We start from the raw sequence: 53,715 nt of genomic DNA, 5'->3' as shown, positions 1-53,715 counted from the left end.
ACTTCATTTGAGGCAAGGTCGGCTCTATGTGATATTCAAAGTTTCATATCAACATGAAAGAAAGAAAATAGAATGTTAAAGTTGCTTTTCTGCATATTTTTTTTTTCATTTCCTTTTGTTTGAGGAAAATGAGTATCAGCATACAATTAAGTAACTCTGAAAGGGATATTCAATCCTGATATTCTTTGCTCGTTACGAAAACAGTAGGACTATAGAATAAGAGAAGTAAATCAGTGAAAAGCTGGGGAAGGGGAAATTGGACACACACACACACACACACACACTCACACACAACACACTCAAACACACACACACACACACACACTCAAACACACACATACATACACTCAAACACACACTCAAACACACACACACACGCACACACACATACACTCAAACACACACACACACACACACACACACACACACACACACACGTTATTTTGAATATTTAAATCTGATGATGGCAAACTGGCAACTCTGTGTGATGTAGGTGTTGCCCATCTCTGTTTCAGTTCGCAGGCCCGTACACAAAAAGTCGTCAATTTTCTTTTTTTTTTTCCCTCCCGACAAAGATTTTCTTCAGACTTGTTCTTGGCGTGTAAGATTGATGCGTTTCTACACATGTCTTTCTAGGCGGATGGATTCTGCACGTGCTCAAATATTTGACTACATGTATATGAAAATGTTGTGTGCTAAACATTGGAGAGCTTCTCAATACTTTTGTCAAACATGGTTGCCAATGTTTTTTACTTCCCAAATTTTAAGTTCATAACTTTGTGTCTGTCTCATTTTCCTCTGAAATGTCCATAAAACTTGATAATTTTGCGCACAAATTTTTACTATTTTCAGTATCACATGAAAGCGAAAAAAAAAAAACACAACAAAACAACCAGCCCTCGAATGATTCGCATCAGACTGTTCTGTATTATGCCTTCAGCTGAATCTCTTTAAAAGGAAGGGCTATAGAGTCTGAATAAAATTCAATCTGTAATGATTTTAGTACATACAAGGGAAATGAAGGTGATGGTACTGTTCACCTGATAAGCATTATAATGTTTGTGACTGTAACTATAATTGTATTACTATTTCATGTATAAACACGTGCAAATGGAAAAGTAATTTTCTATCATACTTGTATGTCTGGGTGCATGCTGTTCGTTATTCTGAAGGTTCGTTAATCCAAAACACATAAATTCTCCATACCTTATAGAGGTTCGTTAATCCGAAAATGAAAAAAGGTTTGTTAATCCGATCATTTGTGGCGTAATTCCGAAGGTTCGTTATTCCGAAGATTTGTTAATCCGAAAATGAAATAGGGTTCGTTATTCCAAAGGTTCGTTGATCCGAAAATGAAATAGGGTCCCTAACGAACTTTCGAATATCAAGCTTTGTTTCATTTTTGGATTAACGAACCTTCGGAATAACGAACCTTATTTCATTTTCGGATTAATGAACCTTTGGAATAACAAATCTTATCACATTTTTGGATTAACGAACCTTCGTAATAATGAATCTTCGGAATAACGAACCTTCGGACTAACGAACCTTCGGACTAAAGAACCTTCAGAATAACGAACCTTCGGAATAACGAACTGTCTGCTGTTCATTTCTGAAGGTTCATTAATCCAAATCAAACAAATACCCTATACCTAGAGGTTCGTCAGTGAAAGTTTGAAGAAAATCGGACAATCGACGCAAAAGTTAAGAATTTTTAAAGTTTTGGTGTTGAAACCGCTGGATGAGGAGACCACTAGAGGTTATGACGTCTACGTGTGGAGAGCAATATAAAGAAAATATAAAGGGAATTCCACAAAAATTCTTTTTTTTTTTGCATAATGAAAGAGCAGTAGACTAACCGCTTTCATGAAGCAGGGGGAAAATTTGCTATTATACCTTTAACATAATTTTTATGTCAGTATCAAGTTGATGGAACGTGTGATTTACATGAAAAATGAATTTGTGTAGAATTCCCTTTATATTGAACTCTGTGGGATCGAATGGGGAGAATTATTTTGCTATTGTATATCATAATAAGAAATTCCTTTCTCTTCTTATTTCGTGTAGTGTCTTTCACGGCGACGTGTAGATTATATCGCCGAGTCAATTCTCAAAAAGAATGATAAAATATGTCGACATGTCGACATGGCATAATTTCTGGATTATCTTGCCAAATCGACTTCAAATCATATGTCACCATACTGACATATACTTTTTGTGAAGTCGACTTGGTAAGATAATTCATGTTGTCCGACTCGACATATACACTTTTTGGGAAGTCGACTTATTGGCGTGATTATTGTGTCGCCATCTCGACTTAATAAAGTTGATAAGTCGACATGGTAAGTTCACTATCTTGATCTGTCGACATAAGTTGACTTGACAACATGAAGTATATCGTCATGTAAAAGGGCACTTAAAATCTCCAGTAATTACATATTGAAAGAATCAAACAATTTCAAGCTACTTCTGTTCAGATTCCTTGATGCAGACAAGTATGCCAATTTCAACCAAAGCAGGTGATGGGGTATGGCAGCGGACGCCCCCTTTTTGTTTTTCTCAAGAGGAAATCTAGTCCAAATGTAAGTTAGTTTGATAAAAAAGGTAAAATCAACGATAAAGATTTGACTGAAATTGGATGAAAAATAAGGAAGTTACGTGACATTTTGAAGTTTTGCTAATTTCTGGAAAACAGTTCTTGTACAGTGGATATGAATATGCAAATGAGTGAGCTAACCATGTCATGCCCTCACAATTTTCCATTGATCGTGTACCAAAAAAAAAAAAATGATAAAAATTCAATGTTTTTGTCCTTGAAGTCTGAAACATGATGTTATTCCTAGTTGAACAACTTCAGAAAAGTGATCAGTTTGATATACAAGGATTGGAGCCTCGGGCATAATTGCGTTTGAATGATAAACTGGAAATTTGAATATCTTATGTACATTCTTATGGCAAGTTGTGAGGGAATGACATGCATGCTCACTTTTCCATTTGCATATTCATATTGACCGTTCAAGAACTGTTTCCTGAAAAATTAGTGAAACATCGAAATGTCATAACTTCCTTATTTATTTTTCACCCAGATTCGATCCAAATTCTTTCGTTAAACTCGCAATATTTTACTCTTTCTTATCAGGCTAACTTATATATTTGGACTGAATTTCCCCTTTTAGTCTCATACTTTGTTGATAGAGTGAGCAATACTTTTATCTATTTCCTCTCACGATCGTCGAAATTCATACTTCAGTAATATGTAGGCCCTATACACGAGCTAACATAGTTGAATTAGGTTTTGTTGGACAATGTTTTTCTGTACACGGGGCCTACAGTAACACTGCATTTGAACTGAACAATGAACAAGTTTGAGTGAATCGGATGAACAGTATTAACCTACGTTTTTGCTTATAAAGTATTCGGCGCCGCCTATATTCATTCATGTTCTTACTTCTTCATCATGCGTAGTACAAGTATATGAAACTCCAAATTTGCTAAGGTAAAAAGAAAATGAGATAATTCTACCATGAATGTCTTTGAAACACGGAAGAGACGCAGAATAAGGGGCAATGAGAAAATTCCTCTTAGCCATAGCAGTGCACTGGGGCCTGTCTTATAAAGACTTGTGATAGAAATCAATCACAAGTTTTATGTGAGCTTCAATGCAAGTTGCGATTGGTTTGGGGACTTGTGATTGATTTGAAGACTTTATAAGACGGGGCCCTGACCTCTTCCCAAGAACTGTTCTTCCCAAGAACTGTAAGGAACTGGAATTCCCTGTCGTCAGAAATTGTTTCAGCGCCATCTGTGGGATCATTTCGAAACCGTCTAACGGTTGATCACAGTGGCTAGTATTTTCGTCAAATTTTCTATGTGCTTGTAAATATCTGTAAATAAATTGTATTATAATGTAAATAGCACCAGTCTGCAAGAATCTTCAGTCTATTGAAGGAGGCAGACTTAATCAGAAGAAGAAGAAGAAGACCTCTTAGCAGCCATGTTATCGATTCAAACCTTTCGTGCTGGATCCAACATGATCGATACCGCTTTTTTTTTTTTTAATCGTTCATTTAAAAGGGCGAGTTGTACGAAAGACGAGTTAGTTACTGTACGCTACGCCCACTTCCTGTGTGCATGTCCTGACGTCGTCATGCAGTTGGCATAGTGTAAAATCCGTACTCTTTGGTGGTGGGCTAGCATGGGGTACTAGTATCTATCACAGGACTATAATAGTTCTGTGGTATCTATATAACTCTTTGGTATCTACTAGTATCATAGAGTACTGAGTATACAAGCGAAGACCCTGATCTTACGAAGAAGCTACAAACTATTTGGTGTGAACTGCATGCAGAGTACAGTATTGTAAGCACACATCCGTGTAGGATATTTGGTTTTTAAGCATGAGATGCGAAGACGATCGCTGCTAGCTGTGCTGCGCTCTATTATCTTTGGTATAATCATGGACCCAAAGAGCTTTTAACGAGTGTGATTAGATGATGGAGAGGAGAAAAATCTCTTTTCATGGACCTAGGTCGCTCTCACATTCACGTCATCATTTTATCCCTGCATAGATGCCAAGATTAAAAAAAAATATATGAGTGAGATTTTCACATAGAGATGTATACTATAATATGTTCTTAGTATAATATCTCTATGGATTTTCATGACTCGGCATCTCGGCGCGCGCGCATGTGCGTGAGCGAGGGAGCGAAGCGACTGCGAGCGAGGGAATCAGGGTGTGGGAGGAGGGTGTCCGCCCTCCCACGGTAGGGAGTTTTTTTTTTTCAATTTTTAGCTCCCCAATGGTGCAAGCTGGTGCATACTTAAGTGACTATTTTTGCTTATTTTGAAAGACAAATGAGAAACATGCCTTCAATTACAACTCTCACTTTATGCTCCCAATGTGTGACACAAATGGTTGTCGTGCGTGAGATCGTGAGACAGACCCTAAATGCTTGAGTCTCACAATGCGTGAGACTTGGTAGCTCTGTTACTGTCTCGTGCATATATCGAGATCCATTCATATGGTACACTCTCCGATATAAAGTTCAATTCGGAATTTCGCGCTCCTAATCTGGCAAGCGGTGGATTGCAGAGCTAGAGAGCGCCTAGTAAGGAAGACTACTGCGCTGCCAATTTGAAGATGTTTAAGCAGGTTTAATGATTTTAGTAAACCGTGGAAATCATCGGCACGGTACGTAAGCAAGTAGGGCCTGTTCCTTCCGCGCACCGTCCTGATTCAGAGACTCCAACCCCAAGCACCTTCTGATCTGGAGATTCTCCCGCCCGAAACCCCTAGCAAACGGGAGACTCCGAGTTGATGTGTGCGAAGCGCGAAGTTCCTAGGGTTCTAGATGTTCTTTGGTGCTATCTAACGGCTAAGGCTTATTTTTTTCAACATACGATAGCAATAATTAGTAAGAAATCCTCTCCACCGGGAGACACAGAGCCAGGGCGGGAGAAATCAAATCTCCAGCGGGAGAACGGGAGATTTTGCAAAACTGGGTTTTCGGCGGGAGATCTCCCGTCGAAAACGGGAGAGTTGGAGTCTCCGCGTCCATGTGCATAGAGATCTATTTATTATCTCTATGGTCCAGCTAGTGGTACCGTCCCACTTTGGCTGATCATAGCGCATCGTCATAATTACTTGCAGTAATCTTTTCTTTGACCCATAATCATAATTATACCAATCGTCTATTGTACCCAGCTAGGGCGGATCCAGGAATTCTGTAAAGGGGGGGGGGGAGGGTGGGCGTGACTAATATTTCTGGTGGCACTTTCGGGTTTCATTTAATTTGTTTTTCTTTTTCTTTTTTGTTTTCTACGAAAAATAAAGAGGAGAATAAAGAGCGCAACCGGCGCACGCTCCCCTCTGGATCTGCCACAGGTACCGAGTGTTTAATAAAATTTGTTTTCAAGACGGGAGGGGGGGGGGGGGGGCAAAACTTGGGAGGATACATGTGCACGTGAGATGTGCCAGGGTCAGGGAGCTGATGAGCGAATGGCGGGGGGGGGGGGGGGGGGGCGGTGGGGTTGTTCGGGAGGATGTGGGAGAGGGGTATCCCCCTCAACGTGATCGAGGCCCATCGAAGATTTAGATTTTGGTCGAATGTAATGATGGATTTTATATCCCTGCATACCCGAAGTCCCAAAGGGGGTATGGGTATAGGAATCAGCGTGTAGTCGGTTGGACTGTCGGGCGGTCCGTTGCAAATCTTGCGTCGCGAAAAAGCAATTTTGATGAAACTTCGGGTACATGATGGCGCATTTGAGGTGTAGATGGGCAAGACTGTGTTGGTCGAAAAAAAGCATTGCGATGGTAACCAAAATTTTCCCAAAACCTTGTGAAATACCACAGTATTTAAGCAATTTATTTCAAATTTGGTATGAATATATGATCTATAAGTGTAATGCAAGACACGTACACTGTGTATATACCCAACAAGGATTGCAGGTAACGGCATATTTTCATGAAAAACTTGTGACCACTTCCACAATTTTGAAGCAATTGAACTCAAATTTGGTGTGCATAATGACATTTAGGTGTAGATGTGCAAAACATGCTTTTTATGTTTGTTGGAGAAAGTGTTGCCATGGTAACCACAATTTTCCCCAAACCTTGAGGAGTGAACTTCTTCCACAGTATTTAAGTAATTTATTTCAAATTTGGTATGGTACCGGTAATGATCTTTAGGTGTAGTTATGCAAGACACTCTTCGTGTTTGTACCCGACGAGGCGTTGCCATGGTAACGGCATATTTTCTTGAAAATCTTGTGGAGTGAACTACTTCCACAATTTTGAAGCAATTGAACTCAAATTTGGTGTACATAATGGCACTGAGGTGTGGATGTGCAGGACATGTATTTGTGTGTTTGTCGGAGAAAGTGTTGACTATAATGATCTACAGGGGTAGTTATGTAAGACACTGTCTTTGTACCCGACAAGGTGTTGCCATGGTAATGGCATATTTTCTTGAAAATCTTGGGGAGTGAACTACTTCCTCAATTCTGAAGCAGTCAAACTCACAAGGTACTCACAAGGTACTACATATACACACGCACGCACACACACACACACACACACACACACACACACACACACACATAACCTTAAAACCCTGGTTCAATTCTTTTTCAGAGGAATCTGGGCGGCGGGAGCGGGGTAATAATCACCTTAAAGGACAGGTTCACCTTCATATACATGTGGACTGAGTGAATGCAACAATATCAGTAGAACACATCAGTGAAAGTGTGGGGAAAATCGGACAATCCGTTCAAAAGTTATGAATTTTTAAAGTATCTGCGCAGTTACTGGATGAGAAGACTACTACAGTGTATGATGTCATATGCGTACAACGACATAAAGAAAATAAAAAGAGAATTTCACAAAATTTTACTTTTTGAAAAAAGTGTACATTTCCTCAATTTGTCACGGACGTATGTTAAGGGTAATATTATTCCCCCTGCCTTCTGAAAGAGAGAAGTCAAGTGTTCTTTTGTCATGCGAGAAAAGTGAGAATATGTTGAATTTTCTTTATTCTTTCTTTATAATTATCGTTGTACTCATGTGACATCACAAGCTATAGTAGTCTTCTCATCCAGCCTTCAGTGAGCAGAAACTTCAAAAGTGCATAACTCAAGAACGGATTGTCTGATTTTCCTCAAACTTTCACTGATGTGTTTTACTAATATTGCTGCATTCACTCAACCCACATGTCTGTGAAGGTGAACTTGTCCTTTAAGTGATACTTAATATTTTCTAGCACGAGTCTAAGACAAACAGATATTCAGGAAAATGTGGATGACGAAATCGAGGTGTCTCTCTTCTTGTTCTGTGCGTGCGTCGTCAGAGTGTACCACACCTATGGAGGTAGACAAGGGGTGGGGGGGGGGAGGGGGGAGGGCTGGATTGCCCCCCCCCCCCCCCCCACACACACACACACAACAAAGGTTTTTTTTTTTCTTTTTTTTTGGGGGGGAGGGGGTTAGAATTGAAATATAACGATCTGATGTACATAAATTTGATATGATAAAACTTCTTGCTGGAATGGCAATTGTCAGGGAACATGTAGCGATAAGAATCCAGCAAGTTCCTGACTGGATGTTGCTTTGGTAAGTTGCCATTCCAGGAAAAGTTGCTTCCCAACATCTTTTATGAAATGGGGACCTGATGCACCCTTTTCCTGGAATATTCGGAAAATTGTCAATCCCCAAATTGTACTATAGTCTATGGGGGGGGGGGGGGTGACTGAGCTAGAGGAGTGTGTGTGTGTGTGTGTGTGTGTGTGTGTGTGTGTGTGTTTGGGGGGATTTAGGCACAGAACTATAGGCCCTATTCCATGGGGGAGGGGTAGAAACTGTGCACCTCATCTGTCATTTACAACACATCAGGAAGCTTTTGCATTTCTAAAAGTGCAATTCAAAGATTTGGTGCATGCTTTTGGTGGAACATTTGAACAATCCCCAAGTGTAACCATAGGTCTAGTCTATGCATGAAGGGGAACTGTGTGATGAGCAGGCAGAGGGCGGGAGTGTGTGTGTGTGTGTGTGTGTGTGTGTTGGGGGGGGGGATAGATTGGCATCCCATACCCCTCCCACACGAAGGAGCTTTTGCATTTTTAGAATTGCAATTAAAATACAAGTGTATCTCGTATGTACTGACCAAATATTTGGGAAATCGTCGATCAAAAAAAGTATACTAAATCTATGAAGGGAAACCGCGTGAGGGAGGGTGAATCGGAAGGGGATATCTCCCATCCATATGAAAAATTGTTTCATTTTTGGAATTTAAATGTTGTACTGTACTACTCTATGGAAAGGGACCAGGCCTCATTGTGTAGTTGTAATGCATATATATACATGTACATGTACAGACAATGGTACCTAGTGTAAGTGTATGCATCAAGTATTCTCCAAGGCATTGCTAACAGATGGACGGACCGATGAACAGAAGGGCATTCCGGTGACACTTCGTGGCAGAGGCATCATGCAGGCAGGGACACACAGACAGACAACTTTGGTGATCATACAATGGCAGACATATCATCACAAAAGAAAAAAAAAACACAACAACAACACACAAATCACAAATATCTTGCTGATTATCCAGCAATATGATTGCTAGTGTTTATTGACTTCTTTAAAGGTAATGAAAACATAGAGATACACAGAAGAAATCTCTTGCTGCTCAACACGCTTCAATCTTCATACTTTCATGTACCTCCAACTTGCTCAATGCAAAAAGCATCAGAACTGGTCAACACCATCTCTACAGTTTAGGTTTTGATCCGTATTGCCGACTTCCCCCCGCTTCTGAATTTCCCTTCTTTTTCGTAACTGTTTATAACAATTATAAACATGCAGGGTTAGACTATAGCGTAAATACACAGCAGTTAAATGCCACATCACATGCTCACTGGCTTCGATATATTGATAAAATCTAGCACACAGCTGGATAGAGGTCTTGCAGCAAGAAGGGTCCGAAAGTTGCTGCATTATACAAGCTTTTACGTATTTTGCAACAATTGTATTCTTACGTCAAACTGGATGAAACTTCCCACAAATCTGTTTCTCACTTTACTCTGTTAGGCCATCTTTAATATGGTCAACAATGGCAACTTATAGACATACAGCATTGCATAAACCTACAGGGCATCTTCACTTAATGCCATTAATCAGCTTTGAGTACAAGTTCGGACCAGCAATGGCAAAAACAGTTAAAGAGAGAAATTTTATGGATACTACATTCAGTATATGTATTTAAATCTGTGCGTTCATCACTGAACCTTTAATCTCAATGCTTTGTCTAATACATGTATCATTCAGAAAATTGTTAAAGGAGCGCCGAGATGAAACTAAAAAGTCTCTTCTTACGCTCCTCAGATATCATTCTCATTCATGCTTTTGTGACACAGGCCGGGAACATGTCTATTGGCGACATAAGTGATAGGGCCTTCATAATTGGCTGACACAATAACGTGTCTCATGAATACTATTGATTACTGAAACAGCATGACAGAAGAGAAAGGCCAATACACATTGATGATGCAAGTACACCTGTACTTGTACAGAAAAACCTTGTTAGAACAAGAACCTAGATACTGTGACAGTTACCCTGTCATATCAGGTTTCTCACTATATCAGGGTATGAAAACAAAAAAGCAAAAATTGTGAAGAGCTGGGGCATACGAAATCACCTTGTTATAAGGGGGTTTTGTTACATCCAACCTCATCACAACAAGGTTCAACTGCATGTGACGTCAATAGTCATTTCTTGCCTCACAAGTACCCGCATACGAGTACGAGTGGAAATGTGGGGCATTCTCTTTGTCTGAAAAGGGGGATGTAAGCATGTATTCAATGAACGATAATCTACATACCTCCTGAATGCACGAGTAACTATTGCCGGGTTAAGTCTTCATAATTATGCATAATATGTGAAGACATGGAGAAAAGCAATAATGTCGATGTTCTAATGCACGGCATGCCAGTGTCTGCATGCTAGCTAATGAGTTACGTGGGATTCAGTAGATATATGCTATTTATTCACACACACACACACACACACAGCAATCACACTAACATGGAACAATCAATGCATGGTTCCCTAATGCACAAAACCCATTCAGCATTCCTATTTTTTTTTTTTTTTTGGGGGGGGGGGTGAGCATTTTTGCTTTATGAGAATAAAGAGTCAAGTTTTCTGTGCTTTTGTATAGATATAGCAAGATCTTCAGGCATTGTGATATCAAGCCATGTAATGTTTTCTCGATGAGGAGTATGATAACACATATTCCATACCTTTTTATGTTTTTCCAATCATTTCCAATTCACTTGTGAAATTCTCAGAGCCAAAGTGGGGTCAGTGATCGATGCAGCATAACATAGCAATATGAGAAGTCTGGCGCATTCATCAAACGTATTTCGGTCGCTTCATTGCGTAACTTTCTATTTGTCATCTCACTCAACGGCGCAGGTTCAGATGCGTATCCACATATATTTTGTCTATATGGCTTGGTCCATGGCACCCGAGACACTGGTCAACAGCCAGTGTTCGCTAACCCCCGATAAGTCTTGTTGACATACAAAAAAGTGGTAGAGTTTGTCTTAGACTACACTACAGGTTTAGACTACACTAAATGTTTAAACTACACTCAAGGCCCAAAAGAGCATGAAAAGAGAGAAAACGAGACCAAACATTGCCGGCTTTATGTAAAAATAAACAAAACAAACCCCACCATTGGCAGCGGATAACTCTGCAATCTCGACAATCGCAGAATTGGCAACGCAGTACATTGTATCACCACAGTGTTTAAAATGCCATTTCCTGTGCACCAGACATCACATCAATGGGCTCTCATTCTCCCTAGTTGTATAAAAGCTATTCTCTCCCCCATCAATCAAAACGTGTGTGCATTTTTAAACCATAGAGATTCATGCTAAAGTGTTCAAAGTATGACTGTACACCAGAAATTTCCGCGTGCTTCAAACTTTTGTGAATTTCGCATGCCAAGATTTGCACAAATTTCATGCCGCAAAAAAGTTTGTCGGATCCAATATGCGAAAGTTTCAGGCTGCGAATGTTTCTGATTTTACAGTATATCTCTTATGGTGTGATCACACAACCTCACACACAGACATGTATAAACATACACTAAAGAATTGGGCAGCGTCAGTAGATGTCACTATACATGTGATCTTAGCTTTGTAATATGCCTTGTTTTTTATTGCGCAATCTAATAATGTTTTGCTTTGTTGTTTTCATCATCGCATGGTGCTGGATATATGAAAAAGGTGAGCATCAGCTACACAATAAACTTAATCATGATTATTTAATTGCTTTGATACTTCTGTCACAGCATTCATATTGACAGTATAGGCTAATTTTTCTTTGCAGCAGTTTACTTGGGAGTATAACAGTTATAAAATGTCCACTTTACATATCCAATGGACAAGTTCATATGAGGACATGCGTAAGCCTTTCGCTTTCCCCTAGATTATGGCACGTTTTCACATAATGCACTTCAAATACATTGTAATAATTCCTGCTAAGGATATTGGTTATAATGTGATGGATTCAGAACTCAAGGCATGCATGATAGGCTGGGGTGATAAATTTGCATGGCCAAAAATCATATAAGCATGCATTATCACAAAGGCCACTATTTCTATGACATATCAAATGTCATGGTACAACTTGAAATAAATTCTCGGAAGTCAAACATGGGACACAGTGGTGTGGAAACAGGGCAGCTTTTGTTTGTTTAGGCTGGTTTAGTTTTTAAACTTTACTTTTAAGCATATAATCTTCACTTCCATCATCCAGTCATTCCAATGTTGTCCCACTAATGCATGTCCACGTGTCCATAATGTCCATGGCTCTCACTTTTTAGAAAAACTGTAATGCTTAACAAAAAGATCAGGAGAGTGAGCTTTAACTTCATTAGAGCTTTCAATGGATGACTGTGTAGTCTGTGCAAGTTACATGAAAGATGGTACACGATATAACTGAATCAATGGAACTAGGTGAAGTTTTGGGGGTACAGATAAGAGTTCCTGAACGCAGCATTACCTACTCTGACCCAAATTAGCTCGATGCTATCAATGTATTGAGTTGTGAATCCATCCTAATACATGATAAAAACAAGATAAATTATCACACAGGAGCGGAAGCATGTTCATCAGTCATTTTCCATGACCATCTCATCGTTAAAAAAAACAGAAAAAAAAAGAAAGAGAAAAGAAAAAGGAAGTGGCTACATGAATTGTGTGTGCATGTGTGAGATCCCATGCAACAGATCATCCTCAAAACAGACACATCAATTCGAAACAAAGTCCCCTTCAACAACTAAGTTGCATCAGTTGCTTTCTGCGATGCTCCTGTGTCTTCTCGAGTCTCCTCCTCCTCCTCCTCCCAAACCTTCTCCTCCCCATGCCCAGTGCTGCCCAGACATCTTTAAAAAAAAAAGCACTCCGCCCATCTCCGGGCCAAATTTACATGTTCATGCTGGACAGATACTCGGCTACGACTCCTACACCTTTGTTGGCATTCCCCTGCTGGCCTCCCTCGGGACAATGGGCTGCGATGATGGCTGGCGAGAAAACAAACATGAGAGACACGAGAAATGAGAAGACGCACTTTCATTGAATGAATGAGGAGAATAATAGGGAGCAAAGGTGTTGATACAGTGCACTCCTGTTATACTGAAGTCCTCGGGACCAGCGGTTTTCTTTCATTATCTCGAGATTGTGTACAGCCGACATTATAGTAATTAACAACATATAGATGATAATTTGTGACCCGCTACAACAAAATGATCCTAAAGTCGGGCGAGGTCGATTATTTGAAAATTGCATGATATAATCCCCTAATCTTTCTGCTTTAAATTGAGATATAACACATTTTATAAAAATAATCGGCTGCGGAGATATCGATGTTTAAAAGAGAGCATGTCGAGACGTCTGGAAAATCACTGTTTCGAGAAAAGCGCCCTAAAAGTCTTCCTTTCGACGCAATGGCGATGGGACACGCAAGTCAGTTTTCACCTCTGGACAATAGAAGGTAAGCCCTAGCAACCCCCGAAGAGTTCATTCAAGCACATCAGCGTCGGCGGTCTCCTCACCAACCAATCAGTGACCAGGATGTGAGAAGCGGCTGAGCATAGCGCACCCTGCCCGCACGCACCAGTCGACTGGGCAGTGTGCGAGCTTCACGCTTCAGTTAGCAGCAAGCAGCTTACTGACCAATGAGATCACTCTGGTCGTTGTTAGGGGCGGAACCTATCTGTGGCGCTCAATCCAAATTTTCGAACCAGTTTCTGCTTCGTGGAAACGCCAAAAAACATGGCTCAGAAAAACGCTATTTTTTGGTCTTTCCTTTGATCATTTTGCTTCAAAATTTCGACAGATGATAGAAGACATGTTAGACTCCAATGATATATCAAAATCAGAAAATCGTAAGTTTTGACCAATTTTAATGCTCTGACTTCAAACTCGATTTTCACGGCTTCGACCGTGCGCGACTTTAGGACCTTTTTGTTGTAGCGGGTCACATTTTGGGACCTCAATTTTGATTTTGTTGTGAGGAGAATTTGAGTACAACCGTATTGTTTTAACAGGGTTGCACTGTTTGAGCAAGAATCAAAATTGAGAAGGATTCAAACGGGACACTAAGGACATGTTGAATAACCACTCCCCCCAAAAAAAAAGAAAAAGAAAAAGAAGAAATGAATACAGTGCACTCCCGTTATAATGAACATGTTTATAGCAAAATTCCGTTTAATACAACGAAGTAGAAATTAGGGCCGCAACATTATCCACTCTATGTATTTTTATTGTTTATTTGTTCGGTTATAACGAAATTTCGTTATAACGAAAGAAAACTGCCGGTCCCCAGGCCTTCGTTGTAACGGGAGTCCACTGTACAAATTTTAAACCTGGTTTCTCTGCCATTGTTACTACTCGTGCATAGGTACACTATCCATTGCATACCTCAAAAATAAGGAAATAAGGATGTACAGAAGTTATGCAAGATTTGAGGTTGGGGAATAACTACCTGAACATCACGAGGATGACATCAGAGTGTACTTACCTGTTTTGCTAGCTTGTAGTGATATTGCTCCGTTTCCCTTTTTCTTGGCTAATACTATGTCCCCCTCCGCCCTGAGGAACTGGTATTTCTCGCCCTCAAGCCAAACACCGCCAGCCTGCAGTGATGTGTAGTCTGAGGATTTGAAACATCTGGCAAGGTTGGCCAGTTCCTGACCCTGGGGCTGAACAAACGACATCGGAAACAAGTGAAAGAAAGATACGCTGTGGCATTCAAACATCTCAGTGTCAGAAATTTGTGTTTAAAAAACTTCTGATTCCAATATATTTGTGCAGTATTCACCTCCCGCATCATCAGTGTACTGTCCGTGACAAGCTCATAATCTACATGTTAACACAGTCTACATTGATGGGCAGACATCAAAGCATAGAGTACTACATAATGTATAAGAATGATCATCAGGTGATCCGTGTCCTCTTGGCTTGCCTTTTGATCCTGTCAAAATCTTTCTTTCTTTTTTTTTTTCTTTAGGTCTTTGATACTTTCTTTCTTTCCCTTCTTTTCTACACAGTTTTGTGCAGTGTATATCTCAAGTTGTACATTTACCTCAACTGTTAAAACTTGTTTATCTATTTATCACCTCCACCAAGGAGATTTTTTCATTGGTGTTTGTTTGTTTGTTTGTCTCTGAGCAAAATAACTCGAAAAGTTGTGAACAAATTTGAATGAAAATTACAGGAAAAGTTGATAATGATACAAGGAATAGATGATTAAATTTTGGTAGCGATCCAGGAATTTTTATGAATTTTTGAAGGATTTCTTATCTTTTGGCAGAAAGGGTCAATGAACTTGGGAGTTCAAGCTGCATGTATTGAGCTTTGCATGTGCGCATTAAAGTGCATGCTCTGCTCGGGCAAGGCACCGCGCAGCTGGAAGATGCTGACATAAAACAACAGGATCCAAATTACCTCCTAGAAATTATTTGCATGTAGGTTTTAGATCAATTTGAGCATTTTACTGAGTGTGAGCAAAGAATGTTACATATTTTTTCATGAATCAATTAACACTATAATGCAGAATATGTTCACAACATTTCAATTTCATAACCTGTCCAATCTGACATGGCATCTGTCATTAATGTACACATTGTACATACTGGTATGTACAATGTATTGTATGGTTGCTAATAAATGTGCGTATGTCCGCAGATTGACAAGATTAGTGGAGCCTTTTCTAACTGTACAGCTGCTATACATGCATACAAAGAGGAAAGAGCTCACCTAATCCAGAATGTTCTAGGAAGTGCCTGCATATCTGGCTAAGTGATGCAATACATACACTGTACAGTACGTTTACTTGTAACCCAGTGTTTTTGGTAGCCATTTTTTGGTATAATGTCATGCACATATGATAATTAGACAGCGAGTCAGGGTGTCTGGAAGGATCTTGAACCGACAAGGTTGGAGACAGTCGACCGCGCCCAAGTAGACATAATCGGGACCAAGCAAAACATGTCAACTTACCCAAAAGTCAACTTACACGTAAGTCAACATTTTGTCGACTTATAATGACAATTAATTTTCCCTCTGCGGAGTAAGATTTGGATCATGATGCGGATTGCTATCCAAATCTCACTCCTTTTGCCATTGAAACATGCCTACTGTATCTTAGCATCGATCTTATTTTAGTTCTGAACTTCACGCATAAATCACATGCAGATTAGTGACAGCAATGCACCAATTGCAGGAGCGGGATTGGAAACCTGTTCCTGTTTAAACTTTACATCTTAAATTCGACTTGAAAAATCAAATGCAAATTCCAAACATTGCATGCAACTTTGTGATTTAAATTCAAGTACATTGTAAGTTGCTCAAAAGACTACTGTTTGATTTCTTACGAATTTGTTGACACAATTTTTCAGGGCCAACTGAGTTAAGATATATAGATTTCCTCTCCAAGTCGCCATAATTTTTTGCTCAAATTCCTGTTGCCATACTCTGAAACAGAATTGATCTCGCGCTCTGATTCGCAGCATTAATCCTCTGTATGGCATGGTCCCATCGGAAATTAATAATAATAAAAAAAAAGGATTGTTAATACGAAAATGACATCTTATTTGGGGATTTACTAACCTTGGGAAAAACAAAACCTCATTCCATTTTTGGACTAATGAAACTTTGGACTGACTTTTAAATCTTCATCATAACAAACTGTAATAATTTGTTACTACATTTTCATTGGTATTTCATGAAGCTGCATTGCGATTCGGTAGTTTGAATGTTCATGTAAATGTTGCAATATCTTTCCCCAGCTACAAAGTTCGGGCATGTTGAAAGTTGACTTTGATCAAAATGTAGCGATCACAGCGGTTATTTCTATGGTGTCTTTGAAAAGCTGCAATTTGTTTTTCCCTGCAATTCATTTTTCCCTTTTCCTCAGCACAGTCTTGCGGTAGTGGCTGAAGCGGGTGAGTGCTTGCGCGCCTTTGCTGCCCGTTATATCTTATTCTTTCTTTTCTTTCTTTTCTTCTTTTATTTTGGGGTATTCCTAACTATCCATTTCCTTTCTATTTACCATTTCTTTGTGAGTTTCCTCTTGTCTTACTTTCTCATTTTCCTATTCAATCCTACTTTTTGCCCGATTGTTCTTTGTTTCCTTCATGGGTTACAAGCTGTATCTTTCCTTACCTACCTTTTTCTTTCCTCTTCAATACCTTTTCTTATGATTTGTTCTGATGTATCCTTTTTCATATTTTGTTTTAACCTGTATAATTCTTGCTTTCCTTTCTATTCATTTTTGCTTTCATCCAGTTTTGATTCATCTCTCATTCTATTATTCTACTTCGCACTTTGTTTTCAATCTTTTTTTTTTTGCTTATTTCTCACTTGCTTTCCTACATACTGCAAATTTCTCTTTTTTCTTCCATTATCTTCATTTTTATATCAAGTGTACTTTCTTCTCTAAACCTTCAAGCAACAATAGTGTACTTTCTATTTTGTAAACCTTTTGTTTAAATTGTTCCAAGTTTAACTTCTTTAATCCAGTTTTGATTCATCTCTTATTCTATTATTCCCAGTGCTTGTGTTCAATCTTTATTTTTTCTTTGCTTATTTCTCACTTGCTTTCCTAACAATGCAAATTCCTCTTCTTTCTTTTCTCCCATTATCTTTCATTTTTATATCAAATGTACTTTCTTCTTTAAAACTTCAAGCAACATATAGTGCACTTTCTATTTTGTAAACCTTTTGTTTCAATTTTTCCAAGTGTAACTGTTTAGTATCTTTTCATTCATATCCTTTTCCTTTTCCTATCCTTTCTCTTTATATTCTTTCACTCTTTTGTCTCATAACATTTTTCACATTCTTCTTTCATTCATACACACACACACACACACAACACGAACAACAAACCCAAACCTCACAGGCTCAATCAATCGCTACCACAACTCCGTACAAGATTATGGACAGGCGGAAAAAAAAAACTTTTTTAAGATACCATAGACATCTAGAAGAACTTGCTCTGAATTTGATCGCTATGAGATCGCTACATTCATTCAGATCAATCGCTGCGCTTGCTGCCGTGCTGTGAACATGTTTTGTATAGGGCCTTAGGTCTAACGTTAAGTAGACCGTGTTCTACTGCGTAGTTTGCTCCTGATCCTGCGCAATACTGTTATTGCAGAACAAACTAACTGTAGTACAGAGTAGACTTCTACGCTACTTACAGTTGCAGCTGCAATCATCATATTCCAACAAGTATAAAAGTGTCAAAATGGTAAAATGAACTAAAAATTCCATTTCTACTGGACTTGGATCTCACTCAGATGCAAATATTCATGGTTGTTGGAGTTTGTGCATGTTTGGAGATCAGAGTCTTGACAAGGAGGGAAGGTGAGAAAGTACACAAGATGCTAGGGCCAGATCCCTCCTATTGATTGTCTCGAGATATAGATTCTAGGCCTAGTAGGTAGAGAGATCAGGGGGATGTTTCATCAACGTCTGTCAGTGCTGACAACTTGAATCACCATTAAATTTATAGTCCATAGTAAACAGTCAGTGACCAGAGCATCTCAGCCAATCAAAACCATGGATTTGTCAGCACTGACAAACGTTGATGAAACACCCCCAGATCTAACTCAACTGTTGTCAGATCAAACGGCAACGCTAGACTGTAATAGTTAGAGTGTGAAGTTGAAGAACGCGAGATCCGCGAGAGCGGTTATTTGATACCTGATGCATGCAATACTCCCTGGCCCTGGCTTGGCCTTGGCTTGGTGCAGTCATGCGAAGCTACACAGGCACAGGGATGATTAACTTGGGCTGCGTGTCTTGAGGAGGTGCCATAGGTTTGTGATTAGACGTCCGACAGTCTCTAATTTTTACGAAGTGCCGGAAATCATATCGCATCTCACGTGGCCTGTGGCTGAGCCTTGTAATGTAGGCAGGCAAAATAAAGCGCATGCGATCTACTACATCTCACTTCACTATCCTATAGATCTACTGAACTACTGCGTGTACTGTAAACCCGCCCATCACCTCACCTTCAATGAATTGGAGTGGTCCGGTGTTGTCCACATTGCTCCCCCATCTAAACCGAAGATACAAGCCCTATCGATGTGCCCCGTCCCCGAAGCATCCCTGCTCTGACTAATAAGGTTATCAATGTACGAATCCCAAGACATTTTGATGATTTTCGGCGAAGAAAAGCACGATATTCGTCGTGAGTGGAGGTTCAAGTTCCAGGGTGCGGGACTGTACGGAGAAAGGGCAAGAGGCAGAGGTCAGTCGAGGATGCGCAGCGCGGATACGATACATACGGAGCATTCCAGACGTGACTCGACAGCATGCAGCATGCAGCGGAGACAGGATGCGTGCAGGCGCGACCATGAAGGCATGCGCCCGCATGCACGTACCAAGAATGTGAGATGTATGAGGAGAACATGTGTACTAGCAATGAGGACAAAGCAGCACGCGCGAGTGGAGAAAAGTTGCGCAAACTTGCACTCCGATCTTTGCGCACCGAATATAAGAATCACTTGTGATGCGGTGTTACACACCTAAAAGAAAGAAAGAAGGAAGGAAAGAAAGAAAGAAAGAAAGAAAGAAAGAAAGAAAGAAAGAAAGAAAGAAAGAAAGAAAGAAAGAAAGAAAGAAAGAAAGAAAGAAAGAAAGAAAGAAAGAAAGAAAGAAAGAAAGAAAGAAAGAAAGAAAGAAAGAAAGAAAGAAAGGAAAGAAAGAAAGAAGAAAGAAAGGAAGAAAGAAAGAAAGAAAAAACCCCAACAATAAAAAACAGATGCAAGATACAAGTATCACTCAGTATCATGTAAAAATGCTCACGTGGCCCAAAGTTGCAGTAATTATGATGACAACTCTTTGTTGGAAGGGTAAGTGTCGTCAATGTTAAACAACAAGAATCTTCCTTCTGAGGAGTCCGATAGACTGTCGCTACGGGAAGTTGCCATTTAGCAAGAGACGTCCTTTGCTATCATTACATCTTCAAATAAAATGAGACCCTTTATTATATAGTTGTGGTAAATTTGTCTTTCCTCTCTCCCGCCATCCGTCCGTCTTTAAAGTCAGAAAATATGCAATTCACTTTTCTTTCACTCACGAAAAGGTATCTGCACGAATAGCAGACAATGGATATGCTTACAGTAAAAGTGGACCCAGTGGACCCACAAACAACGCCATCCAGACTATTAAATGATTAGTGAGAGGACACTAATCACTCAAAATTCAGTAATGGCAACATCCAGTGGAAGTTGATGTCAGAAAGTAGTCATTCATACCACAGGGTCATCCAAGCCAAAGATCGGAATAATTTCTCTCAATCACGAGTATTTCAGAAGTTCTTTAAAATGATTAACAGACAATGAACGTTGATTTTCTCAAGTAAAGGCACATAATATTATTCTCCACTGAACTCATTCATTGTATTTGAAGATCCTGATGTCATATAAAAAACTATTTTGACTGCATTCAGAATATCAATGTCAGCAATACACTTTTCAAATTTGGACATTGACTCAAGGTTTGAAGCAGTCTTTATTTTCTCTCAAACAGTTTCTGTGCTACATCAAATCAAATGCATCATATAGTCACATGACACTAATATGGCTCATATTTCCTAATGCTATATGCGAACCTTGACGTCGAAGTTTTGATTTTGATGGCTTCTACTCATTGTCTCATTTTTCATCTCAAAGTTCACTCATATCAACTTTTAACCTGTGAATATCCAACAGTTTATCTCAGTCGATGCCCAGTCATATCGAATACACTTCATTGCCCCATGATATAGCGAATCTGATTAAGATTGCCCTCTTTGCTGGTAAAACCTACAACTCGTGTATTCACAGGCTTCCATAAATTTTGTTCAGATATCTGCAGTTCCTCAGTATTTACAACAATCTCACAACAGCCATGATAATAAACTGACTGAAATCTTGCTTTTCCGAAAGACTTGTCCTGTCACAGAGGGACAGAGTGTTTTGCCTCTTGAAAAGAGGGAATGGTATGATTACACACATTGCTCAGTCCAGACTCGGGTTCGAACCCGCGGGTCGCCTTGGTCGTAGGCAGACACGCTATTGACTGAGCCAACTCACCGCCCTGAGCCAACTCATCGTCAATAATATCTTGTTGACGGTATTATACAGTAATGGGGACTCTCGTATTTTTTTTTTTCGATTCAAGGAAGGACACCCATGTTCAGATTGAATGAGCAAAGAGTGGAATAAAAAAAAAAAACAAGTTCATTGTAAATGAAGATAATAATGATAATAAGGTCTTATTTATCCAGGGTAGCCTCTTCAGTGTTGCCACTGCTCTACCAGATGAATGTGATTATGTTTCAGATCCATTGGCTTTTGTTTCTCTTGTCAGTCAAACGATTCTTTTTTCGTTTTTCCTGTTAAGATCATGAGATATAGTTAGAGGGATGAAAAATTCTGTTGAATCGATAACATATCGATAATTTTGATTAAGAAAGTATATGTTGTTGAAGCCTTTAACTCATATATTTGATATCTCGTTAATAACAGGAATTGTACCGATAAAATTGAAAGCTATTAAAGTTATTCCAGTATTTAAAAAAGAAGATAAGCATTTCATAAGAAGTTATAGACCAATATCAATATTACTATGTTTTTAAAAAATCCTTGAAAAATTGTATATTAACCGTTTATATGTATTTTTGTCACATAACAATATTTTATGTAATTCTTAATATGGATTTCGTATACTATTTTTCAACTGAAATGGCTCTTGTAGATCTGCAGGATATATTATTCGTATAGGCCTACTGCATTAAGAATTTAATGATCATTTGCATGTTATTGATGTTTTTCTTGATTTGTCTAAAGCTGTTGATTTAATAAGTCATGAAACATTGATACAAAAGCTTGATTGTTAGGGTATTAGAGGTCTCCCATTAAAGCGGTTCAGAAGTTATTTGAATAATCGGACACAAGTTACCAGTTATCGGATACATGTGATGTTTTACATGGAGTCCCCCTTGCAGGGTTCGTATGGGGCCATTGCTATTTTTGATATTTTATTAATGATAATCCTCCGTGTAATATTTCACGTGTGGTTAATGCTGATGATTCCATATACTTTATTAATTTCTCATTTTGATTTAAATGTGTTGATAAATAATTTGAATAATGAGTTATCTAAATTTTCCAAATGGTTTAGTGATAACAGATTGATTGTAAATACGGAAAAATCAAATCATTTTCTTAAAGGTAAGAAAACAATTTCAGATTTTGAACTTTGTGATGGAAAGATGAATGATGTAAAATTATCAAGTAGAATGTACACAATTTCTAGGGGTTTAAATATTGACTGCAATTTGAACTGGAAAAAGCGAATAGCCATGATGAATAAAAGAATTTTGAGAAATATTGGAGTAATTGATAGGCTAAAAGGTATTTTACCAATGAAGGTTTTGATTTTGTTATATAACAGTTTAATTTTATCTCACTTGAATGATTGTAATGCTGTATGGGCAAAACACTCATCGATCAAATTTACGCGACACAATTATCCTTCAAAAAAGAGCAATTCGATTCTGTACAAACTCGCATTATAAAGCCCCATTAATGCCTTTGTTTTTGAATATATATCAATTGAATCAGTTCAAACATAAAATGAACCTGTTACCTGAGATGTTTTCTGGTATGTTTAAATTTGATTATCAAATTCATATAGTCACAATACACGAAATAGTAATAAATATCATTTATTTAAAGTAGATAAGTTGTATATAATGCACACACTCAGACATACTGGACCCTCATTATGAAATTCTTTGTACCGTGCAGATACAGTTACAAATTCTCCAACAACGAATATCTTTCAGAAGAATCTTAAAAGATATTTGTTATAGATGGTTAGAGTTACCATTATGAAAATAATACACGATGATTACAGATAATTTTGTGGTTTCTGCTTTCTCCACTGACCACCATTACTTAATTTCATAACGAAAATGTATTTGTGTGTGTATGTGTCTGTTTTTGTAATGTTTTGATCGTAAAGCAACATTTTTCCTCTTATTCTTTTTATTGGGAGCTACCCTGACAAGACCCTTGTCTTTTGCAGTTTCCATGTTTCAGGAAGTAGTCATCATTATATTATGTTATGTATTGCATGTTTATGTATATAGACTATTCGTTCTAAAAAACCCTGACAAGACCCTGGTCTTTTGCAGTTTCCATGTTTCAGGAAGTAGTCATCATTATATTATGTTATGTATTGCATGTTTTGTGTATAGACTACTCGTTCCCTGCATGTCCTCAGTTTGTTCATGGACCATACCATATCGAATACGACGAAGTTATATGTTTCATTGTTGCCGTAATATATACTACGAATGTCATACAATAAAAAAAATCACACACACACATACACACACACACACACAATAAGTGTCATCTAAATGCGCAATAGAAATGACGTCACTTATCTTTGAAATTGTATATCACAGAGCACACATCATATAGTAAGTTAGTCTTTAAGAAGTTCCATTTCCCGTTTTACTGTCGTTTCGGGTAATAGCAACGACAGTAAATCCTTGTTAATAACCATTCAAAAACCCTGTTCAATTTTTACCAGAAAAGCACGTGAGAATAAAGACCCTATAATTCCGTGCACATGCAGGTGTTCTTTTCAGAGAATTATATGCCATTCATAATCTATTGCATTAATTCAAGTTGGCTGCCTTAAACAGAGTAGAATCAAACGAACATTCTAAACCATGCAGGATAGTCGTCAAATCTCTGACCAAAGCAATAGGAAATAGCAATAGGAAACAATTTTCATTAAACAAAGATAGCCCTATATAGCTGATGACCAAGATGTAACCAGTGATGGTATATTATTCCGATGTGTGCATGTCATGGCTCGCTGTCGATGATAAGAACCACAAAATTATGCCTTCTCGAATGCACTCTCACCGCATATAAGCGCAGGAACGGGGGGGGGTTAAGAAGAAGAAGAAGAAGAAGAAGAAGAAGAAGAAGAAGAAGAAGAAGGAGGAGGAGGAGGAGGAGGAGGAGGAGGAGGAGGAGAAGGAGGAGGAGGAGGAAGGGGGAGGAGGAGGAAGAGGAGGAGGAGGAGAAGAAGAAGAAGAAGAAGAAGAAGAAGAAGAAGAAGAAGCACATCGTGGTTCATGTTTGACGTTGTTCAATCGCCTGACTACATAACACTGTGATAGGCTTACTATGCAATGTCAAGGTAATAGGAAGTCATCAAATGTGCATCGAAAGCGTCTTATTCTCCTGAAGGGATTCACAGCGTCACCTCTTTTATGAATTTGTAGTCCGGCTTCTATAGAAGCCGGACTACAAATTCATAAAAGAGGAGACCATCTTGTTCTCCGTGTTATATTTTGATTTCCAGAATAATCAACCCCCTCTAACGACGAAATAAGTAGCAGGTGCTAGCTGGACTGTTCTGCCCGTTCTGGTGAAGGACTATTTTTTTTTTCAATTCAATTTCAATTCTTATTTCATTTTTCGACAAAAATATAATTATAGACATCACTTTTTTTTTGGTAGCAAAAAAATTTGGTGCGTAAAACTAATAATGTAAGATGAAAAGAGTATCTACAATAATGATCCTGTAGAACCTTAGAATAATAATTAGTAGGCCTATACATTGTCATGATAATCAAGTGATCAGAGGGAAGTAAACAATTCTATTCAAAAATTCGAAAAATGGAGAGACCCACTAAAAGACAAAGCTTGTAGGATATGGGGCCCCTCAGAAGAAAAACATCAATTGAAAGCACGGAAAAGCCTTGAAACCCACTAGAAAGATAAAGCAACAAAACAGACACAATGTACACATTGAACAGTTGACAAATGGTCTGGAAACCAGACTAGTTTAATGTGGGACGTTCCCCACTAGTGAATCTCCCCCCCCCCCCCCCCCCCCCCACACACACACACACGCACACGAAACAAACATTAAAAACAAACCCTGGCCACGTTGACAGTAAAAACATGCCTAGTCGATCGTTACTTCTAAGTTATACATTCATAGGCCTACAAATTCTTATTGAAAAAAAAAAAACAACAACCTAAGGTCAGTGTACAGTATATTCTCCTTTTCCTATTCATAGAGTCAGACAAAAGATACAAAGGTATCTAACTTGCCTTTATACTTATTAAATGTGTTATCTGTGACAAAAGAGGATGTTAGAGTCACCAAAATATCTGCACATGCATGCATGATTTGTAGCCCGTATTTTTTACTTTGTCTGGGTGACTATAACAAAACAGGATTAGGCCAATATTTTATAGTTGAGCAATCACCATCCCATGTGGACACACCTATATACTATAGTCTATTGCATATTATGCAAATGTGGTGCTGAATGCTGAGACTGTTCTAACATTTTTAGTGATTAAATTATACACCAGCACTGAACGTTTCTTACGAGACATATTCATTTTATGCACTTCACGTAATAGGGCCTATGCAATGGCCTTACAAGTCTCCCCGTTGCAAACCCCCAAATGTTTAATAGTAATTCTATTTTGTTTTAAAGTTGAAATAAAAGTAAACACGTATCCTTAATTCACATCAATTTTGTCGTATTTCTTTCATTCAGCAATGATTTGTGTATCATAATTCTACTCACGTGATTGTGACATTGATAACTGGCCTATTCAGTGCATGAAAAACTTACACATTATTTAGTCATAACTTTTGTTGCTTGGGTTTTTATTCCGACAAATGAAACCTGCACCATTCCCTGATTGAATACAGCATGGAATGCACTTAAGCCCATCAAGTCTCGAAGTAACTCCGCTGCTTATTTACGTCGTATGTAGGGCAATTTGTCAATCAGTTGCAATTAAATGATTACCAAATTGATCTTAGTAACCTGGAAAGTCCGAATTCTACTGCGTATCTTATGATACTGTACTGGACAAAGAATGGACCCCGTTCATTCACTGTAACCGCAAAACATCAGAGAGAAATGTACCAAAATGTTCCATATTGAGACAGATTATATAAGGACTTTAACTTTTATCATCCTTTGCCAATTTAGGACTGAATTGATGATTGAATAGCGCACTTGATGATATGGTTTAAACGATTTTATTGCTTCTACTTGTAAGCCTTTCTTAAAACACTGCGTGTGAATACATGTAACAGTGACGATAATTTAGATACAGTCGGTTTTACTTCACACACGGACTTGATTAGATTGGCTAAGCTGGTCCAGGCGGAAATTTGCATAATAGGCCTACGTACTGTATTGCGCCGAAAATACCCGTACGCCTAGCCTACGTACACGCCGAATGGGGGATTCCCCTGGGTTGAACATGTTTTCATTATCTGCAGCACACACAGCCATGGCCCATGGCCGATATGGACAGCTACGCGAGGAAAAATCTACGAAGCAGGCAACATAGTGCACCGTAATCTTTCAAACAGGTAAGAGTCACATAATTAGAATTTCATTTCTTCAAATCATAAGTAGTCGATAGTCTGGCAGGAGCAATCAATTACCATCAGAAGCTCAAGCTAGAACTTGTAACGTTATTATTAGAAAAGTTGAACTGACTGACATTGCATTACCACACTACACTACTCGTAGCCACTACCGATGAATAGGGCCTTTACTGATCGAGTCTGCAGTAAACAATGTCAGTCACCACCTATTGTGTAAACCCAGTGCAGCAGTGGTGGCAGCTAGATGCTATTTCAACCAACATCTTCGTGCGTGTGTGTCATGGATAACAAAATTTGGTCATCCTGAGCCCAAAACACGGCGTCTAGGGTATAGACTGGAGGATATACATGTAGGGCCTAAAGGCCCAAAGACTGCAAAAGGGTATTTTTTGTTTTGTTTTTGTTTTTGTTTTGTTTTGTTTTTGTGTGTGTTGTGTGTGTGTGTGTGTGTGTTTTTTTTTTTTAAAGGGATAAAATATATTCCAGAGCAGAGCTACATTTTGTAGAGAGCGGTAGAGTCCTCCCTCCAGCCCTATCTCGATCTGTCATCGCCATGGCATGGGCCCCAAATGGCAAAGCAAAGGATTGATACTCAACCACCTCAACATAATAAATTAATTTCTACATCACTCAATCTCTCTGAGAATATAGAATGTGTCAATCGTCATGAAATGTCAATGATTGGAGTACAGTCAAACCTGTCTTAGGACAATGCTGGTGTATCAAGTTGCTGCACAGATAGCAGCATGTGTACAGTATGAAGAAAGCTGCGACTGTGTAGCAGCAGTCGAGCTTCCAACACGCAGTGTGTAACTGTATACATCAGGAGCAGGAATCCCCCAGTGGATCAAGTAGACTACATGTGTACAGTCATGAAGAATTCCAGTCCTCTATACACTAGTGTAGTGCATTATGACTGAATGAGTGATGAATGCAATGGTGGCAATCACTGAACATTGCCCATGAATGACTCATGGCATGGCTACAAAGCAGAAAAACATGTTGAATTATCAGCTCGGCTACGGCTCCATGTGGGTCTGTGGCTGCTATAGACAGGTTAGAATCTACCACGAGAAACAAATTTTGTGGCCACTGGCGGCGTTAGACAGTTGGTCACTAAATAAAGGGTCTTTAACTTTAACAGGGCTTTTCTCTTCGGGGGGGGGGGGGGGGGATTTTTCAGTGGCCACATGTACGGCAGGTGGCTGCTGTAGACAGGTGGCCGCTGAGGCAGGTTTGACTGTATGTCATGAGAAGATCAACTTGAGTGGGAACTGTTTCCAAACTATTTTAGCAAGTCGATCATTTACATTGTTTCAGCAAAATGGGTATTGAAATTGTGCATTTTAAGTGAAGCTAGTACGGTAATAGTATGATGGGGGGTTGTGTTTCCCAAAAGTTCGCGCGTGAAAACTACCTATTTTACATAGAATATGCACCCTTCTTTACCTCAAAGACTTGATATAGACTCCTCATATACTAGGCAACATACTCTGAAAACGGCGTGAGAATTCCTGGGTGCGTCATTTTCATTACCGTACAGAGTCTGTGAGACGCACTTTGATACGCGTCCGGTCCCACAACCTGTCTGGTCCCACAACGCTTGGTCATACTAGTAGTTGACTGAAAGATCAGTACTTCTGTATCTTGTCATCGGGGATATATGTTCCATGGAGAATTCGTCTACCATCACTGAATCCCCTCCTATACAGTATTTGCTAGGAGATTTGGGTGCGTTTATAGGATTTTTCTTCTGGCCAAACAGTGATTCTAGCTCGAAAAAAAAATCTTATAAACGCTCGCCGTGATTTGAAACACTGTTTTGAAACACTGTTTGTAAACGCACAAAATAGTGCGTTTACAAACAGTGTTTCTGTAGAATCAGTGTTTCAAAAATCCTATAAACGCAACCGCGATCGCAAACACTGTTTATGTGATGTCACAATGCCTTGCGCGCACCCTGTTTGACCGTTTGCCGAGGAAAAACTGCGCAGAGTGAGTTGCGCAATGGCACAGTCTGAGCGAGAGCCCCAACACGCTCAGAGAAAAAAAATACGCTCTCCTGACGAAACTGTGATTTGACAGTGTTTCAAAACAGTGTTTCAAAACAGTGATTCTGGACGCAAAATCTTATAAACGCACCCATAGACACATCAGGAGCCTGTTTCATAAAAACTCGATATGACAACTCTTGCTGGAATGGCAATTGTCATGGTAACCACAAGAATCCAGCTTCTTGAATGGCTGTTGCTATTGGAAGCTGCCATTCCAGCAAGAGTTGCCATCCTAACATCTTCTATGAAACGAGACCCAGGTGTGTACTTTGGAAACTTTTATAGTCTTTCAGTCATATTTTACATGCAATTTGCAACAATATTTATGCATGATCGGGCTACTGTAATGATCATGCTTTTGAGTGCTACATGTATGATGTTGAATGCGTGCTCTGCTCCCAGTGGAAGGGAAAGTCCCAAGGACCACCATTAGTAATTTGTCAATAGTAGTCATACTTACCCTGGTGTTATGTGTATGTTACCCCAAATGTTTCTCTTGTCATTTTTTCAAATTGTTGCCAATTGTGTGTAAATAATGTGATTTTGATTTGATTTAATAAAACATATGAATTGAAGAAAAAAAGTAATTTGTCATTCTACCTCCTCCCCATATAGTGCCATTCATATGAAGTCATGAAAAGAATTATGATAATGACATGACAGAGCTCTACAACTTCTACAACTCTATACTACTACAGTTGAACCTCTCGTATCTGGACAAGTCGGGACCGGGGCTCATCCGGATAAGGGATTTGGCCGGATACGGGAGACTCAATGCTTTATACATGTACATTATACATACACATGTACTGATGTAGCCCATTGTAGTACCACATGTAGTACAGGGGTGTATCCAGGATTTTTTCTGGGGGGGTCGTAACCAAAATTTTTGGACCTTTACCTTTGCGAGGGAGCGGAGCGACCGAGCGGGGGGAGGGTGTGGGAGGGGGGTGTCCCCCCTTCCACGGTAGGGAGTTTTTGAATTCTATATCTTAAAATGGGGCAATTTGGTGCATACAAAAGTGACTTTTTCGGCATGGCAGTGCAGCTTAGAAATAAGGTAAATTATGGCATACTAAAACTAAGTTACGAAATTTACGAGGTTTTTGACAATTTGCTGGAACACCACCTGGTCACTTTTTTTTTTCCTGTTGTAGGCCTATATAGAGTAAAAAGCCCTAAAAAAAAAATGTCTTTTACAAAAAGTGGACCTCTTGAAAATTTGGGGGGGTCGTACGACCCTCCCGACCCCCCCTTGCATACACCCATGTAGTAATGTGTATACTGCAACCTTTTCATTGTTACATTTGGGGATGTTTGGGGATGTTGAAATGTCTGAAGGTAAGCAATTTGGAAGGAAATTTGATGCAATGTATGTTAATCATATTGGAAGTAATATGTAATTCATGTGTATTTGGGTAGGAGTTCTCAAGGAGTTGGGAATCCCCCTTTCTTCCCGTAATTATTAAAAAAAAATAACGGCGAGATTGCGTCCGGATAATAGAGAGATCCGGATAAAGGGAGGCCGGATAATAGAGGTTCAACTGTACTTTTACTTCTTTTACTACAGAGACTTTAATATGATGATGATGATGATGATGATGATGATAGATGAGTGAGTAGATAAAAGAATACATCCCTGATAGACTGGATGAGTATGCAAGGGCGATTCAATAAAAAAAAAAATCCATCAAGTGATATCTAAATTGCAATTCAATAAGGATTTTGCAATTCCCCCCCCCCCCCCCCAATCTCTTTGATGATATCTTCCTTTCAGGTCCCATACCAGAGAGTGCGGAACCTGCTTTGTTGAAAATATAAACAAACAATAGAAGCCTTGCAAAGTTGACTGCAGAAGAACAAGTAGGCACAAGTGGGACATGGCAAAGTCTGACAACTCAGAGTCTTCCGCTTCAGTGGCTGAATTGCTCGTGTCAGAAAAAGAGTTGACACCTTTTGTGGGCAGAGAGATAGAGCAGACCAAGCTGTTGGATGCCTTTATCAATACAGTAAAGAAAGATGGAGGAGACAGCAAAGGTCAAAGGTCAGATTGTTCCACCAGGATGACCATCATTACTGGATGTTCATTGGTTGGTAAGTCACGCTTTGCCGTAGAAACGGCCAAGAAGCTCCAGACCAACCTGCAGCTCGAGGTTCAGATGTTTGTTCACTCTGTTGAGCTCCGCGGTCTGGGTGAATCAGCACTTGTACAGGCGCAGATGGCTTCGGCGCTGCTCCCGTGGAAATCGGATGCTTTGCAGCGGTTTCACAAGAGACTGGGGTCTCTCGAGGAGTGGCATGTGTTCATCTTGGATGGGGCAGAGGAGTTTGCCAACAACGAGCACACTGCAAAGTTTATGGACCTCTGCCAGGAAGTGATTGCAGGGTCATCAAAAGTCCTCATCATGGTCCTTTCCAGAGTCACTTTTAATTTCGTCAGGATGATGAATCAGGTTAGATCCATAGCAGCATTTATGACAAGAATGTGATATCATGGACTTAGCAGATACCAGTCAGGCATGACATGATAAAGACGATCTTTTGGAAAAGCTCTTTATAGAGATTTCCACACAAGCCTCATCTATGGAATAGATTAGGATTGTGCGGAAAGTCTCTACCCATTTAACCAAAATGCCTACCCAATTGAAACTGTCTGGTTATTAGGTATGCCAAGTACCTTATTAAGCAGTACCCAATCAAATGTGAAAACTACTGCATCGAGAATATATCACGATATTCAAATGAGGATTGTTACAGTCACACTTTGAAGACCTTATAAATGCTCATAATGGTAATGTCTTTTTATGTAGTATGTAGTGGAAGAGAAGAATGTCTTCTTGTGCATTTAATGTTTTGCCCCATTTTTCTCTCTCTCTTCTTTCATTCTTTAAAACAACAACAACATTTAATGTTAAAACATTCACATTATGTAGCGCAGAAAGTCTTTAAAAGCATTCTTAATAACGTTCCATTGTTTTAATCAAACAGGTGCTACCAATAAGGTTGGACCCACTTTCACCTTGTGCGTCCAGACAGCTCCTTGTTACCATGGCTCCAAATGTCATCCCAGAGTCAGAGGAAGGAGATGCAAACCATCGCGACGTCGAGAAGATCATCCGGTGTTGCGGGGGAATCCCCTTCGCCTTGGAGCTTGCAGGAGCGGAGATGAGGGACGGGAGGAAGACTGTGGCGGAGATCGCCGCCGATCTGAGCCACAAGCATGATGTCAAGGCGGAAGGGTGCACGCGGTGCGAGGCGGCCGGTGAAGCTAATGTCTGCTCCGGGCGGGCGCGGAGGGTCCTTGAACCACTGATTGGTGGAGCCTTGAAGAGTCTTAGCTCCACCCTCAGGAAGCATTTGGCTGAGCTAGCAATCATCCCTTCCTCATTCACAGGTTCAGAGATTCTTCTGCATAATATATAGCCCCCTTTTTACTCATATAGCCCACCCTGTGCTATCCTTGTATAGGACTGGATTTTCCTCAACCCCTAGCTTTTCTCCCTTGTATTTGTTAGCGTGCACGAAAAGTGAAATATGGTTTAAAAGTGCATGTATTGTTGCTAATTTCAATTGCAAATTCTGAAAGCTGCATGTTCTATGCAATGTGTAATGAATGTTCATGAGACAGGCATTATGCACAGCAAAGGTGGCATGGAGGTTTTTAGAACAAACCATGCGCTCCTCAATGCAAAGACACATTTAATATACTGTAAAAGTGGACATTTTTGTGGTGTGGAAATTTTCGCGCATTTTGCGCCACCAGAAACCAGCGCGAAAATAAAAACATGCGAATATTTTTGCACGTCATATGTGGTTCATTAATAAATGTCTTGATTCCGCGGAATTAAAGATGCGAAATTCATCTTGCCCAGCAGAGCGCGAAAAATTACTTGCACGAAAATTACCACATTTTTGATTAAACTGTAAAAGTGGATATTTTTGCTTACGTAATTTTTTGCACTCAGCCGGGTAAGACGAGTTTTGCATTTTCTAATTCGAAAGAATCAAAACATCGACTACTGGTACTGTGGTACATATGACAAGCAGAAGTATTCACATGCTTTTATTTTTGTTATAGTTTCTGGTTTGCGCGACATGTGCAAAAACTTTCATCACTGGGAAAATTTCCATTTTATAGTAGATATATTTTAATCAGGATCAAGGTGGTCATTGTTGCATAACAAAGGAATCAGTTCTCTAACAAAATCAACTTGTGATAATTTCGTATTAGCACCTACAGCTCTGTGGCATTGTGTTTTCCATCTGTTTTAACTGCCTCGAATCGTTCTTACCTGATTCCCAGATGATGCTGCAGCTTACATCACCAACATCCACCCAACATCATTCACCAAGAGAGATCTCCTCCTCCCGCTGCACTCCCGCTCCCTCGTCGCCGTGGAGACGCTCACCAACCGCTTCAGCCTGAACTCCTTCCTCCGGTGCTTCATCGAGGAGCGCTACAGCCTGCTCCTCACCCCGCAAGATGCGCGACTGGTGCGAGGGCGCTATTGTGGGTTCTACGCTCGCCTCCTGCAGCGCACGGCGGAACTCTTGGAGCAGGAAGGAGCATGCAAGTCAATCCCCATCTTTATCACTGAGCTTCAGAACATGCAGAAGCTTTTGCAGGTTTGCTTTTCACCAGTGGCAACCTTTAGGCCCTACACTAATCTGCTAGTGCCCCTTGCTCAGACTGACTTATTAATGGTAAACTAATTATCAAATACATGATTTCTGAAGAATAATCAACACCAGGGCCTGCTTTTTATGTTTTTTTGTATTACTATTATCACGATGATCTTCATTATTATTATACCCCCGCCAAACGAAGTTTGAAGGGGGTATATAGGAATCAGCGGACGGTCGGGCGGTCGGGCGGTCGGTCGGGCGGTCGGTCGGGCGGTCGGTCCGTTGCAAATCTTGCGTCGCGAACTACTTCCTCAGTTTTCAACCGATTCCCATAAAACTTTTGGCACAGATGTGTGCCTTGGGTTGTAGATGTGCAAGACGTATTTTTTGACAGTACCCAAAAGTATATTGCCATGGTAACGGCATATTATGGGCAAAAATGGGTACAAATCTTGCGTCTCGAACTCCTCCCACAGTTTTTGATCAATTTTTATGAAATTAGGTACAAATGTTCATCTGAATATGTTAATGTGCAAGACACATATTTCCGCAGTGGCAAAAATAGGGCAAAATGCTTCATGGCAAAACTGCTTCATCAGTGTTCTTCCAATTTTCATGGAATTCATATTGAATGTTTGTCTTAGGATATAGGTCAGCATGACACATTTCTTGACAGTGACAAAGAGTATGTTGCCATGGTAACAGCTCACATATTATGAGCCAAAATGATGGAAAATTTTGTGTTGCAAACTACTTCCTCAGTTTTTGCCCAATTTCCATGAAACTTGGTACAGATGTGTGCCTTTGGTTGTAGATGTGCAAGACGCATTTTTCGACAGTACCCGAAAGTATGTTGCCATGGTAACGGCATATTAATGGCAGAAGATCAAGGAAAGATCATGCGGATTTAACTACTTCCTCAGTTTTTTTACCAAAGCCTATGAAATGTTGTTTTGACCAAAGCTTATGAAATGTTGTAGCGACATTTCTAGTTATTATTATTATTGTTATTATTATTATTATTATTATCATTATTATTATCATTATTATTATTATTATTATTATTATTATTATTATTATTATTATTATTATTATTATTATTATTATTATCATTATTATTATTAAATTATCATCATCATCATCATCATCATCATCATCATCATCATTATTGTTATTAACTTAGTAACTATTAGTAACTATATTATATTGTTGCGATTTAATAAGTAGAGATTTACATCATAGAGTAAATAGTGAAGAGATCAAAACCTCCCAAAAGTTCATGGCATATGCGGTCAATTTCAAATCATCGTACATACTGAGAACTTAGAAATCAACAATCAAAACTTACTTAATAAACTGTTACCATTATTCAAAGTGCTAAGTTAGTCATCTTTTTTTTGGCCTGTGCATAAGTCAACATTTGCACGAGTTGATGCACTTTCTCCATTTCCCATATGTATTGATTCATGCTGGGTTTAATCAGTACGTATGTGCCTGCTTATTGTAGAAATAATGTCAGTGGAATGACGATATATGTTTCGTAAGTCTGGATTTGTTTCCCACAAATGGGCATTCACTGTCTCCAGGAGGCCTTACACTGCCCCGAGGAGAGCTACACCCTCTTCATCGAGGTTGCCTACCAGGCTCGTCAACTCATCCTCCAGTTCATCCCCAACCATGATGCCATCAAATTCTATGAGGTCTGCCTTGAGGCAGCCAAGCTGAGGAAGGACAAACTCCGTCAAGCGAGAATCCTCATTTCGTTGGGTAAGGGAGCCGGTATCCCAGGGTGATGTGAAACTCCATCCTGTGGTTGTGTTGACTTTCTAACTCTATATGTGCCTGGGAACTTGCCCATTTTTTTTCCAGTTGTTTTAAAGGTCCTGTTTACCTTTGGGAGCTAGCAGTGATTTAAAAATTTTCAAGATATCACATTTGATGCATATGTGTGTGTGTAGGTCTCTTGTGTCACAAAACATCCTACCATACAAAATTTTTGCACTAAAAGCCTAAAATATAAGGAGATATATATTATCAGTATCTTTCTCATTAAACTGTAACTGTAGACGGTTTGGTCTGGAAACATTTTTATTATAACTATTGTTCACATTTTGTGTATTTAACAGTACCAGGTACTTAACATTGATTATACGGATTCAAATTTTTAAATGGTTGTTTCTATCCCTAACACACATTTTAGAACTATTTTAAAGCACTATAATGCTGTTTTTTTTTTTTCTTCTGGAAATGGTAAATTTTGCCTTTAAGATAATACCCCTAATATTTACCTTATTGCAAGTTGAGTGATATGAATGAATTTAACTAATTCAAGCTAAACTTTCACATCATAAGATATGCAAGAAAATTGAGAGTTGCAAATTTAATGTTGATAAGGGTGTAAATTCTGCCACAACATCCTCCCCAATCACTTAATGGGTTAAATTTTCCCAGTGCTCAGGAATTGCACCCAGACATGACTTCCTTACCTTACCATGATAATATGTGCTCTCAGTTGGCGTGTGAATAGTTACAATGTATATCTTTGAGGTGTCATTCTTGATTTTGAAAATGATAAGTTTTAGTAATAGAAATGACAATAATAACAGGAAAGCATAATGATGATGATATTGTGATAGTTATTGTCATGTATCATATCAATATAGTAAATATGATTACTATTTCTATCATGTCTACTTATAAAAGCAATGCCTATGTCATCATGTCTTGATCATGCTCAAAGCATCTGACAACCTACTTCTTGTACTGTAAAAGTGGATATTTTCGCATGACTAATTTTTCGCGCTTGGCCGGGTAAGAAGAGTTTCGCGTGTTTTTAGTTCCGCGGAATCAAGACATGACGCACAGCAACATATGGCTGGCAAAAATATTTGCGTGCTTTTATTTTCGCGGTAGTTTCTGGTTGCACGAAATGCGCGAAAATTTCAACACCGCGAAAATTTCCACTTGTACAGTATCAGAAATGTTGCATTATGTGCGGTGTGCAAAAGTTTATAGACAGCTGGGAGCTCTCATGTAGAATATACAAATGTATGTGAGTACATTCAGACTTGTGTCAACCCAGCTGAAATGTGTTGTCTAAATATCTGTGCAGGTCGCTTGGTGCGCTATGTCGATGGCGACATGCAGTATGCAGAAAATGTGTACCGTGAGGCCCTCGGCCTGCTAGCGCCCTCTGGAGACAGCTTGGACCATGCCGCCACTCTCTCTGTCCTTGGATTCCACTTCTTTGACAGTGCCAAACCCAAACTTGCCATAAGGTAAACGTGTTAAATGGTATACAAAAAGTGAACGGTCATGAGTGCAAAATCTTGTTCCATTGCACGAGTAAAGACCATACACTATTTGTTTGATACAACACCTCGAACGTCAACAAATATGGTCCACACAGATTCTTGAATTATGCACAGAAATGGTAACCATTTTCTATGAAACACGAGTGAGTACCCGCACAGTCACAGTGTACGTACATATGCAAAGCTGATCGGTTGAATTTGTTTTGCAAAAATAAGTGCATCAATGACGAAAGTATGCAAATGTTTGTATATTGTGACATCAGAACCGTGCGATGGAACAAAAACTGAAGTCAATTGGGAGTTAAACACGGAAGTCAATGGAAATGGGTGACGTCAACTGTGTGCTATCCATTTTTGCTCAAATAAAATTGCATGGCTGACAGCCCAGTGTGCGATGAAACTTTTAACTAAAATTAATGTTACGTGATGGGCAATCGACCGATTGGATAGCCACATTCTTTCTAGGTGTTGTATAATAGCTATTATCAGCTTGTTCCGTGAGTGTATTTGTAAGTATATTATGGAGCAGAATCCATCAAACAAAACTAGGAGAGTGCAGTCAAGGCCGACTGCCATTACACACACACAGTCATTCATCTCACTGCAACAGAAATACCAAAGGTCATGTTCAGCTATCTAAAATTAACAAGTGACATTGCTTCTGATTTGCAAATACGTTTTCAATCAAATGTCCTACTTGCAATTCATTGCAGTCATGATAGTAGTTTCTCTAAAAACAACTTGCATTGTGTGATCTAATAATAATGATAACAATGATGATTCTAATGATGTTAATGATGATAATGTTGTTGAAAATGTTGATAATGTTGGTAACCAAAGACACAGATGTATTTTGTGCATATGAATATTTACATTTTTCAACATTATCTAGCCTTTTGAAAGTTGTGCCAGAGCAAGTAAGGCCTTTTTCTTTTGCTTGTTAACTGATGAAACCCAGAAATTTCACCAGAAATATAAACTGGCCCCCTGCTTCTAAAAGTGCGGTGCCGGCCATCTGATGTATCTCTGGCTCTCACAATCTCTATCTATCTCTCTTTTTCTCTCAAGTTACCAGCTAGAGAGTTTGGCAATGATCCAGAGACTGGAGAAAAGCATGCCATCTGGGATGAATGCATCTGGTGACCATGGCAACGGGGTGCTGCCCGATGTGGATGCCCAGAAGAAAAAGCTGCTCAGAGTGAAGGCGCAGACGCTGGAAGAGCTGGCATGTGTTCATGCCAGACTTGATGGTGAGATATTTACATGTTTTCACTTTTTTTCTTGTCTTAGCAATTTGCAGCAATAATGAAGCAATGTTTTGAAAGAATGTTTCAAAAGCAATTGAAGCAACTTGGGTAAACAATGTGACTTTTGTAAATGGCCTTGCAATATTCAAGAATTTGAATGTGGAGTGAGATCAGTGAGTCAAGTTTTTCTGCGAGTATTTGCTTGTACAGTGCACTCCCGTTATAACGAAATGCTGTTTTCTTTCGTTATAACCGAACAAATATAATATATAACGAAAACGAGGAAGCCACGCTGAATACTCGTCATACACTGGAAAGATATGTGAACAATACAACAAATAGTTATTTAATTTCAGATTATTGTATTACAATAATGCAAGTTTCCCTCGGAAACTGTGCGTGACACACCAAGCGAACACACTGTGGTGTGACATGTTCGGCCATGCAGAGACGCTATAAATGCTTGTTCCGCTACGTACATTTACGAAAGCGATCCTGAGTTTGCTGTAACAGAGCTCATTTCTTTTGTTTTTCTTTGTCAGTGGCGCTCGGAAAAGACTTCATTATAACAAAAATTTCGCTATAACCGCGTTCGTTTATAAGCAAGTTTTGTACAATAGACTATAATGGCGATAATTTGGGGACCAGAGGTTTTACTTCGTTATAAAGAAATTTCGTGATAGCCTTGTTCGTTGTAATGGGAGTGCACTGTAATGATCGAGACTTTCCAGTTTCCAGGAAATGGAATGGTCTGGAAATTTCTAGCAAACATGCAGTGTACTTTAGTAGTTGAGCAGGGTTTACATGTAATGACTTTTACACTTGTAGCTATTTTGTTTGACACTAATTAACTTGTTGTATGTTTGTGGTGACACAACATTTGTTCCTGGGACAACTGCAGTCTTATTCTCTCAAAGGACTTAGGGTTGTGATCGATGGGGTTTAGGTTTAGTGCATGGTTAAGACTAGGGTTAGGGTAATTTTTGTGGGTAGAATGTATGTTTGGCGTAGCATGCACATATTTCATGTTAGCATGCAGCAATTGTCGCAGGAGCAAATGTAATGGAAACATGTATGTTGAAATCTGTAAGCTATCACAGCCAAGGTATGACTGTAAGAATATCCTCGGGCCGGCCATCTTTTCAAGCAATGCTTATAATGGCGGCCCTCTGCATAATCGTTTCTTAACTATAAATGTTATTCTTATCACTGCTGCATAGACATGCATACTGTATATTAAATCTCCTTCATAACATTGTTTATGCTAGTCAAAAGACTGTGTTAAATCTATTTTATATATTTCCTACATGTTCATGATTATGTACTTATATGTATCGTGGTTTAGGCAAGTCAAACGACTCTGCGTTGAATTTACTTTGTATATTTCCTGCATCTTCATGATTATGTAACTTATGTATATTGATTTGCAGAAAATAAAGTGTCTATCAAACAAACAAGAATATCCAATGCATGTAAATGACGATAAGATATTTGATCATCCTGCTTTCTGCCAGAAGAATATTGAACATTATTGGAAGACATATCATCATTCTAAAGTAATCTACATCAAGATAGACTGACAATAGAGACTAAAAAAATCACAAGATTCATTATCACTTAATACAGATTATGTTGCCCCATATACCCATGTCTGTGTCAGAATAAGCCTCATGTATGTCAAATACACAGCAGATATGCATATACAGACATGTGCATTATTTTCAAAACTGAATTTTACTGGGGTTTGAACTCACAGGGAATTTGAAGGAAGGCATAGCGTGTCATGAGGAGAGTATCCGCACTCAGCGGCAGCTCTGGGACGATCACCTTAACATCGGGCAAAACCTCTACTGCCTGGCCATTGTCTACCAGCAGCTTGGCAGGAAAGATGACGCCACGCGTTGTGCCTTCCAGAGTCTAAAGATCATGGAAAGGTGCGAGCCTGTAGATAGCAGAGGGAGGGGTGTGGGAGGGAGTGTTACTCCCAATTCCCAGTGGTAAGGAACTTTACCATTTTTTAAGCTGCCAATTGTACAATCTGGCGCATTACAGTCAATATCATATTTTGACTTTGAGCAGTTTTGGAAAGCACACCATGACATCGCCATATCCATGGACATTTCTCCCTTCAGGGTCTACATCAATTTTTGCAGTTCCCAATTCACCTTGCCCTGAGATATGGTTGTTGCTGGATTCAGGCACTGATAACACTTAAGATGTATAAAACAAATAATGAATGGTACCGTATTTGTTGATGCAATGGAACAATATTTTGATTGGTGAAAGATCCGTGCGAATTTTTTGCTTGTGATATGTAATATAATTTTTGATTTCAAGGTAGGCTTGTTTTAGGTGTGAAACTGGCATAGTGTATTTGTAGTTTTCTTCACGTTTGCTAGTCTCGTAGTGTGTGTGATTGATGTTGAAATAGGGACCAGTGACCTAGACTGTAGTAGAGTGCTGCCAAAACCCTTAGCCATCTTATTAGCAGTGGTGAGCTTTTTGAAGTGCTTGCTCAATTATCTTGACTGTCTGTAAAATCAAAAACTTGCAGAATTCATCATACCCGGCCGAGCATGAAAAATCACTTGTGCAAAAAATGTCCACTTTTACAGTGCTTGCTTGGAAGAGATTCCTGGGAAGGAGAAATGCGTGCTCTTTCAAATTCCAAAATGACAGCTGAGTCATGCTTTGAGGTACTGTTGTCCCTTAGTGGATTAGACCATTGACTCTTGATCAGTAGGTCTTTGGTTCAAGTCTACCACCAGCAGCTGTTGTGTCCCTGATGGGCAAGGCACTGGGCCTAGCTCATTGTCTTAAATAGTCCTTTGAAGTGGATGTAAAGCCAATTAATCCCATGCTATCTTGCTCAAAAGCATTTAAGTGCTTCTGTAGCGGCCACATAAAAAAACCCCGAAACAAATAAACTTGCGCTTTGGAAAGTAGGCCTTCGTGTAATAACCCTCCTAACGTCTATTCATATCTCTACACAGACTCTGCACCCAGCCCTGTCCCACTCTCATCGTGTGCTACACCATTGTTGCAGAGGTCATCTGCAGCTGCCAGGGAGACATAGAGGGCGCCCTAAAGTACATCAATAAGGCGTGGCGCGTGCAGGAGCACATCCAGACTCGCAGCATCCTCCGTTACTGCCTCCTCTATGCTCACGCCAAGATTCTGGTTCTGAAAGGTGACGTGGCGAAAGCCCTGAAGATGTACCGAGACGGATACAAGATTGCGATCAAGATTCTCGGGCGGCACCTGAACACCGCCCGGGCCTTGCAGTCGGAAGGCTGGGCCGCCTTGCAGACTGGGGATCTCTCGGGGGCCATGGATGCACTCCTGAGGTGCCTGGAGATGCGGGAGTCCGAACTGAAGACGATGAAGTGGAACGTGGAGATTGCGGAGACCCTGGAGACGCTTGGTGACGTCTGCCTGGCTGGGGGCGACATTCCATCGGCCGTTGACTACTACCATCGCTGCGGTGATGCGCTTAATGTCCCCATCAAGCGCTACACAAAGTTAAAGGCTGATGCTGCGCAGGAAGTGAGGGAGCTACAGGAAATGGTGTCCAAGAAATGTGACATCGTTTCCATGGCAACCAGAGATTGGGCTGAGGAACAGCCGGATTTGATGACAAAAACTGTCATTTATGAATACAACTACTGGCCAATGACATAAGGGCTGGAGTGCAGTGTGAGAGAAATTTGTCACAAGCACAAGAGTATGTGAAGCTTCCAAATGTAAATGTGAGAGGGCATAAGTTTGAGAAAAAGACAATAAGGAAAAAAATAAGAAAAAACTAAGGGGAAAGATAGGCAGGGCCAGACAGGACAGAGAGAGAGGGAGCCCTTGAAATAACAGTAAAAACCTCAAATTGACAAAGTAGACTCGTGTAAATTTCAGTTTATTCTATTACTGTAAAAGTGGAAATTTTCGCGGTGTTGAAATGTTTGCGCATTTCGTGCAACCAGAAACTAGCGCGAAAATAAAAGCAAGCGAATATTTTTGCTTGCCATGTGTTCCAGTAGCTGCGGAATTAAAAACACGCGAAACTCTCCTTACTTGGCTGAGCGCGAAAAATTAGTCACACAAAAATATCAACTTTTACAGTATTGAAGATTATCAACAGCAAACAAAATTACGGTGTTGGTAAGAACTAGAATGATCACAGATTCTGCTGACTTTCTCATGTGTTATAATATTATTTTTTTTTCATTTGTTATATATTCATGTATATATTTTAACTCATTGAAGACTGATATGTAAAGTAAATGTTGTGTACTGTGCTCGCCTGTCTTCTGCAATATTTCTTTTTTTTAAATAAATCTGTTTTATAGTCTCTCATCTTTGCTGTATACTTTTGAGCAGCAGAGAACCTGTCTTCTTATTTTCTATTTTTTTATTACCATAGAAACCTTCCTCAGAGAAAAATTGAACTAGCAATTATTCACACTAACATATAATTATGCAGAAAAAGGGTCAAAGGTCAGTAATTCTACTGCAAGGTGTTCAAAAGGCATGGACTGATTGTAGATGAAAACAAATATGACACATGTGCCTTATCACAAAATTTTGTTTATGGTTGTAATGATAACAATAATGATTATTGTGATAATCTTGATATGGTATGGAGTAATAATAGCAATAATTAAAGCAATAGTAATAATGAAAACAGTAAAATAAAATCCAAGGTATCCTAACGATGATGATAACAATATTTTCTTATTTGACTCCGGCCATGTTTATACTGTTCTACATGAGCTGCTGTGCAGTTATCCATGTCCTGTTATACACTTAGGACAAAAGGAAAATTGGGTGGTTATCTCATCCAATGATGAATTTGCCCGCTAGGTTGGGTTCAAACAAACCTATGACTTTAGCCAATGACTATTCCCATGCCAAATTGGACTATTTCTTTTAGTAACATATAAAATTTGTTGGATAGATTGGACTCTTTTATAACATTATTATTCTTATTCATTTTTTTTTTTACAGGAATTGAAATCTTTTATGTTGTGATGGCAGGAAAAGTAGCAATTAAAGATAATGAAATGGAAAATCAAAGAATGTTTTTTGATATCTAGTTTTAAAGCTAGGAGAAATTCAAGCCTAAGTTTAAATACATTGATTTTTATTTTTATTATTATTATTATTATTATTATTATTATTATTATTATTTTTTTATTATTTTTTTTTTTTTTGGGGGGGGGGAGGATACCAAATGCTGTTTTGTGTGTATGTGTGTGAGTGAACATGTGTGTGTTTAGGTCTATATACTATGGAAATGTAGCAAGGTGTTATGTGGACCATTCCATCATTCAATGTATGTGAAGATGGATATTCTGATATTACCACAGAAGTGCCTAGGGAGTATATATCTGATTGAAACTATGTATATATGTGTGTGTATTAGTCTCCACCTGCAATATTTGTGAATTTCACTCTGAAATAAAACTTTGAGGAATTTTTAATCCATTTTTCCTACACGTCAGGTCACAGATAATTCTCCTGCAGGAGTAGATCACAGAACAGAAGGTGCTATTAATATCTGTCCAGTTTTTATAGCGTGTTCTCAGCACTGAAATGAAGAGGAAGCATCATTACCTACCACATCCCCCTCCCAAGAAAATGAAACATTTCATATATCATCATTGTGCTCCTGCAACAGTATTAAAGTTGTGACTTGCAGTATTGGATAGACCAAGTTGAGAGTTCTCCTTGTATATGATGGAATTCAAATATGCATTCAAGATACCCATATGCAATGATGCTTTTAAGGGAAATATCACCTTAGTTTCATATCATATTATTATAATTTGCTCTTCTTTTTTATTCATTTTTTTTTTTGTAATAATTGACCCAATGAAATTAGCTGTAGACGGATCAAGAGCTACTGAAATATATTGTCCATGAAAAATGTAAATTACATATCTTCACAAGAGAAATGTAATTTTCTTATGCTGTTGCACATTGTTGATGCAAAGGGTATTTAGGGGAAACATGTATGCAAGATGGATTTGGTCTACACTTGAAACGGCCAGCAATATTTTTTGTTTGTCACATCTTTGCCTCTTTGCCAAAAAAGGTGACCCTTAAAGTGGGCATGAAAGCAAAGTAAAGTTCACAGAGTAATCACTGTTCTATTTTGCACAGAAAGTTTTTTTTTAAACAATGCTTTACTTTGTTAATGAAATTTCTGCCAAGGAATAGAAAAAGAATAGTACATGTAACAAGAGGAAACTTGAGCTATTTTGAGTATTCAGCTGAAAGTGTCACTTTCGTGTGCATTTGAAGGTACTGATGTTTAGGAAAGATTTGGCAAATACTTCACGGCTTTAAATTATCAACAGCCGTGTTCAGCCAGTGCATATGATATTATTTATTTTTTTTAACCTATTTATTAATGTATTTATTTACTATTTATTTATTCACTTTCCCTTGGGCTGTAATCTCTGACCGGTAGTATTAACAAAGTTGTTATATTAAGCTGCGTGTCTAGTTTTCTATCCGAGTTGCATATTGATGAGGAAAAAAACTTGACAAACAATATACCACCAAATTAGGGACCTACTGATTATTTTGTTGTTCCTTTGTAACCAGTATTATGAATACCCTGGTATGTTTGAAATAAATGTTGCAAATGTATAAACAGTGGAAATATTGACTAAGGCAGAAGGAAGTGAAGTGATTACTGACATGATATGGCAGCAAGCCAAAAACTCCGTACATTAAAATATCCACAGCATTTCGGCCACTTAACTCATTGAGGACGAGTCCTGAGTATACTCGGGCAGATGTCTATGGGAAATGCATGTTGTAGCAAAATCAAACCGTCCTCAATGGGTTAATTATCTACTTTCGTTACAATTGGTCACAACTTTCTTGAGCTTCACATGGTATTTCAATCTTTTAACTTGTTCCTGCCGTTTTCTCCTTCTTTTTCCAGAAACACTGTTGTGCTCTTTGGCTTAAAAATTTGAAGTGTGCATACAATATGTTTTTGTTTTGTTTTTTCCTGTGCTTTAGAGCACGATGCAGTCTAACTGCTGTATTGGTGGAAACTTTTCATGCTGGGGTAATTTCAATGAACTTTGCTTGTAAATAATTTTGCAGCTGATTTATTTTTTTTTTAACATTGTAAAAAATCTAGTATAAAAATATATCAAGATATTTGAGCTCTGTTATATTTCATGTAGTTTAGTCTCCATTTAAACTCAGCAAAGGTATATAATGTATACAGTGCTATATGTGTGCGTTTATATATTTACATGCTATTATATCATATTGCCTTCGCTGAGAAGTCGGTACCAGGGTGTCTTTCCATTTTCCTTTTGCTGAAAATACAATGTATTGTGGCTGAAGATTAAAAGTACTTCATGCATATTGTTGTTGTTGTTGTCACATTTTGCTAGGGTGGCATCCAGTCTTTCTATTTCATAAAGTCAGTGCTACATTTTTGCTGCAAGCTGCAATATTAGAGTGACTTTATGTTTGCATACAGATAATTGTTAGATATTGCCCTCCTTTCTTCAGAAGGATGTATTTTAACCATATATCATATTTTCTTATTTACCACGTACATGTACTTACATGTATATACAATATATTTTTCCACATGATATTGAAATTGATTTAATAGAGTAACATTGAATAAAAAAGCTTTAAGAAGCCATTTTTACATAGCATTGATATCCTTTAGATTGCAAAAAAATGAGATTATATTTCTCTAATGAGGGGAAAAAAAAATCAGTGAATTACTAGGATTTGGGTCTTTCAGCAGTGTGTGGATGAGATCCTGCATTTTTGCATAGTTGAAGTATTTCAAGCAAGTATCACATAATGTTTCTCACAAAAGATCACTTGCAATGTTCTAATATTAGGCAATCTGTATTGTTTCTGGGTACAGTATTCCTCAAATATGGAGCTGTAACTAAGAATGAAAAGAAGAAAAAGTGTTTTCTCCTGCTGGTGTGAGTTGGCAGAATGGATTTTGCATGTTTTATTTCTTTATTTTTGTAATTTACAGCAGAGTAAACTTGTATGTATGGCTCTACTAGTCTCTATATTTGAGAAACTACTCATGTTCTTAAGTGTACAAAGACTTCTTACATGTATCACTGAAAATATCATATCTCCATACAATGTGTATGTTTGCTCACAGCTCTCAGCTCTATCGTATGATATAATGCATTTTGATTGAGGTATACAATTATGGACTGTAAAAGTGGAAATTTTCATGTGTTGAAATTTTCACACGTTTCGTGCAACCAGAAACTAGCGCGAAAGTAAAAGCGCACAAATATTTTTGCATGCCATATGTTCCAATAGTTGATGTCTTGATTCCACGGAATTAAAAACACACAAAATTCTTCTCACCCCGCCGAGCGCGAAAAATTAGTCATGCGAAAATATCCACTTCTACAGTATATCTTTATTGCAAGGGCACGAAGAAGTTTATCTCATTAGTCTGAAGATGCATATGAACTTAATGACAATCATTTTCTGACTGACGAAATCATGCTTTATAGAGTGCAGTCAGCTGACTTTGGGTCATTCTTCATTCAACATAAAACATAGACTCTGAAAGCACAAAAGTAGTCAAAGTACCTGTCAGAAGCACATAGTTCAAAACAAAGTCACCAAAGAAAAAAAATCTGAGGTTACTTAAAAAAAAATGTTGCACTGACTATGCTAGTATTACTTTAGTTCAGTAATCTGGTATACTTCTACATACTGTTTTTCAGTCTGAATTGTAGTGTATAACTAATCACCAAATTTTCTGTTAGATGAATTCTGTTGTAAAATGCCTGCAAAGTATTCCATAGTGGTTGATGCGGCGTTTGGAATCATTTTGTACAGTGGAACCTTGTTATAACAAGGACCTAAAAGCCATGACAATTACTACATAAGCTGTTATTTTTGCTATGGTTCAATTTTCATGAATTTCGTGAATTACTGTTGGACTGCGAATTTAAGAACAGGCGAAAATGTCATCATGCACTTGTGTAATAGTGCACTTAAAATAGCATCAGCGTCAATTTGCAAAAACACCTCGGAAAAAAATGTCCATGACCTCATCTGTACGCGAAAATAATAGCTTGTACAGTACCTTACTGTGTTTCAGATTTCTCAGTTTATCAGGTACAAAAAACAAAGAAATGTAAAGAGTTGGGTCCTGCAAAATCCCCTTGTTACAAGAGAGTTTTGTTATATCTGACCTTTTTATAAATGAGGTTCCACTGTACACAACCTGTCGAAATACAGCAGTTGTGTTAGATCAGCACAAATGCTTATATAGCCCTAATCATGAATGAAAAAATAAAATTTCAGTTATACATCTTATCCTATTTGACAAGCGTCTTTGATCTTTTTTTTATCAGTGTGTACACACAGTCAACCTTGCTTGATTAAGTTGACCTACCATAAGTTGAATAATGGCCCAAGTCAAAGGTCTTTCCAAGTCCTCCCTCATAAGTTGAATTTTCTCTCTAAGTCGAAGCTATTTCTTCCATCCAAAGAGATTCAATGTAGGCAAGGTGTGTGCATTATTCATTTTAAGTACGAGGTAATGTATTCAATATTCTGATGAGTTCAGATATGAAAGTCAAACAATCCTTCCCATCAAATCAAAGCAGGGAATTTACCATAGAATAAGGCATGAAGTAAATGTATGTCTGTATTGTGTTTGTGTGTGTGTGTGGTATACATGTATATCTGTCTGTCTGTATGTGTGTGTGTGTGTGTGTATACCGGTATAAAAACATTAAGTATGTAATATGTACAGTACAGTAAACTAGACAAGAAGCTATGTATGTTGACTTCACATGGTTCACTTGTATGAAGCTGCCCAGCTCACAGTGTATCTAATGGAGTAAATTGTTTTGAGAATTGAATACCTGAATATAAAAACAACCCAAGTCCATTACAGAAAATTTAGAAAATATAGAAATCATTAGGTACATTGTAATTTCCTAATGTTTTTGGTTTTTCAGTTAGTAGAATGTTATTTATATAAATCTAATTGTAAAACAATCATTTGACTGATTATGTCTTTGCATGACTTCATAAAGGGTCTCCAAAGACAGCCAAATTTGGACTTGGGTCGTTTTTGTATTCAGGTATTCAATTCCAAGTAGATCTACATTTTGCAAAGTTTACCAAAACATTGTAAATCACATTAGATGGACACACAGAGATAGGTATGATGCAGAATAAAACAAAGAATGCATTTTGTGCATATTGTCATTTACTCCATGTCATTTTTTTTTCCTCTCTCCCATGAGGTAATATGAAACAACATGTACAAGGAGCAGTGTGTTGGCATTTCACGTCTTCATGACTCTAGACCATGACTCAAAATGGGGTAAATTACTGAACACCAAGTAGTACATTGTCAGAGTGCACACACACTGCCAAACCAATGCAGGATATTTATTTAATTATTTATTTATCTTTAAACTGAAAATACTTGTTTCTTTCAGAAGTGAGAGAGTTTGTGATATTTAGTGTAGTGTACACTATTAAAGGGATTGTGCAATGAAGACATATGAAAGAGCTGCAAGTACAGTTGAACCTCTCCTATCCGGCCTCCCTTTATCCGGATCTCTCTATTATCCGGACGCAATCTCCCCGTGATTTAAAAAAAAATAATTACGGGAGGAAAGGGGGATTCCCAACTCCTTGAGAAATCCTACACAAAACACACATGAATTACACGTTACTTCCAACATAATTTACATACATTACATCAAATTTTCTTCCAAATTGCTACCTTCAGACATTTTAACATCCCCAAACATCCCCAAATCATCGCAAGAACATGGACAGATTATGCGCTCTCGAGAGTCCTCTCATATCGCATTGCCACATATAGGTCCATACACAGCCGTCGATATGACTAGATAGACATGAATTGTTTCGAGTCATTGGCTGAGCAACGAATGATATTGAACACTCAAAAATTGTTCACACACAGTACACACACAAAGAGAGAGAGGGAGACCATCTAACAATGGCGACCTACAGTCGACTTTGCTGAGCCGTGATGATCGAATTTTGAAGCATAGTTTCGTCGACTCGTACTGTTTATTTTCAAGATCTACTTGATACATTTCTTAATAATTACTTAGGTAAATCATCCCAAGAATTTATTTAAAAAAAAATGATTTCATTCTTGCCAACACGAACCTCTATTTTGGGGTCTGTTACTGAGTGTAACAATGAAAAGGTTGCAGTATACACATTACTACATGTGGTACTACAATGGGCTACAACAGTACATGTGTATGTATATGTACATGTATAAAGCATTGAGTCTCCCGTATCCGGCCAAATCCCTTATCCGGATGAGCCCCGGTCCCGACTTGTCCGGATACGAGAGGTTCAACTGTACTCTTGATCCAGCAGTTGGGAAGCTTTTCATGCTTTTTGCCCTTTTTCCAGACTCCATAGGCCTCTACCGGCCCTCTTTGCCCCTGGAGATGGTGGGCTGTGCAACTCTGGACCAGTTCCAAAGAGATGTGCAGTATATCCAACTCCACCAGCAATGGGAGAGCAGTTACTTTTTTCTTTCTTTTTTTTTTAACTCGCACACACATTGCACATTGAGTCGTCTTTGTTTTTGTTTGTTTGTTTGTTTTTATTTTGGGGGATGCACCATGCACTGCACTGACAGGCCAAAGAGCATGTAATACACCAGAAGGTGGACTGTACTTCACAAGAAGAAGCTACTACAGTAGTACGGAGGATCGTAGGAGTTCATTTCATAAACTGGTGCTCCATGGGTGCAGAACTACACATGTTCCTACCACGGTCATTTCACTATGCAAACCCCCTACAAAGACTGTGAGGACTCCATTTGGGTCCTGGAGTCACTACATCTCTAAAAACACAGGCTGCTTTTATTTCATAATGATGAAAGATGTGATTGAAAAATGTGTGGTTTGGATATTCTCTTTATCTACAGGATATTATCATGATTTTTGTACTTTGCCAGCGTGCTGTGGGACGAAGGCTATCAATACCGTAACACCCAATTCTTTCACGATATAGGTTGGAATGATTCTGAACACTCATTCAGAATGTTCTTGTTCAAAATTGTTTGTTGTAGAGGCTTGAAATATTCCAAAGCCATCACCAGCTTTAACAATCTTCTGTACTCTTGCAAGGAAAATCATCCCGACTGCTTGATGAGATCAAAAAGTCCCTTGACTTCATTCCTGCATTGCTCATTGTACCTACTCTCAGTGGCGTATCTAGGGGGGGGGCAAGGGGGGCACGTGCCCCGGGCGCCACCTCTTGGGGGCGCAAAAAAACGAGAAAACGAAAAAAAAAAGAAAAAAAAAAAGAAAGAAGAAGAAGAAGAAGAAGGGGAAAAAAAAAACTTGCCCGGACGGGGGAGGAGGAGGGGGGGGGGGGGGGGGGAGGGAGAAGGGGGCAGAAAACCAAATCAAACAAGATAAAAACAAAACATGATGATGACACGGACAAATAACAATGTTTATTGTGTTATTGTGTTCACACAAGAATTCCGAATTCCATGTTTTGTAAGCTGAAATACAAAAATTTTCGGCTCGCCAAAAATTAACAACAAAAAAAGAAAGAACAAGACGTGATGATGACGCAGAAATATACAAATGTCGACTCATTACTCGCGCATACAAATTTAGAGTATTTTTCAAGTCCTCAGTCTGTTGGTATGAATCGTTATCTATAAGGCCGTCACTGTATCTTGATTAGAATTGTAAGATTTAATAAGCAAAAAAGACAAGAATTCCATGTTTTGTAAGCTGAAATACAAAAATTTTCGTCTCGCTGCGCTCGCTCGCCAAAATTTATCAAAAAAAGAAGATAAGAACAAAACGTGATGATGACGCGGAAATAAATAAATTTAGACTTACTCGCGCATACTAATTTAGAGTATTTTTTCAAGTCCTTAGTTTGTTGTATAAATCGTTATCTCTAAAGCCGTCACTATATCTTGATTAGAATTGTAAGATTTAATAAGCAAAAAAACAACAAGAATTCCATGTTTTGTAAGCTGAAATACACAAGTTTTCGGCTCGCTCGCCAAAATTTATCCAAAAAAAAAAGATAAGAACAAAACGTAATGATGACGCGGAAATATACAAATTTTGGCTGACTCGCGCATATATACTAATTTAGAGTATTTTTTCAAGTCCTTAGTTTGTTGGTATAAATCGTTATCTATAAGGCCGTCACTATATCTAGATTAGAATTGTAAGATTTAATAAGAAAAAAATGACATGAAGTCCATGTTTTGTAAGCTGAAATACAAAAAATTTCGGCTCGCTCGCTGTGCTCGCTCGCCTAAATTTATCAAAAAAAGAAGAAGATAAGAACAAAACGTAATGATGACGCAGAAGTATACAAATTTCGGCTGACTCGCGCATACTAATTTAGAGTATTTCTTCAAGTCCTTAGTTTGTTGGTATAAATCGTTATCTATAAGGCCGTCACTATATCTAGATTAGAATTTTAAGATTTAATAAGAAACTAGAAATGTCGCTATGGCGACTGATGCCTCCGCCATAATGCATGATTCTCCCAATAGGCATATAGTACCATGTCTTCACAATGTGTGATCCATGACAGTTTCACATAACTGGCAAAATATTGATATGACAGGTTTGTCAGAAATGACTTGAATGTTCACTTTCCTTGAAATGGGTTTGCTATAATTGTCAAAGAGTGCAGGTACACATATTTGGGGAATTGAGAATTTTTACTTGAATTCTGATGGACCCTTTTATAAGTTTATGCATTGAGTAATTTCCAAGGTATGAAGAAAGAGTGTAATAACAGTACAAAATAGATTCTTTTTTTTTTTGGGGGGGGGGGGGGGGCATTGAAACCTGGCCTTTGACCCTTAACCTTTGACCTTTGACATTCTGGCTGGAAATTTCCTGGAGAATCTCCATTAGGTAATGCATAATTACATTTTGAAAACTAATAATGCAAGCATTTCATATACTAGTGTATGAGGGAAATAGTAAAATATTGAGGAGTTGATCTTGACCTTTGACCCCATGACTATTGACCTATGACCCCTAAATTCCCTAGATAATCTCTGCCAGTCGGTACATGCGTATGTACCAAGTTCCATGAAGATGCATTGAACGATTTGTGAGAAAAGTGATATTACAACATTTTCACCTAACCTTTGACCTTTTGACCTTTGACCTTATGACATGAAACTCTATCTGGAGAATCTTTACGCAGTAGTACATGTCTACACCAAGTTTCAAGAAAATACCTTAGGGCAATGCATAGATATTAGGGAAATAGCAACATTTTTAGCATTTGACCTTGACCTTTTGACCTTTGACCTCTTGCCAATGTCACTAAAATCTACTCAACTAATTGTCCCATCATTCATCATCCTTGGACCAAGTTTGGTGAAAGCTGCTTCATCCAGTTTTGAGTTATCATGTAAACACATAAATTTCAGGATTTGACCTTGATCTTTGACCTTTGACCTAAGTCCGATTTCACTAAAAAACTAATCAAGTAATTGTCCCATCATACATCATCCTCCGACAAAGTTTGGTGAAATTTGCTCTATCCAGTCTTGAGTTATCGCGTAAACGGATACAATTTCATGATTTGACCTTGACCTTTGACCTTTGACCTTTGGCAGATTTCACCCAAAATCTAATCAACTAATTGCCCCATCATACTTTATACATGGACCAAGTTTGGTAGAATTCAAGTCAATATTACTCAAGTTATCGCGTAAACGAAAGCGGACGGACGTACGGACGTACGGACGTACAGACGTACGTACGGACGTACGGACGGACGGACGGACAACCCGAAAACATAATGCCTCCGGCACCACTTCGTCGCGGAGGCATAAAAATGACATGAATTCCATGTTTTGTAAGCTGAAATACAAAAATTTTCGGCTCGCTCACTGCGCTCGCTCGCCAAAATGTATCAAAATTTATTTCATTTAAATCACCCTTAAAAGACCCCTCTTAGGTGCTTGAAAAAGCATATCATGCGGACCTTTTTTAAAAGTCCCTAATATACCGGGATCGGGTTGGGGTTGAACACTTTTTCAGAAATTAGGGGCGCAATTTTCGCGCTTGCCCCGGGCGCCGTTTTCCCTAGATACGCCACTGCCTACTCTCACGGTATAACCATACACAGACCTAATGCTACAGCCTCCACAAGTGGGTGTATGCGTAAAGATGGTCTCCACTGACATATTTGGTGATGGTGCTCAAATCACTAACCTGCATCTTTTTAATTGACACTTTCATTTCTCTGGCCACCATAACCAGTATACGGCGGGAAACACAAATGGCTTTCTTGCATACTAGCATCCCCAAAAGCACCTGGACTAGAGTAACTGTCGCAGTTTGTGGCTGTGCGCCCGTTCACGGCAGGTACAATATATTCGGTAATACAGTATACACCTAAACACAGCGACACACTCTATACTTGCATACCACTCATAACTACTAGCACTCTGCCAATCTACAGAAATCAACCGATAATATGGGTGCAATCTGCGACAAAAGTAAAATTTTCTCACCAAAATGGCAACATCTTGCATCCAATATTTCATCTTTAGTACTTCTTAACATTACAGTTAAGAAACAGGAACAAAGGGTCTAAGAAACTAGATTTGTTTTTTTGTTTTCCCGATGTTCATAGAGTTTAAAAACATGTCCTCATGTAGAAATTGAATTTTCGCAAGCCGATGTGGGCTGCCATTTTTTTCTGGAAGTGGATGTTACCATAGAAAAAATCTGAAAAACACAAGAAAGACATCAACAACACCGCCAGAATTGCGATCCCTGTTTGCAGTCAGTGCATGTGCGCCTGCTATTTTCCTGTGCTCTCCCAATGGGAATTGGCACTTGCGCAGCGTTCATGAGCCATGTGAAGGCGTTCAGCAGAAGATCGCGGAGCATGCTCATACTG

General features: G+C 38.8%; 2 protein-coding genes across 2 annotated transcripts; one reads left to right on the top strand and one right to left on the bottom strand.

Moving 5' to 3' along the window:
- Positions 1–10,660: 10,660 nt before the first annotated feature.
- LOC139745195 (profilin-like) lies at positions 10,661–19,316 on the bottom strand. Its single transcript, XM_071655602.1, has 3 exons — positions 19,086–19,316; positions 14,588–14,768; positions 10,661–13,088 (listed from the first exon to the last, which is right to left on the bottom strand). Exons 1-3 carry the CDS (start codon positions 19,224–19,226, stop codon positions 12,991–12,993), a joined length of 420 nt encoding a protein of 139 aa, XP_071511703.1. The 5' UTR covers positions 19,227–19,316; the 3' UTR covers positions 10,661–12,990.
- Positions 19,317–26,410: 7,094 nt separating this feature from the next.
- On the top strand, positions 26,411–41,751 carry LOC139745183 (uncharacterized). The gene is made up of 9 exons (XM_071655592.1): positions 26,411–26,499; positions 30,349–31,024; positions 31,560–31,965; positions 32,875–33,197; positions 34,784–34,964; positions 36,310–36,475; positions 37,580–37,761; positions 39,515–39,692; positions 40,752–41,751. Exons 2-9 carry the CDS (start codon positions 30,452–30,454, stop codon positions 41,437–41,439), a joined length of 2,697 nt encoding a protein of 898 aa, XP_071511693.1. The 5' UTR covers positions 26,411–26,499; positions 30,349–30,451; the 3' UTR covers positions 41,440–41,751.
- The last annotated feature ends 11,964 nt before the right edge of the window (positions 41,752–53,715 follow it).

Source organism: Diadema antillarum, unplaced genomic scaffold, assembly GCF_040938485.1.
Source record: "Diadema antillarum isolate AM-2024a unplaced genomic scaffold, OU_Dant_1.0 seq00001239_RagTag, whole genome shotgun sequence".
Lineage (NCBI taxonomy): Eukaryota > Metazoa > Echinodermata > Echinoidea > Diadematoida > Diadematidae > Diadema > Diadema antillarum.
The sequence above is the reverse complement of the archived record's forward strand: the minus strand, read 5'-3'. Positions and strand labels throughout refer to the sequence as shown.

Coding starts and splice junctions, on each gene's coding strand:
- LOC139745195 (XM_071655602.1), bottom strand. CDS start 19,226: ATGTCTTGGGATTCGTACATTGATAACCTTATTAGTCAGAGCAGGGAT. Junction 14,769..19,085: donor ACCACTCCAATTCATTGAAG/GTGAGGTGATGG, acceptor TCGTTTGTTCAG/CCCCAGGGTCAGGAACTGGC. Junction 13,089..14,587: donor ACTACAAGCTAGCAAAACAG/GTAAGTACACTC, acceptor TTTTCTCGCCAG/CCATCATCGCAGCCCATTGT.
- LOC139745183 (XM_071655592.1), top strand. CDS start 30,452: ATGGCAAAGTCTGACAACTCAGAGTCTTCCGCTTCAGTGGCTGAATTG. Junction 31,966..32,874: donor CATCCCTTCCTCATTCACAG/GTTCAGAGATTC, acceptor CCTGATTCCCAG/ATGATGCTGCAGCTTACATC. Junction 39,693..40,751: donor AGTCTAAAGATCATGGAAAG/GTGCGAGCCTGT, acceptor ATCTCTACACAG/ACTCTGCACCCAGCCCTGTC.